The following is a 72,089-nucleotide window of genomic DNA, read 5'->3' as shown; positions in this document are numbered from 1 at the left end:
AGCAAGCATAAGTTGGTTTTCTACATTTGAGACCCTGTTTTGTTTTGTAATTCAGTTCTTGTGTAGCCAAGTTTACCTTCCGTGTAGTAGTGATATCTTATGGTGTTTCTTTTCCTGTGTGACTTATTTCACTTAGAATCATCATACCTGAATCCACTCATTATGCTGCTACGGGCCTGATGACATAGATTTCATTGCTGAGTGATATTGCATTGTACGTAAGTACCACAACTTCTTTATCCATTTTTCGCTTTCTGTGATATTGAACTTGTACCGTAAACGAGGTTCTTGTAAACAGAGCCGTCCCAAATTTGGGGTGACTGTGTCTTTTTCAATTTAATTTCCCTAAGCTATAGGACCATAAGTGGAAGTGCCCTAGGCTCTGTTGCTTTGTTTTTTAGATGTTTCAGGAAACACCATACACTTCTCCAGAGTGGCTGTTGGCAATTTACATCCCGCCCATCAGCATAACAATGCTCCCAGTTCTCCATGGCCTGTCCTGCCTTTCTGTATTTTACACTTTTTTCAGATGGCCCTTTTGACCGGGGGGCAGTGAGACTTCATTGTAGTGCAGATATCCTTTGCAAGCTTGCTTGGTTGGCCAAAAAGGGCGTATGCGTTTTTTCCTGAATATATTCAGGAAAAAACGCATACGCCCTTTTTGGCCAAGTGCATCATTGTGGACGTTCTGCCTCTTTTCCTATGCTTTACATGCAATTCCAGTCTACCTCCTGAAATCGATTTCCTGCAATTCTGCCCCGCTTTCAAGTCCTCTTGGCAGCCTTACTTCAATATATTTTTGGACGATAGCTGTCATTTATAACTCTGCAGGTTTGTGAATTACAGTGACCCTGAGCTCCTTTCTTCAACTCGCTTTCTTGTGAGCTGGCCGCAACACCGCAGGATTGCTTCAGGCCCTAGTGTGGTTCCGGCACGGCACGATGAGCCTTTGGTTAATTCCTCTTCCTGGTGGGAAATGAGAGTTAAATTTGCCCGTCCAGACACCTCCAGTTAGTCTCTGTTTCGTTCTCCCTATTCCTGTTCATTTTCCACAGAAATTACAAACTGGGCCAAACAGGAGGTTAAAGGCACTGACTCTCCAAGTGGGGAGAGTGTTAGTAAAGCATCTGGAATGTTGCACCCGAGTACCAGGGGACGAAAACGAGACACATTTGAACACGTTTCCCGATCACACGGTGGATCATACTCTGGGTTCCACATGCATGTTTTAGCTGAAGGAAGAATCCCTTAAACCTGGAGAGTTGAGACCCATGGAATGGGTACCATGCAATATGACTTCAAAGGGTCTGCATTTGCTCACCGAACCTTACCAATCCTATCACTGCTGCGTTTATGCCGCTGTACACACGCTTGATTCTCTTTCGGAGACAAATAAATCCGTAGGTTTTAAGATTATTTCTAGTCAGGTATATTCTTAGGCGTTTAATATGGGGTGTTGAGTCCACTTCGTTCAGCAAGGAGTAGCTCTTGTCTATTGCATATTTGGCTTATGGAACGGTATCTGTGCTAATTTCAATCTCTGGTTTCATGCAGCACCCCAACTCACCTTTCCCCTTAAGCAAGCATAAGTTGGTTTTCTACATTTGAGACCCTGTTCTGTTTTGTAATTCAGTTCCTTTGTAGCCAAGTTTACATTCCGTGTAGTAGTGATATCTTATGATGTTTCTTTTTCTGTGTGACTTATTTCACTTAGAATCATCGTACCTGAATCCACTCATTATGCTGCTACGGGCCTGATGACATAAATTTCATTGCTGAGTGATATTGCATTGTACGTAAGTACCACAACTTCTTTATCCATTTTTCGCTTTCTGTGATATTGAACTTGTACCATAAACGAGGTTCTTGTAAACAGAGCCGTCCCAAACTTTGGGGTGGCTGTGTCTTTTTGATTTTAATTTCCCTAAGCTATAGGACCATAAGTGCAAGTGCCCTAGGCTCTGTTGCTTTGTATTTTAGATGTTTCAGGAAACACCATACACTTCTCCAGAGTGGCTGCTGGCAATTTACATCCCGCCCATCAGCATAACAAGGCTCCCAGTTCTCCATGGCCTGTCCTGCCTTTCTGGATTTTACACTTTTTTCAGATGGCCCTTTGACCGGGGTGAAGTGAGACTTCATTGTAGTGCAGATTTCCTTTGAGAGCTTGCTTGGTTGGCCAGAAAGGGCGTATGCGTTTCTTCCTGAATATATTCAGGAAAAAACGCATACGCCCTTTTTGGCCAAGTGCATCATTGTCGACGTTCTGAGTGTTTTCATATGTTTTCAGTGCAATTCCTGTCTACCTCCTGAAATCGGTTTCCTGCAGTTCTGCCTTGCTCTCAGTGCCTCTTCATAGCCTTACCTCAATATACTTTTGGAGAATAGTTGGCCTTTATAACTCTGCAGGTTTTTGAATTGCAGTGGCCCTTAGCTCCATTTTTCAGCTCTTATTTTTGTGATCTTGCCTCATATCCACAGGATTTCTTCAGGCCCTATTCTTCTTCTGGGGTGCCTTGCTCTGCCTTTGGTTAATTCTTCTTCCTGATGTGAAGTTAGAGTGACATGTGCCCATTGAAACCGCTACAGCTATTTTCTCACTGGTTCCCCCTATTCCCATTCATCCTCCGCACTAACTGCAGACTGTGCGATACCGGAACTTAAAGGCATTGACTCTCCATGTGGAGATGTTGTTAGTAAAGTGGCTGGAATGTTGATCCGGAGCCCCAGGAGAGGAAAATGAGGTGCATTTTAGAAACCTTTCCCGATCATATGGTATACCATCCGCTGGATTTCCCATGCATGGTTTAGCTGTAGGAAGATTCCCTTCAACTTGGAGTGTTGGGACCCTTGGAATAAGTAGCATGAAGTATTGCATTAAACTTTCGGCAGTTGCTCACCAAAGCTCTCCAATCCTTTCAGCCCCAAGTGTCCAGCCTTATGTCTTATCCAGCTGTGGGTTTATATGTGGTCATTCCAGGTTGCATCACAGCCCCTGAGCGAATTTTGTAAGAATTTTTCTCTCTTTCATTGTTTCTGCGTTTTGGTTTTAAAATTTATTTCTATAATGGGGTTTAGCTCATTTTCACTGCTGTGTTTGTGCCGCTCTGCGCACACTTGATTCCCTTATGGAGATATATCAATACATGGGTTTTAAGATTCTTATTACTCAGATATATTTCTCTGCGGTGTATAGGGTGTGTTGAGGCCAGTTCATTGAGCGAGGTGTAGATCTTGTCTGATACCTATTTGGTTTATTGAACGGTATCTGTGCTAATTTCAAACTCTGGTTTTATGCATCACCCCACCTCTCCTTTCCCCTTAAGCTGACATAAGTGTGTTTTCTAAATGTGAGACACTGTTCTGTTTTGTAATTCATTTTTTGTGCAGCCATATTTATCCTTCCTCTATAAGTGATATCTTATGATATGTTTCTTTTTCTGTTTGACTTATTTCAAGTAGTATTATCGGACCTCAATCCACTCTTTATCCTTCTACTAGCCTTATTACATTGATTTCATGGTGAAGAGATATTCCATTGTACATAAGTACCACATTTTCTTTATCCATTGTTCTCTTTCCTGGGATATTTAAGGTGTACTGAAGTTGAGGTTCTTGTAAACAGAGTAGCCCTAAACTGTGGTGTGCTTGTGTCTTGTTGATTTTTAGACTTCCCTAGATATACTCCCGTGATTGGAAGTGCCCTATGCTCTGTCGCTCTGTTTTTTAGATGATTTAGGAACCACCATACACTTCTCCAGAGTGGCTCTCGGCAGTTCACACACTGTCCATCAGCGTATAAAGGCTCCCTGTTCTCCATGGCCTGTCCTGCATTTCTGGTGTTTACAATTTTTTCGGATGGCCCTTTTGACCGGTGGGAAATGAGACTTCTTTGTTGTGCACATTTGCATTGCTTGCTTGCTTGGTTGCCCATAAAGTGCGTATGTGTTTTTTCCTGGATATATTCAGGAAATAACGCATACTCCCTTTTGGGCCAACTGCATCATTGTCGAAATTCTGCCGCTTTTCATGTGCTTTAAAGGCGAGTCCAATCTATCTCTTGAAATCTGTTTCTTGCAATTCTGTCTTGCATTCAGATCCTCTTCTTTGCCTTACCTCAACATATTTTTGGACGTTAGTTTTCATTTATAACTCTGCAGGTTTGTGAATTGCAGTGACCCTGAGCTCCATTTTTTAAGTTGCTCTTTTGTGAGCTGGCCTCAAAACCGCAGGATTGCTTCAGGCCCTATTTTGGCTCCGGCGAGGCGGGCTGAGCCTTTTTTTAATTCTTATTCTTAATGGGAAATTAGAGTGACATGTGCCCGTCCAAACCCCTACAACTATTCTCTCATTGTTTCCCCCTCTTCCCGTTCATCCTCCTCACAATTTGCAAAATGTGTGAAACAGAAGTTTAAATGTGCTGATTCTCTAAGTGGGGAGATTCTAAGTAACGTGGCTGGAATGATGAACAGGAGCACCAGGAGAGGATAAATGAGGTGCATTTTAGACACATCTCCCGATCACATGGTGTACAGTCCTCTGGGTTTTCCATGCATGTTTTAGCTGTAGGAAGATTCCTTCAACCTGCAGATTTGGGACCCATTGAATGGGTACCAGGTAGTATTACTTTAAAGGGTGTGCATTTCCTCACCCAACCTCACATTTCTCTTAGCGCGAACAGTTTCCAGCCTTATGTCTCATCCTGCTGTGGGTCTAGATGTGTTCAATCCATGTTGCATCACCGTCCCTGAGGAAAAGTTGTAAGAGGTTTTCTCTGTCTCTCTGTCGTTTATTTTTTTCAATTTATTACTATATTGGTTACAGCTGATTTTCAAAGCTCTGTTTCTTGCTGCTGTACATCCACTTGATTCACGTACAGAGAGACATCAATAAATTCTTTTTCAGATTCTTACCAGTCATAGATATTCTTTTCCGGTGACTTGAGTGTGCTGAGTGCAGTTCTTTTAGCTACCGTGTAGGCCTTGTTGATTATCAGTTTGGTATTTGGAATGGTATCTTTGCTAATTTCAACCTCCTGGATGATGCCTCACCCCTCCCCACCTTTCCCGTTTAGCAGCCTTACGCGTGTTTTCTACATATTTGACTATGTTTTTGTTTTGTAATTTATTTCATGTGTAGCCATTTTGGATTCCACCTTTAAGTGATATCTTATGATATGTGTCTTTTTCTTTTTGAATTATGTCACTTAGAATGATCATACGTAACTCCTCCGGAGTTGTTACAACTGGCCATATTTCATTGATTTCCAGGCTGAGTAATATTCCACTCTACATAAGTACCACATCTCTATCCATTTTTTCCCTCCAGAGACATTTAAGTTATATCCTAGTCGAGGATCTTTTAAACAGAGAGGCAGTAAACATTGGGGTGCCTGTGTCCTCTCGATTTTTGTTTTTCCCAAGATATACGCCCATGAGTGCAAGTGCCCTATGCTCTGTAGCTCATTTTTTAGATGCTTTAGTAAACACAATACACTTCTCCAGAATGGCCGTTGGCAATATACATTTCCACTATAAGCCTCACAGGGCTCCCTCTTCTCCTTGCCCTGTCCTGCATTTCTGGCGTTTACACTTTATGAGGATGGCTCTTCTGACTGATGCGAAGTGATATCTTTTGTAGTATTGATTTCCAGTGCCCACCTGTTTGGTTGGCTAAAAAAGTGTATGCCCTTTTCTTGAATATATACAGAAAAAAACGCATACAGCCTTTTTGGCCAACTGCAATGTCGGAAATGTTCAGCCCCTTTTCTTGTGCTTAATGGCGAATCCTTTCTACCTCCTCAAATCCCTTTCCTGCCATTCTCCCTTGCTTGCCAATCCTTTTCTTTGACTTTCCTCAAGACATTTTTCAGTGATAGATATTTTCAACTCTGCAGTTTCGTGAATTTTACTGCCCCTGAGTTCCATTGTTCAACTTGTGTTTATGGGAACTGGCCACAAAGCAGTGGGATTTCCTCAAGCCCTATACTGTTTCCATGGGCAACCCTAGCCTTTGGTCAATTCATCTTCCTGATTGGAAATTAGAGTGACATGTGCCTGTCTGAACACCTAGGACTTGTCTCTCATTGTTCCTCATCCTTCCGCTTCATCCTCTGGACAAATTCCAAACTGTACGCAACAGGATGTTGACAGTGTTGACATCTCCAAGTGGGGAGACTGTTAGTAAAGACGCTGGAGGGGTGAACCCGAGCACCAGGAGATGAGGAGATGAGATGCCTTTTCCAAACTCTTCCCGATCAGACGGTATACCATCCTCTGGGTGTGACAGACATGTTTTAGCAGTAGGAAGAGTCCCATTCATGTAAGGAGAACACCAGGGCTTTTTCAAAATCAGTGTCTCCCCGAAACCCAAACTGGGGAGTTTTTTAAGCTACGGCTACACATATGTTCATTAAGGGCCTTGGGAAGTAGGCAGAGTCCAAACTTTAGATGACTGAAGTCTTCAGGGTCAGAAGCACTCACCACCGGCTTCCCTTAGGTTACACTTTAACTGTCATTGATAGATGATGTCAATAAAAATATCTATTCTTTTTCCGATTATTTCCCCTTATAGGTTATTGCACAATATTGAGTGTAGTTCCCTGTGCTATACAGTAGTTCCTTGTTGATGATCTATTTTATACATAGCAGTGTGTATGTGTTAATTCCAAACTGTTAATTTATCCCTCCTCCCACCTTTCCCCTTTGGTAATAATAAATTATAAGATTTTATACTTCTCAGAAATGGGGGAGCTGAAAGAGAGGTATCATTTTCAATGGAAAAGCATTTAAAACAAGATTGAAGCTTTAACCAAGATTATTAGATGTACATCCTTGGAAAGAAATCACTTCATTTCTCTAATATTGACCTGACAAATAAGACAAACCTTTTCACTGAACTTGCTTATAATAAAGTGATGGAAATATCAAATGGAAGTGTTAGAAACATCTTATTTTACCCGAGCCTTATAAACTGTTCTATGTTAACTACAGTTTGGCTCACACATCTGTTCATTGAAGTTACAATAGTCTCAATTTCTGTTACTGATCCTCCAGAGTGGACCCCAACAAGGGTCCCCCTGCCCAGTGTCATTGGGGCCAACAGATAGAGACTGAGTTTGGTTCCCAAGCAAAGGAAACTTTATATTTTCATCAGAGAATGGAGAGGTGAGAGCATGCACTACCCCGTGGGCTGTGGGCTGGGCTGCTGTGTAGAGATCCTGTCAGAGTCAGTGAGAGGGAGGGGGCGGAGCTCTCAAGGGCCGGGTTGGCTGCAGCTCAGGCTCTATATCTCGGAGTCTGCACTGGGCCCCAGGAGCTGAGGTGTCGACCCAGCCATTCTGCACCAGGAAATCTGGTCTGAAGTGCCGGGTGTGGAACCTCTGCATGTGGGACCCTAGGAGCACGTGAAATTAGACAAAGCACAAAGGATAAAAAAGGTCAGACTTGACTTTATTGCCCACATTCTATTTTTATCTCCCAGGGATTTTTAATGGGCTTTGCTGGGGACAAACCCCTCCTCTGCCTTTTGTCCCGTTCCTCATTCTTGGAGTGCTGAGGGTGCAGACCCTTCTTCTGTAACTGCTGAGTGCTGAGTTGGGAGCCCTCATACCAGGGGACGAGGGTCAGAACTTCTCCCCAGCAGCCTCCAGGTGACGTTGATTGGCCCCAGGACCCCTGCCTCCCTGCTCGTCCGCCTGAGCACCAGCATTGGAAGTGTTATAGATTCTAATGACCTTTAAGGGTCCAGGAAAGAGATGTGCAGAGACGCTGTGGGGGCCGGTTTCACCCCACCCCACATTTGTTCGGCCACCTTAGGCTGACCGTTTCTGCCAGCCTAGATGCTCTGACCAGTAGTCTGCTCTTTCTTCAATTAGGCCCCTGAATTAACGTAAAAACAGCACCAGGTGTCAGAGCCCTGCCCGCTCAACTCCCAGACAGTCCAGGGTCAGTGGTGATCAAGGACCATGATGGCCACTGAGTCAACAGCCTTTTGAAGTAAACAGGAGTCCAGCCGGTCTTATTGGCCACCATCATCACGGTGTCTGTAGGCTTTTCTATGGTGACAGTGTGATATACGGTTCCCCCGCCAAGATTATTAGCTCCCCTCCGGGTGCAGGAAGTCCTGCAAGCAGTAGTCTACTCCTTCGGGACACACTATTGTTGTTTTATGAGAGAAACTCCAGGTCAAGTGATGTTCACACGAGTCGTCATGGTGCCCTGTTGCCCCCGGTTATCTCTCTGGATGTTGGAGTTGGAGGGCCTCCTCACTCGAGGTCGGTGTGCCCACAGAGCGAACCCTGCAACTTCAGGGCATGGTTGGTGATTAGGATCACCACGTGGGGTCCTTTTCCCTTAGGAGGGAGGTGGCCTTTTGGGCTGCTGATTTCCAGGTTTTTAGATACCGCCAGTATCTTGGCCAGATGTGGCAGTGGGCCAAGCCCCTTGGTGACTGTAGTTTATCCTACCTGGATGGCATTCTTGCGTTGTTCCATTTCAAGTGGTCCCAGTTTTTGCACTAATTCTCCAATGGCGATTCACCTTTCACCGGGAATGGAAAGGTCAAAGGGTTTAGCTCAATTAGGGAGTTCCAGGGCAAGGGTCTGAATTGACTGCTCTTTCCATTCTTGAAAGGCCACTTCTGGATTCTGTTCAAAAGGATCATCATCTTTTCCTTTCAGTGTTTCATATAGAGGCCCAGCTAGTAGACTGTAGTTAGGGATCCAGAAGCAGCAAACCCTGGCCTCCCCAGGAACCCCTAAGCTGTCTTCTAGTTTTAGAAAGGGGTAAGGCTGCAAATGGTTTCTTCCCTTTCCTGGGATGGGCTTCTCTGACCTTGTGTGAGAATGAAGCCCAGGCAGGTCACTGCAGTCTGTGATATTTGAGCTTTTTCTTGGACAACTTCTATCCTTTATTGGCTTGGTAGTTCAGAGGCCTCCTTAGTAGGGCTGGCGATCAGAATGTCGTCTGCATATTGAAGGAGGGTTTCCTTTTCCAGAGGTAGAACTTTTCGGTCTTTAGCTAAGCTTTCCCCAAAGATGGTGTGGGAATTTTTGAACCCTTGGGGCAAGACGGCCCGGAAGTATTGTTTTAGTTGTATGTTGAGTCCTGCCACTCACAAGCCAAAATTTCTTGTGACTCTGGGACTAATGGAATACAAAAGAAGGCATCATTGAAGACTAATACAGAATACCATGTCCTGGTGGTTGGTAGAATGACCAGCAGGGTGTAGGAATCAGGAGCAACTGGAGGTATATCCTCGGTGGCTTCACTGACTGTCCTGACATCCTTTACCAGGTCCCCAGCAGCCCATGGGGCTCTCGTGGTCAGGCCAATCCCAGGATATGGAGCTCTCCTGGGCAGGTACCCCACCCCCAACCCAGCCCACGGGGCTCTCATGGTCAGGCCCCTCCCAGGATACAGAGCTACCCTTGCAGGTACCGTGGCAGGGCTGGGCACACAGGAACCGTGCACATAGCCCTCATTGAAGAGCACCCCCAGCTCACCTGTCGCTCAGAGCTGACACAGAGCACCTCAGAGCAGGACTTGAACTAACAAACAGCAGCTCCGACAGGTCTGTGACCCTGGGCATCACTCTGTGTGGCCTCCCTCCACCTGGTCTTCCAGAGACTTCCACTGCACCCAGGGCACCAGGCCTCTGTCTCCAACCACCACCCACCCCTCCTCTCCCTGACTCCTGGGTTCCTCTCATTAGGAGAGGGTTTTCTTGAAGTTGTCTCCCACTCATGGGCCAGATAAAATGATTAGAAAACAAGCCAAAGCTGCAGCCCCTTGTCTATCCTGACTCTCAGGAGCCCACACCTGTTCCTTGGACCTGGCCGGTTCAGCAAGTTCCATTTTCTGCAACTGTGAGCCCCTGAGGGGTGATGATTGGCTGACCTGGGCAACCTTACCATGCCGGCCAGCCCTCCCCAGGTGTGCCTGGGTTGAGATCAATATAAATACCACTCCAGGCAGCAAAAGCCCCTGCAGCTGTGCCTGACGCCATTTTCTCTGCCCTGTCAGCAGTCTCGGGGCTGGGCTGGTGGGAGGGAGTGAGAGGCCACGGCTTTGTGGGTGGCCCAGTGTGAGTGGGGCTCTGCTGGACTTTCTGCAGCAGTTGCCAGGCTGCCACCTGCTAAAGAAGAGGATGTGTCACCCATACCTGCTGCTGGAATTTCTCCCTGGGCAGAGGTGAGGAAGGAAAAAAGCAGTGGGGGCAGGGACAGGACGGGTATCTCAGGCAGGGAAATGGAAATCTTCCAGAAGAGCACCCAGGGCCAGGACCATCCTGGCTGGCCTGCAGGCACCAAGTCAGCTGGCATGCTGTCACTCGTGTGGCTCCATGGCCCTTCCTCTAGGCTTTCAAGTCCTTGTATATATTCAGGTGTTTTACCTGGGAAGGGCGGGAACAGTTCAGCAGCAACTGGCCTGGGGCTCAGCTCACGTTTACTCACAGATGCCTCGGCACGGTGCCCCAGCTTTGCAATGAGGACGCTTGTTGTGTGGGGGCTGCTGGCTGAATGGGAGACGATTCCCCACCACTGACCAACTTCAGAATTGTTTACAACTGGAGCAAGTGCCCTGATACGGTTTTCCTCTGAGTAACTGGTGGGTTCTGTTTTTTTATTTCTCTTTTTTGTTTTTGGTTCAAGGTAGATTTTATTCCTCTTTTTTGTATTTACAGATATAAGCATGGAAATAATTTATTCATATAAATGTATGTGAAGGGAATAATTGTTTTTTCTGTTTTATTTTTTAAATTTTATTTCTTTTTAATTTTGAATTTTATTTTATATTTTTATACAGCAGGTTCTCATTGGTTATCTATTTTATACATATAAATGTTTACATGCCAATCCCAATCTCTCAACTCCTCCCACCACCACCCCTCCAAGAGCTTTCCCCCCTTGTTGTCCATACGATTGTTGTCTACATCTGTTGCTCTATTTATGCCTTGCAAAACGGTTAATCTGTACAGTTTTTCTAGGTTCCACATATATGCATGAATATACAAGATTTGTTTTTCTCTTTCTGACTTACTTCACTCTGTATGACAGTCTCTAGATCCATCGACGTCTCTACAAATGACCCAATTTCATTCCTTTCATGGCTTAGTAATATTCCATTTTATATATGTACCACATCTTTATGCATTCGTCTGTCTGTGGGCATTTAGGTTGCTTCCATTACCTCGATATTGTAAATAGTGATGCAATGAACATTGCGGTGAATGTCTCTTTTTGATTTATGGTTTTGTCTGGGTATATGTCCAGTCCTGGGATCGCTGTATCATATGGTAATTCTATTATTAGTTTCTTAAGAAACTCCATATTGTTCTCCATAGTGACTGTATCAACTTATATTCCCAACAATAGTGGAAGAGGGTTCCTTTTCTCCACACCCTTTCCAGCATTTGTTGTTTGTAGATTTTCAGATGATGCCCATTCTAACAGGTGTGAGGTGATACCTCATTGTTGAGTCCATTTCGTTGAGCAGGGGGTAGGTCTTGTCTATTACATATTTGGCTTATGGAACGGTATCTGTGCTAATTTCAATCTCTGGTTTTATGCAGCACCCCCTTAACTCACCTTTCCCTTTAAGCAAGCATAAGTTGGTTTTCTAATCTTGAGACCCTGTTCTGTTTTGTAATTCAGTTCATGTGTAGCCAAGTTTACATTCCGTGCATTAGTGATACCTTATGATGTTTCTTTTTCTGTGTGACTTATTTCACTTAGAATCATCATGCCTCAATCCACTCATTATGCTGGTACAGGCCTGGTGACACAGATTTCATTGCTGAGTGGTATTCTGTTGTACATAAGTACTGCAACTTCTTTATCAATTATTTGTTCTCTGGGATATTTAACTCGTACTGTAGAAGAGGTTCCTGTAAACAGAGCCGTCCCAAATTTTGGGGTGGCTGTGTCTTTTTGATTTTAATTTCCCTAAGCTATAGGACCATAAGTGGAAATGCCCTAGACTCTGTTGCTTTGTTTTTCAGATGTATCAGGAAACACCATACACTTCTCCAGAGTGGCTGTTGGCAATTTACATCCCGCCCATCAGCATAACAAGGCTCCTTTTTCCCCATGGCCTGTCTTGCCTTTCTGGATTTTACACTTTTCTCAGATGGCCCTTTAGACCGGGGGGAAGTGACACTTCATAGTAGTTCGGATTTCCATTGCAAGCTTGCTTGGTTTGCCAAAAAGGGCATATGTGTTTTTTCCTGAATATATTCAGGAACAAACTCATACGCCCTTTGTTGCCAAGTGCATCATTGTCGATGTTCTGCCTCTTTTCCTATGCTTTAAATGCAATTCCAGTCTACCTCCTGAAATCGGTTTCCTGAAATTCTGCCCCGCTTTCAAGTCCTTTTCGCAGCCTTACTTCAATATATTTTTGGACGTTATCTGTTATTTATAACTCTCCAGGTTTGTGAATTACAGTGCCCCTGAGCTCCTTTCTTCAACTCGCTTTCTTGTGAGCTGGCCGCAAACCCGCAAGACTGCTTCAGGCCCTAATCTGCTTCTGGCAGGGCACGCTGAGCCTTTGGTTAATTTCTCTTCCTGGTGGGAAATGAGTGTTAAATATACCCGTCCAGACACCTACCTCACTCTCAACCCCTTGGTGATGTGGGTCCTCTGGTTTGTGGCCACCTTTGCTGGGTTCCTCACCTTTCGATGATGTGGCCCCACTAGTGTGAGGACACTCCTGCTTGGTTCTCATCCACGTGGTTATGTGGACCCCCTGGTGAGAGTCTGTTCCTGGCTTTGTTCCTCACCCACCTGTGAGGGAGACCCTCTGCTGATAGGTCACTCCTGCATGGCTGGCACACATTGCCTTGGTGAAGTCAGCCGTGTGGTGGCAGTTGGAGCGTGCTGGGAATCTCCTCCCCCCGGTGATGAGGACCCTCTTGCGTCAGGCCCTAACTGCTGGACTCACCAACTTTTCTTAGGGAGCCTGGTGATGCTTTGGCACTCCTCGTAGGATCCCATCTCCATGGGGTTGTGGGCCTTCTGCTCTGAGGTCCCAACGGCTGGGTTGTTCACATTTTCATGATGTGGGCTCTCTGGTGTTCACAGAAGCCTGGATCCCATAGCCTCTGTGCTCTTGGCCGCCTGCTGGGAGGTTCCAACTGCTGGATTCCTCACTTTTTTAATTTTTTGGGCCCTCTGTTGTGAGGATCCTCCTGCCTGCCTCACTCCCATCCCCTTCGTGATGTGTGTCGTCTGGTTTGAGGCCACATGTGCTGGGTTCCTCACCTTTCGATGATGTGGGACCAATGGTCTTAGGAGACTCCTGCCTGGTTCACATCCCCTTGGTGATGTGGGCCCTCTGTTGAGAGTCTGATCCTGGCTGGGTTCCTCACCCATCTGTGAGGTGGGCCGTCTGATGTGAGGTCACTCCTGCCTGGCTTGCTCACCTCGCCTTGTGGACATGAGCCCTCTGGTGGCACTTGGAGCCTGCTGGGAGCCTCCTCTCCTCGGTGATGAGGGCCCTCTGGCATCAGGCCTTAACTGCTGGGCTCCCCACATTTTGTGATGTGCGCCCAGTGGTGCGAGGACACTCCAGCCAGGTTCACATCCCCATTGGGGTGTGGGCCTTCTGCTCTGAGGTCCCAAAGCCTGGGTTGTTCACAGTTTTATGATGTGGGCTCTCTGGTATTAGTTCACTCCTGCCTGCATCCCATAGCTTCTGTGCTCTGGACCGCCTGCTGGGAGGTTCCAAATGCTGGATTCCTCACCTTTCTTATTCTTTGGGCCCTCTGATTTTAGGCTACTCCTGCCTGCCTCACTCCCATTCCCTTTGTGATATGTGTCCTCTGATTTGAGGCCACATGTGCTGGGTTCCGCACCTTTCGATGATGTGACCCCACTGGAGGGAAGACAGTCCTGACTGGTTCCCATCCCCTTGCTGATGTGGGCCCTCAGGTGAGAGTCTGATCCTGGCTGGGTTCCTCACCCATCTGTGAGGTGGGCCCTCTACTATCAGGTAACTCTTGCCTGGGTTGCTCACCTCGCCTTGTTGACATGAGCCCTCTGGTGGCAATTGGACCCTGCTGGGAGCCTCCTCAGCTCTGTGATGAGGGCCCTCTGACGTCAGGCCCTAACTGCTGGGCTCCCCAACTTTTCTTGGTGAGCCCAGTGTTGCTCAAGCACTCCTCTTAGGTTCCCATCCCCATGGGGATGTGGGCCTTCTGCTCTGAGGTTCCAACGGCTGGGTTGATCACAATTTCATGATGTGGGCTCTCTGGTGTTAGTTCACTGTGGCCTGGATCCCATAGCCTCTGTGGTCTTGGCTGCCTGCTGGGAGGTTCCAACTGCTCGATTCCTCAACTTTTGTATTCTATGGGTCCTGTGTTGTGATGCTCCTCCTGCCTGCCTCACTTGCAACCCCTTCGTGATGTGGGTCTTCTGGTTTGAGGCCACATGTGCTGGGTTAGGCAACTTTCAATGATGTGGCCCCACTGGTGTGAGGACACTCCTGCCTGGTTCCCATCCCCTTGGTGATGTGGGCCTTCTGGTGACAGTCTTATCCTGGCTGGGTTCCTCACTCTTCTGTGAGGTAGGCCCTCTGCTGTGAGGTCAATCCTGCCTGACTTGCACACATCACCTTGGCGACGTGGGCCCTCTGTTGGCACATGGAACCTGCTGGGAGCCTCCTCCCCTCGGTGATGATGGCCCTCTAGCATCAGGCTCTAACTGCTGGGCTCCCCACGTTTTCTGATGTGAGCCCAGTGATGCCAGGACACTCCTGTCAGGTTCCCATCCCCATGGGGATGTGGGCTTTCTGCTCTGAGGTCCCAATGCCTGGGTTGCTCACAGTTTCATGATGTGGGCTCTCTGGTGTTAGTTAACTCCTGCCTGCATCCCATAGCTTCTGTGCTCTCGGCCGCCTGCTGGGAGGTTCCAAATGCTGGATTCCTCACTTTTTTTATTCTTTGGGCCCTCTGTTTTTAGGCTACTCCTACCTGCCTCACTCCCATCCCCTTTGTGATGTATGTCCTCTGATATGAGGCCACATGTGCTGGGTTCCTCACCTTTCGATGATGTGGCCCCACTGGTGGGAGGACAGTCCTGACTGGTTCCCATCCCCTTGGTGTTGTGGGCCCTCTGGTGAGAGTCTCATCCTGCCTCGGTTCCTCACCCTTCTGTGAGATAGGCCCTCTGCTGTGAGGTCACTACTGCCTGGCTGGCGCATGCCACCTTGTAGACGTGGGCCCTCTGTTGGCAGTTGGAACCTGCTGGGAGTCTCCTCCCCTCAGTTATGAGGGCCCCCTGGCGTCAGGCCCTAACTGCTGGGCTCCTAACATTTTCTGATATGTGCTAAGTGGTGCAAAGCCACTCCTGCCAGGTTCCCATCCCAATGGGGATGTGGGCCTTCTGTTCTGAGGTCCCAACAGCTGGGCTGCTCACAGGTTCATGATGTGGGCCCTCTGCTGTGAGTTCACTGCGGCCTGGATCCCATAGCCTCGGTGCTCTGGGCCACTTGCTGGGAGGTTCCAACTGCTGGATTCCTCAACTTTTATATTCTATGGACCCTGTGTTGTGAGGCCAGTCCTGCCAGCCTCATTCCGAACCCCTTGGTGATGTGGTTCCTCTGGTTTGAGGACACATGTGCTGGGATCCTCACCTTTCGATGATGTTGTCCCACTGGTGTGGGGACACTCCTGCCTGGTTCCCATCCCCTTGGTGATGTGGGCCCTCTGGTGAGAGTCTGATCCTGGCTGTGTTCCTCACCCTTCTGTGAGGTGGGCCCTCTGCTGTGAGGTCACTCCTGCCAGACTGGCACACATCGCCTTGGCGACGTTGGCCCTCTGGTGGCAGCTGGAGCCTGCTGGGAGCCTCCTCCTCTCGGTGATGAGTGCCCTCTAGCGTCAGGCCCTAACTTCTGAGCACCCCACGTTTTCTGATGTGAGCCCAGTGATGCCAGGACACTCCTGTCATGTTCCCATCACCATGGGGATGTGGGCCTTCTGCTCTGAGGTCCCAATGTCTGGGTTGCTCACAGTTTCATGATGTGGGCTATCTGGTGTTAGTTCACTCTGGCCTGGTTCCTCTAGCCTCTGTGCTCTGGGCCGCCTGCTGGGAGGTTCCAACTGCTGGATTCCTCACCTTTCTTATTTTTGGGCCCTCTGTTATGAGGCTCCTCCTGCCTGCCTCACTCCCAGCCCCTTGGTGATGGGTGTCCTATGGTTTGAAGCCACATGTTCTGGGTTCCTCACCTTTAGATGATGTGGCCCTACTCATGTGAGGACACTCCTGCCTGGTTCCAATCCATTTGGTGATGTGGGCCCTCTGGTGCGAGTCTGATCCTGACTGGGTTCGTCACACTTCTCTGAGGTGGGCCCTCTGCTGTGAGGTCATTCGTGCCTGGTTGGCACACATCGCCTTGGCGACGTCAGCCCTCTGGTGGCAGTTGGAGCCTGCTGGGAGCCTCCTTCCCTTGGTGATGAGGGTCCTCTGGCGTCAGGCCCTAACTGCTGGTCACCCCAAATTTTCTGATACGTTCTCAGTGGTGCGAGGACACTCCTACCAGAATTCCATCCCCATGGGGATGTGGGCCTCCTGCTCTGAGGTCCCAATGGCTGGTTTGCTCAGTTTCATGACATGGGCCCTCTTCTGTGAGTTCACTGTGGCCTGGATCCCATAGCCTCGGTGCTCTGGGCCGCCTGCTGGGAGGTTCCAACTGCTGGATTCCTCACTTTTTTATTCTATGTGCCCAGTGTTGTGAGGTTACTCCTGCCTGCCTCACTCCGAGGTCCTTGGTGATGTGGGTCCTCTGGTTTGAGGACACATGTGCTGAGTACCTCAGCTTTCGATGATGTGGCCCCACTGATGTGAAGACACTCCTGCCTGGTTCCCATCCCCTTGGTGATGTGGGCCCTCTGGTGAGAGTCTGATGTTGGCTGGGTTTCTCACCCTTCTGTGAGGTGGGACCTCTGCTGTGAGGTAACTCCTGCCTGGCATGCTCACGTTGCCTTGGCAATGTGAGCCCTCAGGTGGCAGTGGAGCCTGCTGGGAATCTCCTCCCCTCAGTTATGAGAGCTCTGGATAAAACACATATGCCCTTTTTTGCCAAGTGCATTATTTTCCAAGTTCTGTCTCTTTTCCTATGCTTTAAGAACTACTCCTGTGTACGTTCTGAAATCAGTTTCCAGCAATTCTGCCCGGCATTCAAGTCCTCATCGCAGCCTTACTTCAGTATAATTTTGGATGATAGCTGTCATTTATAACTCCGCAGGTTTCTGAATTACAGTGCCCCTGAGCTGCTTTCTTCAACTCGCTTTCTTGTGAGCTGGCCGCAACACCGCAGGATCTCCTCAGGCCCTAATCTAGTTCCAGCAGGGCACGCAGAGCCTTTGGTTCATTTATCTTCCTGGTGGGAAATGAGAGTTAAATTTGCCCGTCCAGACACCTACAGATAGTCTCCCATTGCTTCTCCTTATTGCTGTTCATCTTCCGAAGAAATTGCAAACTGGGCCAAACAGGAGGTTAAAGGCACTGACTCTCCAAGTGGGGAGAGTGTTAGTAAAGTGTCTGGAATGTTGCACCCGAGTACCAGGGGACGAAAACTGAGACACATTTGAACACGTTTCCCGATCACACGGTGGATCATACTCTTGGTTCCACATGCATGTTTTAGATGAAGGAAGAATCCCTTAAACATGGAGAGTTGAGACCCATGGAATGGGTACCATGCAATATGACTTCAAAGGGTCTGCATTTGCTCACCAAACCTCACCAATCCTATCACTGCTGCGTTTATGCCACTGTACACACGCTTCATTCTCTTCCGGAGACATATAAATCCATAGGTTTTAAGATTCTTACTAGTCAGGTATATTGTTAGGCGTTTAATATGGGGTGTTGAGTCCACTTCGTTGAGCAAGGAGTAGCTCTTGTCTATTACATATTTGGCTTATGGAACGGTATCTGTGCTAATTTCAATCTCTGGTTTTATGCAGCACCCCAACTCACCTTTCCCCTTAAGCAAGTATAAGTTGGTTTTCTACATTTGACACCCTGTTCTGTTTTGTAATTCAGTTCCTGTGTAGCCAAGTTTACATTCCATGTAGTAGTGATATCTTATGATGTTTCTTTTTCTGTGTGACTTATTTCACTTAGAATCATCGTACCTGAATCCACTCATTATGCTGCTACGGGCCTGATGACATAGATTTCATTGCTGATTGATATTGCATTGTACGTAATTACCACAACTTCTTTATCCATTTTTCGCTTTCTGTGATATTGAACTTGTACCATAAACGAGGTTCTTGTAAACAGAGCCGGCCCAAACTTTGGGGTGGCTGTGTCTTTTTTATTTTAATTTCCCTAAGCTATAGGACCATAAGTGGACGTGCCCTAGGCTCTGTTGCTTTGTTTTTTAGATGTTTCAGGAAACACCATACACTTCTCCAGAGTGGCTGCTGGCAATTTACATCCCGCCCATCAGCATAACAAGGCTCCCAGTTCTCCATGACCTATCCTGCCTTTCTGGATTTTACACTTTTTTCAGATGGCCCTTTTGACTGGGGGGCAGTGAAACTTCATTGTAGTGCAGATTTCCTTTGCAAACTTGCTTGGTTGGCCAAAAAGTGCGTATGCGTTTTTTCCTGAATATATTCAGGAAAAAACGCATACGCCCTTTTTGGCCAAGTGCATCATTGTGGACGTTCTGCCTCTTTTCCTATGCTTTACATGCAATTCCAGTCTACCTCCTGAAATCGGTTTCCTGCAATTCTGCCCCGCTTTCAAGTCCTCTTGTCAGCCTTCCTTCAATATATTTTTGGACGATAGCTGTCATTTATAACTCTGCAGGTTTGTGAATTACAGTGCCCCTGAGCTCCTTTCTTCAACTCGCTTTCTTGTGAGCTGGCCGCAACACCGCAGGATTGCTTCAGGCCCTAGTTTGGTTCCGGCATCGCATGCTGAGCCTTTCGTTAATTCCTCTTCCTGGTGGGAAATGAGAGTTAAATTTGCCCGTCCTCACAGCTCCAGCTAGTCTCTCATTGGTTCTCCCTATTCCTGTTCATCTTACGCAGAAATTGCAAACTGGGCCAAACAGGAGGTTAAAGGCACTGACTCTCCAAGTGGGTAGAGTGTTAGTAAAGCGTCTGGAATGTTACACCCGAGTACCAGGGAACGAAAACTGAGACACATTTAAAAACGTTCCCCGAGCACACGGTGGATCATACTCTGGGTTCCACATGCATGTTTTAGCTGAAGGAAGAATCCCTTAAACCTGGAGAGTTGAGACCCATGGAATGGGTACCATGCAATATGACTTCAAAGGGTCTGCATTTGCTCACCGAACCTCACCAATCCTATCACTGCTGCGTTTATGCCGCCGTACACACGCTTGATTCTCTTTCGGAGACATATAAATCGGTAGGTTTTAATATTCTTACTAGTCAGGTATATTCTTAGGCATTTAATATGGGGTGTTGAGTCCACTTCGTTGAGCAAGGAGTAGCTCTTGTCTATTACATATTTGGCTTATGGAACGGTATCTGTGCTAATTTCAATCTCTGGTTTCATGCAGCACCCCAACTCACCTTTCCCCTCAAGCAAGCATAAGTTGGTTTTCTACATTTGAGACCCTGTTCTGTTTTGTAATTCAGTTCTTGTGTAGCCAAGTTTACCTTCCTTGTAGTAGTGATATCTTATGGTGTTTCTTTTTCTGTGTGACTTATTTCACTTAGAATCATCATACCTAAATCCACTCATTATGCTGCTACGGGCCTGATGACATAGATTTCATTGCTGAGTGATATTGCATTGTACGTAAGTACCACAACTTCTTTATCCATTTTTCGCTTTCTGTGATATTGAACTTGTACCGTAAACGAGGTTCTTGTAAACAGAGCCGTCCCAAACTTTGGGGTGGCTGTGTCTTTTTGATTTTAATTTCCCTAAGCTATAGGACCATAAGTGGAAGTGCCCTAGGCTCTGTTGCTTAGTTTTTTAGATGTTTCAGGAAACACCATACACTTCCCCAGAGTGGCTGTTGGCAATTTACATCCCGCCCATCAGCATATCAAGGCTCCCAGTTCTGCATGGCCTGTCCTGCCTTTCTGGATTTTACACTTTTTTCAGATGGCCCTTTTGACCGGGGGGCAGTGAGACTTCATTGTAGTGCAGATATCCTTTGCAAGCTTGCTTGGTTGGCCAAAAAGGGCGTATGCGTTTTTTCCTGTATATATGCAGGAAAAAACGCATACGCCCTTTTTGGCCAAGTGCATCATTGTGGACGTTCTGCCTCTTTTCCTATGCTTTACATGCAATTCCTGTCTACCTCCTGAAATCGGTTTCCTGCAATCCTGCCCCGCTTTCATGTCCTCTTGGCAGCCTTACTTCAATATATTTTTGGACGATAGCTGTCATTTATAACTCTGCTGGTTTGTGAATTACAGTGCCCCTGAGCTCCTTTCTTCAACTCGCTTTCTTGTGAGCTGGCCGCAACACCGCAGGATTGCTTCAGGCCCTAGTGTGGTTCCGGCACGGCATGCTGAGCCTTTGGTTAATTCCTCTTTCTGGTGGGAAATGAGAGTTAAATTTGCCCGTCCAGACACCTCCAGCTAGTTTCTCATTGGTTCTCCCTATTCCTGTACATTTTCCGCAGAAATTGCAAACTGGGCCAAACAGGAGTTTAAAGACACTGACTCTCCAAGTGGGGAGAGAGTTAGTAAAGCGTCTTGAATGTTGCACCCGAGTACCAGGGGATGAAAACTGAGACACATTTGAACACGTTTCCTGATCACACGGTGGATCATACTCTGTGTTCCACATGCATGTTTCAGCTGAAGGAATTATCCCTTAAACCTGGAGAGTTGAGACCCATGGAATGGGTACCATGCAATATGAATTCAAAGGGTCTGCATTTGCTCACCGAACCTCACAAATCCTATCACTGCTGCGTTTATGCCGCTGTACACACGCTTGATTCTCTTTCGGAGACATATAAATCCACAGGTTTTAAGATTCTTACTAGTCAGGTGTATTCTTAGGCGTTTAATATGGGGTGTTGAGTACACTTCGTTTAGCAAGGAGTAGCTCTTGTCTATTACATATTTGGCTTATGGCACGGTATCTGTGCTAATTTCAATCTCTGGTTTCATGCAGCACCCCAACTCACCTTTCCCCTTAAACAAGCATAAGTTGGTTTTCTACATTTGAGACCCTGTTCTGTTTTGTAATTCAGTTCCTGTGTAGCCAAGTTTACATTCCGTGTAGTAGTGATATCTTATGATCTTTCTTTTTCTGTGTGACTTATTTCACTTAGAATCATCGTACCTAAATCCACTCATTATGCTGCGACGGGCCTGATGACATAGATTTCATTGCTGAGTGATATTGCATTGTACGTAAGTACCAAAACTTCTTTATCCATTTTTCGCTTTCTGTGATATTGAACTTGTACCGTAAACGAGGTTCTTGTAAACAGAGCCGTCCCAAACTTTGGGGTGGCTGTGTCTTTTTGATTTTAATTTCCCTAAGCTATAGGACCATAAGTGGAAGTGCCCTAGGCTCTGTTGCTTTGTTTTTTAGATGTTTCAGGAAACACCATACACTTCTCCAGAGTGGCTGTTGGCAATTTACATCCCGCCCATCAGCATAACAAAGCTCCCAGTTCTCCATGGCCTGTCCTGCCTTTCTGGATTTTACACTTTTTTCAGATGGCCCTTTTGACCGGGGGCAGTGAGACTTCATTGTAGTGCAGATTTCCTTTGCAAGCTTTCTTGGTTGGCCAAAAAGGGCGTATGCGTTTTTTCCTGAATATATTCAGGGAAAAACGCATACGCCCTTTTTGGCCAAGTGCATCATTGTGGACGTTCTGCCTCTTTTCCTATGCTTTACATGCAATTCCCGTCTACCTCCTGAAATCGGTTTCCTGCAATTCTGCCCCGCTTTCAAGTCCTCTTGGCAGCCTTACTTCAATATATTTTTGGACGATAGCTGTCATTTATAACTCTGCAGGTTTGTGAATTACAGTGCCCCTGAGCTCCTTTCTTCAACTCGCTTTCTTGTGAGCTGGCCGCAACACCGCAGGATTGCTTCAGGCCCTAGTGTGGTTCCGGCACGGCACGCTGAGCCTTTGGTTAATTCCTCTTCCTGGTGGGAAATGAGAGTTAAATTTGCCCGTCCACACACCTCCAGCTAGTCTCTCATTGGTTCTCCCTATTCCTGTACATTTTCCGCAGAAATTGCAAACTGGGCCAAACAGGAGATTAAAGGCACTGACTCTACAAGTGGGGAGAGTGTTAGTAAAGCGTCTTGAATGTTGCACCCGAGTACCAGGGGACGAAAACTGAGACACATTTGAACACGTTTCCTGATCACACGGTGGATCATACTCTGTGTTCCACATGCATGTTTCAGCTGAAGGAAGAATCCCTTAAACCTGGAGAGTTGAGACCCATGGAAAGGGTACCATGCAATATGACTTCAAAGGGTCTGCATTTGCTCACCGAACCTCACCAATCCTATCACTGCTGTGTTTATGCCACCGTACACACGCTTGATTCTCTTTCGGAGACATATAAATCCGTAGGTTTTAAGATTATTTCTAGTCAGGTATATTCTTAGGCGTTTAATATGGGGTGTTGAGTCCACTTCGTTCAGCAAGGAGTAGCTCTTGTCTGTTGCATATTTGGCTTATGGAACGGTATCTGTGCTATTTTCAATCTCTGGTTTCATGCAGCACCCCAACTCACCTTTCCCCTTAAGCAAGCATAAGTTGGTTTTCTACATTTGAGAACCTGTTCTGTTTTGTAATTCAGTTCCTGTGTAGCCAAGTTTATATTCCGTGTAGTAGTGAAATCTTATGATGTTTCTTTTTCTGTGTGACTTATTTCACTTAGAATCATCGTACCTGAATCCACTCATTATGCTGCGACGGGCCTGATGACAAGATTTCATTGCTGAGTGATATTGCATTGTACGTAAGTACCACAACTTCTTTATCCATTTTTCGGTTTTGTGATATTGAACTTGTACCGTAAACAAGATTCTTGTAAACACAGCCGTCCCAAACTTTGGGGTGGCTGTGTCTTTTTGATTTTAATTTCCCTAAGCTATAGGACCATAAGTGGATGTGCCCTAGGCTCTGTTGCTTGTTTTTTAGATGTTTCAGGAAACACCATACACTTCTCCAGAGTGGCTGTTGGCAATTTACATCCCGCCCATCAGCATAACAAGGCTCCCAGTTCTCCATGGCCTGTCCTGCCTTTCTGGATTTTACACTTTTTTCAGATGGCCCTTTTGACCGGGGGGCAGTGAGACTTCATTGTAGTGCAGATTTCCTTTGCAAGCTTGCTTGGTTGGCCAAAAAGGGCGTATGCGTTTTTTCCTGAATATATTCAGGAAAAAACGCATACGCCCTTTTTGGCCAAGTGCATCATTGTGGACGTTCTGCCTCTTTTCCTATGCTTTACATGCAATTCCTCTCTACCTCCTGAAATCGGTTTCCTGCAATTCTGCCCCGCTTTCAAGTCCTCTTGGCAGCCTTACTTCAATATATTTTTGGACGATAGCTGTCATTTATAACTCTGCAGGTTTGTGAATTACAGTGCCCCTGAGCTCCTTTCTTCAACTCGCTTTCTTGTGAGCTGGCCGCAACACCGCAGGATTGCTTCAGGCCCTAGTGTGGTTCCGGCACGGCACGCTGAGCCTTTGGTTAATTCCTCTTCCTGGTGGGAAATGAGAGTTAAATTTGCCCGTCCACACACCTCCAGCTAGTCTCTCATTGGTTCTCCCTATTCCTGCACATTTTCCGCAGAAATTGCAAACTGGGCCAAACAGGAGTTTAAAGGCACTGACTCTCCAAGTGGGGAGAGTGTTAGTAAAGCGTCTTGAATGTTGCACCCGAGTACCAGGGGACGAAAACTGAGACACATTTGAACACGTTTCCTGATCACACGGTGGATCATACTCTGTGTTCCACATGCATGTTTCAGCTGAAGGAAGAATCCCTTAAACCTGGAGAGTTGAGACCCATGGAATGGGTACCATGCAGTATGACTTCAAAGGGTCTGCATTTGCTCACCGAACCTCACCAATCCTATCACTGCTGCGTTTAAGCAGCCGTACACAGGCTTGATTCTCTTTCGGAGACATAAATCCGTAGGTTTTAAGATTATTTCTAGTCAGGTATATTCTTAGGCGTTTAATATGGGGTGTTGAGTCCACTGCGTTGAGCAAGGAGTAGCTCTTGTCTATTACATATTTGGCTTATGGAACGGTATCTGTGCTAATTTCAATCTCTGGTTTCATGCAGCACCCCAACTCACCTTTCCCCTCAATCAAGCATAAGTTGGTTTTCTACATTTGAGACCCTGTTCTGTTTTGTAATTCAGTTCTTGTGTAGCCAAGTTTACCTTCCGTGTAGTAGTGATATCTTCTGGTGTTTCTTTTTCTGTGTGACTTATTTCACTTAGAATCATCATACCTGAATCCACTCATTATCTGCTACGGGCCTGATGACATAGATTTCATTGCTGAGTGATATTGCATTGTACGTAAGTACCACAACTTCTTTATCCATTTTTTGCTTTCTGTGATATTGAACTTGTACCGTAAACGAGGTTCTTGTAAACAGAGCCGTCCCAAACTTTGGGGTGGCTTTGTGTTTTTGATTTTAATTGCCCTAATCTATAGGACCATAAGTGGAAGTGCCCTAGGCTTTGTTGCTTAGTTTTTTAGATGTTTCAGGAAACACCATACACTTCTCCAGAGTGGCTGTTGGCAATTTACATCCCGCCCACCAGCATAACAAGACTCCCAGTTCTCCATGGCCTGTCCTGCCTTTCTGGATTTTACACTTTTTTCAGATGGCCCTTTTGACCGGGGGGCAGTGAGACTTCATTGTAGTGCAGATTTCCTTTGCAAGCTTGCTTGGTTGGCCAAAAAGGGCGTATGTGTTTTTTCCTGAATATATTCAGGAAAAAACGCATACGCCCTTTTTGGCCAAGTGCATCATTGTGGACGTTCTGCCTCTTTTCCTATGCTTTACATGCAATTCCCGTCTACCTCCTGAAATCGGTTTCCTGCAATTCTGCCCCGCTTTCAAGTTCTCTTGGCAGCCTTACTTCAATATATTTTTGGACGATAGCTGTCATTTATAACTCTGCAGGTTTGTGAATTACAGTGCCCCTGAGCTCCTTTCTTCAACTCGCTTTCTTGTGAGCTGGCCGCAACACCGCAGGATTGCTTCAGGCCCTAGTGTGGTTCCGGCACGGCACGCTGAACCTTTGGTTAATTCCTCTTCCTGGTGGGAAATGAGAGTTAAATTTGCCCGTCCAGACACCTCCAGCTAGTCTCTCATTGGTTCTCCTTATTCCTGTACATTTTCCGCAGAAATTGCAAACTGGGCCAAACAGGAGTTTAAAGGCACTGACTCTCCAAGTGGGGAGAGTGTTAGTAAAGCGTCTTGAATGTTGCACCCGAGTACCAGGGGACGAAAACTGAGACACATTTGAACACGTTTCCCGATCACACGGTGGATCATACTCTGGGTCCCACATGCATGTTTTAGCTGAAGGAAGAATCCCTTAAACCTGGAGAGTTGAGACCCATGGAATGGGTACCATGCAATATGACTTCAAAGGGTCTGCATTTGCTCACCGAACCTCACCAATCCTATCACTGCTGCGTTTATGCCGCCGTACACACGTTTGATTCACTTTCGGAGACATATAAATCCACAGGTTTTAAGATTCTTACTAGTCAGGTGTATTCTTAGGCGTTTAATATGGGGTGTTGAGTACACTTCGTTTAGCAAGGAGTAGCTCTTGTCTATTACATATTTGGCTTATGGCACGGTATCTGTGCTAATTTCAATCTCTGGTTTCATGCAGCACCCCAACTCACCTTTCCCCTTAAGCAAGCATAAGTTGGTTTTCTACATTTGAGACCCTGTTCTGTTTTGTAATTCAGTTCCTGTGTAGCCAAGTTTACATTCCGTGTAGTAGTGATATCTTATGATCTTTCTTTTTCTGTGTGACTTATTTCACTTAGAATCATCGTACCTAAATCCACTCATTATGCAGCGACGGGCCTGATGACATAGATTTCATTGCTGAGTGATATTGCATTGTACGTAAGTACCACAACTTCTTTATCCATTTTTCGCTTTCTGTGATATTGAACTTGTACCGTAAACGAGGTTCTTGTAAACAGAGCCGGCCCAAACTTTGGGGTGGCTGTGTCTTTCTGATTTTAATTTCCCTAAGCTATAGGACCATAAGTGGAAGTGCCCTAGGCTCTGTTGCTTTGTTTTTTAGATGTTTCAGGAAACACCATACACTTCTCCAGAGTGGCTGTTGGCAATTTACATCCCGCCCACCAGCATAACAAAGCTCCCAGTTCTCCATGGCCTGTCCTGCCTTTCTGGATTTTACACTTTTTTCAGATGGCCCTTTTGACCGGGGGGCAGTGAGACTTCATTGTAGTGCAGATATCATTTGCAAGCTTGCTTGGTTGGCCAAAAAGGGCATATGCGTTTTTTCCTGAATATATTCAGAAAAAAAAGCATATGCCCTTTTTGGCCAAGTGCATCATTGTGAACGTTCTGCCTCTTTTCCTATGCTTTACATGCAATTCCAGTGTACCTCCTGAAATCGATTTCCTGCAATTCTGCCCCGCTTTCAAGTCCTCTTGGCAGCCTTACTTCAATATATTTTTGGACGATAGCTGTCATTTATAACTCTGCAGGTTTGTGAACTACAGTGCCCCTGAGCTCGTTTCTTCAACTCGCTTTCTTGTGAGCTGGCCGCAACACCGCAGGATTGCTTCAGGCCCTAGTGTAATTCCGGCACGGCACGCTGAGCCTTTGGTTAATTCCTCTTCCTGGTGGGAAACGAGAGTTAAATTTGCCCGTCCAGACACCTCCAGCTAGTCTCTCTTTCGTTCTCCCTATTCCTGTTCATTTTCCACAGAAATTACAAACTGGGCCAAACAGGAGGTTAAAGGCACTGACTCTCCAAGTGGGGAGAGTGTTAGTAAAGCATCTGGAATGTTGCACCCGAGTACCAGGGATGAAAACGAGACACATTTGAACACGTTTCCCGATCACACGGTGGATCATACTCTGGGTTCCACATGCATGTTTCAGCTGAAGGAAGAATCCCTTAAACCTGGAGAGTTGAGACCCATGGAATGGGTACCATGCAATATGACTTCAAAGGGTCTGCATTTGCTCACCGAACCTCACCAATCCTATCACTGCTGCGTTTATGCCGCTGTACACACGCTTAATTCTCTTTCGGAGACATATAAATCCGTAGGTTTTAAGATTATTTCTAGTCAGGTATATTCTTAGGCGTTTAATATGGGGTGTTGAGTCCACTTCGTTCAGCAAGGAGTAGCTCTTGTCTATTGCATATTTGGCTTATGGAACGGTATCTGTGCTAATTTCAATCTCTGGTTTCATGCAGCACCCCAACTCACCTTTCCCCTTAAGCAAGCATAAGTTGGTTTTCTACATTTGAGACCCTGTTCTGTTTTGTAATTCAGTTCCTGTGTAGCCAAGTTTACATTCCGTGTATTGGTGATATCTTATGATGTTTCTTTTTCTGTGTGACTTATTTCACTTAGAATTTTCATACCTGAATCCACTCATTATGCTGGTACGGGCCTGATGACATAGATTTCATTGCTGAGTGATATTGCATTGTACGTAAGTACCACAACTTCTTTATCCATTTTTCGCTTTCTGTGATATTGAACTTGTACCATAAACGAGGTTCTTGTAAACAGAGCCTTCCCAAACTTTGGGGTGGCTGTGTCTTTTTGATTTTAATTTCCCTAAGCTATAGGACCATAAGTGGAAGTGCCCTAGGCTCTGTTGCTTTGTTTTTTAGATGTTTCAGGAAACACCATACATTTCTCCAGAGTGGCTGTTGGCAATTTACATCCCGCCCATCAGCATAACAAGGCTCCCAGTTCTCCATGGCCTGTCCTGCCTTTCTGGATTTTACACATTTTTCAGATGGCCCTTTTGACTGGGCGGCAGTGAGACTTCATTGTAGTGCAGATTTCCTTTGCAAGCTTGCTTGGTTGGCCAAAAAGGGCGTATGCGTTTTTTCCTGAATATATTCAGGAAAAAACGCATACGCCCTTTTTGGCCAAGTGCATCGTTGTGGATGTTCTGCCTCTTTTCCTATGCTTTACATGCAATTCCATTCTACCTCCTGAAATCGGTTTCGTGCAATTCTGCACCGCATTCAAGTCCTCTTGGCAGCCTTACTTCAATATATTTTTGGACGATAGCTGTCATTTATAACTCTGCAGGTTTGTGAATTACAGTGCCCCTGAGCTCCTTTCTTCAACTCGCTTTTTTGTGAGCTGGCCGCAACACCGCAGGATTGCTTCAGGCCCTAGTGTGGATCCGGCACGGCACGCTGAGCCTTTGGTTAATTCCTCTTCCTGGTGGGAAATGAGAGTTAAATTTGCCCGTCCAGACACCTCCAGCTAGTTTATCATTGGTTCTCCCTATTCCTGTACATTTTCCGCAGAAATCGCAAACTGGGCCAAACAGGAGTTTAAAGACACTGACTCTCCAAGTGGGGAGAGTGTTAGTAAAGCGTCTTGAATGTTGCACCCGAGTACCAGGGGACGAAAACTGAGACACATTTGAACACGTTTCCTGATCACACGGTGGATCATACTCTGTGTTCCACATGCATGTTTCAGCTGAAGGAAGAATCCCTTAAACCTGGAGAGTTGAGACCCATGGAATGGGTACCATGCAGTATGACTTCAAAGGGTCTGCATTTGCTCACCGAACCTCACAAATCCTATCACTGCTGCGTTTATGCCGCTGTACACACGCTTGATTCTCTTTCGGAGACATATAAATCCGTAGGTTTTAAGATTATTTCTAGTCAGGTATATTCTTAGGCGTTTAATATGGGGTGTTGAGTCCACTTCGTTCAGCAAGGAGTAGCTCTTGTCTATGGCATATTTGGCTTATGGAACGGTATCTGTGCTAATTTCAATCTCTGGTTTCATGCAGCACCCCAACTCACCTTTCCCCTTAAGCAAGCATAAGATGGTTTTCTACATTTGAGACCCTGTTCTGTTTTGTAATTCAGTTCCTGTGTAGCCAAGTTTACATTCAGTGTATTGGTGATATCTTATGATGTTTCTTTTTCTGTGTGACTTATTTCACTTAGAATCTTCATACCTGAATCCACTCATTATGCTGGTACGGGCCTGATGACATAGATTTCATTGCTGAGTGATATTGCATTGTACGTAAGTACCACAACTTCTTTATCCATTTTTCGCTTTCTGTGATATTGAACTTGTACCATAAACGAGGTTCTTGTAAACAGAGCCTTCCCAAACTTTGGGGTGGCTGTGTCTTTTTGATTTTAATTTCCCTAAGCTATAGGACCATAAGTGGAAGTGCCCTAGGCTCTGTTGCTTTGTTTTTTAGATGTTTCAGGAAACACCATACATTTCTCCAGAGTGGCTGTTGGCAATTTACATCCCGCCCATCAGCATAACAAGGCTCCCAGTTCTCCATGGCCTGTCCTGCCTTTCTGGATTTTACACATTTTTCAGATGGCCCTTTTGACTGGGCGGCAGTGAGACTTCATTGTAGTGCAGATTTCCTTTGCAAGCTTGCTTGGTTGGCCAAAAAGGGCGTATGCGTTTTTTCCTGAATATATTCAGGAAAAAACGCATACGCCCTTTTTGGCCAAGTGCATCATTGTGGACGTTCTGCCTCTTTTCCTATGCTTTACATGCAATTCCATTCTACCTCCTGAAATCGGTTTCGTGCAATTCTGCACCACTTTCAAGTCCTCTTGGCAGCCTTACTTCAATATATTTTTGGACGATAGCTGTCATTTATAACTCTGCAGGTTTGTGAATTACAGTGCCCCTGAGCTCCTTTCTTCAACTCGCTTTTTTGTGAGCTGGCCGCAACACCGCAGGATTGCTTCAGGCCCTAGTGTGGATCCGGCACAGCACGCTGAGCCTTTGGTTAATTCCTCTTCCTGGTGGGAAATGAGAGTTAAATTTGCCCGTCCAGACACCTCCAGCTAGTTTATCATTGGTTCTCCCTATTCCTGTACATTTTCCGCAGAAATTGCAAACTGGGCCATACAGGAGGTTAAAGGCACTGACTCTCCAAGTGGAGAGAGTGTTAGTAAAGCGTCTGGAGTGTTGCACCCGAGTACCAGGGGACGAAAACTGAGACACATTTGAACACGTTTCCTGATCACACGGTGGATCATACTCTGTGTTCCACATGCATGTTTTAGCTGAAGGAAGAATCCCTTAAACTTGGAGAGTTGAGACCCATGGAATGGGTACCATGCAATATGACTTCAAAGGGTCTGCGTTTGCTCACCGAACCTCACCAATCCTATCACTGCTGCGTTTATGCTGCTGTACACACGCTTGATTCTCTTTCGGAGACATATAAATCCGTAGGTTTTAAGATTATTTCTAGTCAGGTATATTCTTAGGCGTTTAATATGGGGTGTTGAGTCAACTTCGTTCAGCAAGGAGTAGCTCTTGTCTATTGCATATTTGTCTTATGGAACGGTATCTGTGCTAATTTCAATCTCTGGTTTCATGCAGCACCCCAACTCACCTTTCCCCTCAAGCAAGCATAAGTTGGTTTTCTACATTTGAGACCCTGTTCTGTTTTGTAATTCAGTTCTTGTGTAGCCAAGTTTACCTTCCGTGTAGTAGTGATATCTTATGGTGTTTCTTTTTCTGTGTGACTTATTTCACTTAGAATCATCATACCTGAATCCACTCATTATGCTGCTACGGGCCTGATGACATAGATTTCATTGCTGAGTGATATTGCATTGTACGTAAGTACCACAACTTCTGTATCCATTTTTCGCTTTCTGTGATATTGAACTTGTACTGTAAACGAGGTTCTTGTAAACAGAGCCGTCCCAAAGTTTGGGGAGGCTGTGTCTTTTTGATTTTAATTTCCCTAAGCTATAGGACCATAAGTGGAAGTACCCTAGGCTCTGTTGCTTTGTTTTTTAGATGTTTCAGGAAACACCATACACTTCTCCAGAGTGGCTGTTGGCAATTTACATCCCGCCCATCAGCATAACAAGGCTCCCAGTTCTCCATGGCCTGTCCTGCCTTTCTGGATTTTACACTTTTTTCAGATGGCCCTTTTGACCGGGGGGCAGTGAGACTTCATTGTAGTGCAGATTTCCTTTGCAAGCTTGCTTGGTTGGCCAAAAAGGGCGTATGCGTTTTTTCCTGAATATATTCAGGAAAAAACGCATACGCCCTTTTTGGCCAAGTGCATCATTGTGGACGTTCTGCCTCTTTTCCTATGCTTTACATGCAATTACTGTCTACCTCCTGAAATCGGTTTCCTGCAATCCTGCCCCGCTTTCAAGTCCTCTTGGCAGCCTTACTTCAATATATTTTTGGACGATAGCTGTCATTTATAACTCTGCAGGTTTGTGAATTACAGTGCCCCTGAGCTCCTTTCTTCAACTCGCTTTCTTGTGAGCTGGCCGCAACACCGCAGGATTGCTTCAGGCCCTAGTGTGGTTCCGGCACGGCATGCTGAGCCTTTGGTTAATTCCTCTTTCTGGTGGGAAATGAGAGTTAAATTTGCCCGTCCAGACACCTCCAGCTAGTTTCTCATTGGTTCTCCCTATTCCTGTACATTTTCAGGAGAAATTGCAAACTGGGCCAAACAGGAGTTTAAAGACACTGACTCTCCAAGTGGGGAGAGTGTTAGTAAAGCGTCTTGAATGTTGCACCCGAGTACCAGGGGACGAAAACTGAGACACATTTGAACACGTTTCCTGATCACACGGTGGATCATACTCTGTGTTCCACATGCATGTTTCAGCTGAAGGAAGAATCCCTTAAACCTGGAGAGTTGAGACCCATGGAATGGGTACCATGCAGTATGACTTCAAAGGGTCTGCATTTGCTCACCGAACCTCACCAATCCTATCACTGCTGCGTTTATGCCGCTGTACACACGCTTGATTCTCTTTCGGAGACATATCAATGCGTAGGTTTTAAGATTATTTCTAGTCAGGTATATTCTTAGGCGTTTAATATGGGGTGTTTAGTCCACTGCGTTGAGCAAGGAGTAGCTCTTGTCTATTACATATTTGGCTTATGGAACGGTATCTGTGCTAATTTCAATCTCTGGTTTTATGCAGCACCCCAACTCACCTTTCCCCTTAAGCAAGCATAAGTTGGTTTTCTACATTTGACACCCTGTTCTCTTTTGTAATTCAGTTCCTGTGTAGCCAAGTTTACATTCCGTGTAGTAGTGATATCTTATGATGTTTCTTTTTCTGTGTGACTTATTTCACTTAGAATCATCATACCTGCATCCCCTCATTATGCTGCTACGGGCCTGATGACATAGATTTCATTGCTGAGTGATATTGCATTGTACGTAAGTACCACAACTTCTTTATCCATTTTTCGCTTTCTGTGATATTGAACTTGTACCGTAAACGAGGTTCTTTTAAACAGAGCCGTCCCAAACTTTGGGGTGGCTGTGTCTTTTTGATTTTCATTTCCCTAAGCTATAGGACCATAAGTGGAAGTGCCCTAGGCTCTGTTGCTTTGTTTTTTAGATGTTTCAGGAAACACCATACACTTCTCCAGAGTGGCTGTTGGCAATTTACATCCCGCCCACCAGCATAACAAGGCTCCCAGTTCTCCATGGCCTGTCCTGCCTTTCTGGATTTTACACTTTTTTCAGATGGCCCTTTTGACCGGGGGGCAGTGAGACTTCATTGTAGTGCAGATTTCCTTTGCAAGCTTGCTTGGTTGGCCAAAAAGGGCGTATGCGTTTTTTCCTGAATATATTCAGGAAAAAACGCATACGCCCTTTTTGGCCAAGTGCATCATTGTGGACGTTCTGCCTCTTTTCCTATGCTTTACATGCAATTCCTGTCTACCTCCTGAAATCGGTTTCCTGCAATTCTGCCCCACTTTCAAGTCCTCTTGGCAGCCTTACTTCAATATATTTTTGGACGATAGCTGTCATTTATAACTCTGCAGGTTTGTGAATTACAGTGCCCCTGAGCTCCTTTCTTCAACTCGCTTTCTTGTGAGCTGGCCGCAACACCGTAGGATTGCTTCAGGCCCTAGTGTGGTTCCGGCACGGCATGCTGAGCCTTTGGTTAATTCCTCTTTCTGGTGGGAAATGAGAGTTAAATTTGCCCGTCCAGACACCTCCAGCTAGTTTCTCATTGGTTCTCCCTATTCCTGTACATTTTCCGCAGAAATTGCAAACTGGGCCATACAGGAGGTTAAAGGCACTGACTCTCCAAGTGGGGAAAGTGTTAGTAAAGCGTCTGGAGTGTTGCACCCGAGTACCAGGGGACGAAAACTGAGACACATTTGAACACGTTTCCTGATCACACGGTGGATCATACTCTGTGTTCCACATGCATGTTTTAGCTGAAGGAAGAATCCCTTAAACTTGGAGAGTTGAGACCCATGGAATGGGTACCATGCAATATGACTTCAAAGGGTCTGCATTTGCTCACCGAACCTCACCAATCCTATCACTGCTGCGTTTATGCCGCTGTACACACGCTTGATTCTCTTTCGGAGACATATAAATCAGTAGGTTTTAATATTCTTACTATTCAGGTATATTCTTAGGCGTTTAATATGGGGTGTTGAGTCCACTTCGTTGAGCAAGGAGTAGCTCTTGTCTATTACATATTTGGCTTATGGAACAGTATCTGTGCTAATTTCAATCTCTGGTTTCATGCAGCACCCCAACTCACCTTTCCCCTTAAGCAAGCATAAGTTGGTTTTCTACATTTGAGACCCTGTTCTGTTTTGTAATTCAGTTCTTGTGTAGCCAAGTTTACCTTCTGTGTAGTAGTGATATCTTATGGTGTTTCTTTTTCTGTGTGACTTATTTCACTTAGAATCATCATACCTGAATCCACTCATTATGCTGCTACGGGCCTGATGACATAGATTTCATTGCTGAGTGATATTGCATTGTACGTAAGTACCACAACTTCTTTATCCATTTTTCCCTTTCTGTGATATTGAACTTGTACCGTAAACGAGGTTCTTGTAAACAGAGCCGTCCCAAACTTTGGGGTGACCGTGTCTTTTTGATTTTAATTTCCCTAAGTTATAGGACCATAAGTGGAAGTGCCCTAGGCTCTGTTGCTTTGTTTTTTAGATGTTTCAGGAAACACCATACACTTCTCCAGAGTGGCTGTTGGCAATTTACATCCCGCCCACCGGCATAAAAAAACTCCCAGTTCTCCATGGCCTGTCCTGCCTTTCTGGATTTTACACTTTTTTCAGATGGCCCTTTTGACCGGGGGGCAGTGAGACTTCATTGTAGTGCAGATTTCCTTTGCAAGCTTGCTTGGTTGGCCAAAAAGGGCGTATGCGTTTTTTCCTGAATATATTCAGGAAAAAAAGCATATGCCCTTTTAGGCCAAGTGCATCATTGTGGACGTTCTGCCTCTTTTCCTATGCTTTACATGCAATTCCAGTGTACCTCCTGAAATCGATTTCCTGCAATTCTGCCCCGCTTTCAAGTCCTCTTGGCAGCCTTACTTCAATATATTTTTGGACGATAGCTGTCATTTATAACTCTGCAGGTTTGTGAATTACAGTGCCCCAGAGCTCGTTTCTTCAACTCGCTTTCTTGTGAGCTGGCCGCAACACCGCAGGATTGCTTCAGGCCCTAGTGTAGTTCCGGCACGGCACGCTGAGCCTTTGGTTAATTCCTCTTCCTGGTGGGAAACGAGAGTTAAATTTGCCCGTCCAGACACCTCTAGCTAGTCTCTCTTTCGTTCTCCCTATTCCTGTTCATTTTCCACAGAAATTACAAACTGGGCCAAACAGGAGGTTAAAGGCACTGACTCTCCAAGTGGGGAGAGTGTTAGTAAAGCATCTGGAATGTTGCACCCGAGTACCAGGGATGAAAACGAAACACATTTGAACACGTTTCCCGATCACACGGTGGATCATACTCTGGGTTCCACATGCATGTTTCAGCTGAAGGAAGAATCCCTTAAACCTGGAGAGTTGAGACCCATGGAATGGGTACCATGCAATATGACTTCAAAGGGTCTGCATTTGCTCACCGAACCTCACCAATCCTATCACTGCTGCGTTTATGCCGCTGTACACACGCTTGATTCTCTTTCGGAGACATATAAATCCGTAGGTTTTAAGATTATTTCTAGTCAGGTATATTCTTAGGCGTTTAATATGGGGTGTTGAGTCCACTTCGTTGAGCAAGGAGTAGCTCTTGTCTATTGCATATTTGGCTTATGGAACGGTATCTGTGCTAATTTCAATCTCTGGTTTCATGCAGCACCCCAACTCACCTTTCCCCTTAAGCAAGCATAAGTTGGTTTTCTACATTTGAGACCCTGTTCTGTTTTGTAATTCAGTTCCTGTGTAGCCAAGTTTACATTCCGTGTAGTAGTGATATCTTATGATGTTTCTTTTTCTGTGTGACTTATTTCACTTAGACTCATCATACCTGCATCCACTCATTATGCTGCTACGGGCCTGATGACATAGATTTCATTGCTGAGTGATATTGCATTGTACATAAGTACCACAACTTCTTTATCCATTTTTTGCTTTCTGTGATATTGAACTTGTACCGTAAACGAGGTTCTTGTAAACAGAGCCGTCCCAAACTTTGGGGTGGCTGTGTCTTTTTGATTTTCATTTCCCTAAGCTATAGGACCATAAGTGGAAGTGCCCTAGGCTCTGTTGCTTTGTTTTTTAGATGTTTCAGGAAACACCATACACTTCTCCAGAGTGGCTGTTGGCAATTTACATCCCGCCCACCAGCATAACAAGGCTCCCAGTTCTCCATGGCCTGTCCTGCCTTTCTGGATTTTACACTTTTTTCAGATGGCCCTTTTGACCGGGGGGCAGTGAGACTTCATTGTAGTGCAGATTTCCTTTGCAAGCTTGCTTGGTTGGCCAAAAAGGGCGTATGCGTTTTTTCCTGAATATATTCAGGAAAAAACGCATACGCCCTTTTTGGCCAAGTGCATCATTGTGGACGTTCTGCCTCTTTTCCTATGCTTTACATGCAATTCCCGTCTACCTCCTGAAATCGGTTTCCTGCAATTCTGCCCCGCTTTCAAGTCCTCTTGGCAGCCTTACTTCAATATATTTTTGGACGATAGCTGTCATTTATAACTCTGCAGGTTTGTGAATTACAGTGCCCCTGAGCTCCTTTCTTCAACTCGCTTTCTTGTGAGCTGGCCGCAACACCGCAGGATTGCTTCAGGCCCTAGTGTGGTTCTGGCACGGCACGCTGAGCCTTTGGTTAATTCCTCTTCCTGGTGGGAAATGAGAGTTAAATTTGCCCGTCCACACACCTCCAGCTAGTCTCTCATTGGTTCTCCCTATTCCTGTACATTTTCCGCAGAAATTGCAAACTGGGCCAAACAGGAGTTTAAAGGCACTGACTCTCCAAGTGGGGAGAGTGTTAGTAAAGCGTCTTGAATGTTGCACCCGAGTACCAGGGGACGAAAACTGAGAAACATTTGAACACGTTTCCTGATCACACGGTGGATCATACACTGTGTTCCACATGCATGTTTCAGCTGAAGGAAGAATCCCTTAAACCTGGAGAGTTGAGACCCATGGAATGGGTACCATGCAGTATGACTTCAAAGGGTCTGCATTTGCTCACTGAACCTCACCAATCCTATCACTGCTGCGTTTATGCCGCCGTACACACGCTTGATTCTCTTTCGGAGACATATAAATCCATAGGTTTTAAGATTATTTCTAGTCAGGTATATTCTTAGGCGTTTAATATGGGGTGTTGAGTCCACTTCGTTCAGCAAGGAGTAGCTCTTGTCTATTGCATATTTGGCTTATGGAACGGTATCTGTGCTAATTTCAATCTCTGGTTTCATGCAGCACCCCAACTCACCTTTCCCTTAAGCAAGCATAAGTTGGTTTTCTACATTTGAGACCCTGTTCTGTTTTGTAATTCAGTTCTTGTGTAGCCAAGTTTACCTTCTGTGTAGTAGTGATATCTTATGGTGTTTCTTTTTCTGTGTGACTTATTTCACTTAGAATCATCATACCTGAATCCACTCATTATGCTGCTACGGGCCTGATGACATAGATTTCATTGCTGAGTGATATTGCATTGTATGTAAGTACCACAACTTCTTTATCCATTTTTCCCTTTCTGTGATATTGAACTTGTACCGTAAACGAGGTTCTTGTAAACAGAGCCGTCCCAAACTTTGGGGTGACCGTGTCTTTTTGATTTTAATTTCCCTAAGTTATAGGACCATAAGTGGAAGTGCCCTAGGCTCTGTTGCTTTGTTTTTTAGATGTTTCAGGAAACACCATACACTTCTCCAGAGTGGCTGTTGGCAATTTACATCCCGCCCACCGGCATAAAAAAACTCCCAGTTCTCCATGGCCTGTCCTGCCTTTCTGGATTTTACACTTTTTTCAGATGGCCCTTTTGACCGGGGGGCAGTGAGACTTCATTGTAGTGCAGATTTCCTTTGCAAGCTTGCTTGGTTGGCCAAAAAGGGCGTATGCGTTTTTTCCTGAATATATTCAGGAAAAAACGCATACGCCCTTTTTGGCCAAGTGCATCATTGTGGACGTTCTGCCTCTTTTCCTATGCTTTACATGCAATTCCCGTCTACCTCCTGAAATCGGTTTCCTGCAATTCTGCCCCGCTTTCAAGTCCTCTTGGCAGCCTTACTTCAATATATTTTTGGACGATAGCTGTCATTTATAACTCTGCAGGTTTGTGAATTACAGTGCCCCTGAGCTCCTTTCTTCAACTCGCTTTCTTGTGAGCTGGCCGCAACACCGCAGGATTGCTTCAGGCCCTAGTGTGGTTCTGGCACGGCACGCTGAGCCTTTGGTTAATTCCTCTTCCTGGTGGGAAATGAGAGTTAAATTTGCCCGTCCACACACCTCCAGCTAGTCTCTCATTGGTTCTCCCTATTCCTGTACATTTTCCGCAGAAATTGCAAACTGGGCCAAACAGGAGTTTAAAGGCACTGACTCTCCAAGTGGGGAGAGTGTTAGTAAAGCGTCTTGAATGTTGCACCCGAGTACCAGGGGACGAAAACTGAGAAACATTTGAACACGTTTCCTGATCACACGGTGGATCATACACTGTGTTCCACATGCATGTTTCAGCTGAAGGAAGAATCCCTTAAACCTGGAGAGTTGAGACCCATGGAATGGGTACCATGCAGTATGACTTCAAAGGGTCTGCATTTGCTCACTGAACCTCACCAATCCTATCACTGCTGCGTTTATGCCGCCGTACACACGCTTGATTCTCTTTCGGAGACATATAAATCCATAGGTTTTAAGATTATTTCTAGTCAGGTATATTCTTAGGCGTTTAATATGGGGTGTTGAGTCCACTTCGTTCAGCAAGGAGTAGCTCTTGTCTATTGCATATTTGGCTTATGGAACGGTATCTGTGCTAATTTCAATCTCTGGTTTCATGCAGCACCCCAACTCACCTTTCCCTTAAGCAAGCATAAGTTGGTTTTCTACATTTGAGACCCTGTTCTGTTTTGTAATTCAGTTCTTGTGTAGCCAAGTTTACCTTCCGTGTAGTAGTGATATCTTATGGTGTTTCTTTTTCTGTGTGACTTAATTCACTTAGAATCATCATACCTGAATCCACTCATTATGCTACTTCGGGCCTCATGACATAGATTTCATTGCTGAGTGATATTGCATTGAACGTAAGTACCACAACTTCTTTATCCATTTTTCGCTTTCTGTGATATTGAACTTGTACCGTAAACGAGGTTCTTGTAAACAGAGCCGTCCCAAACTTTGGGGTGGCTGTGTCTTTTTGATTTTAATTTCCCTAAGCTATAGGACCATAAGTGGAAGTGCCCTAGGCTCTGTTGCTTAGTTTTTTAGATGTTTCAGGAAACACCATACACTTCTCCAGAGTGGCTGTTGGTAATTTACATCCCGCCCATCAGCATAACAAGGCTCCCAGTTCTCCATGGCCTGTCCTGCCTTTCTGGATTTTACACTTTTTTCAAATGGCCCTTTTGACCGGGGGGCAGTGAGACTTCATTGTAGTGCAGATTTCCTTTGCAAGCTTGCTTGGTTGGCCAAAAAGGGCGTATGCGTTTTTTCCTGAATATATTCAGGAAAGAACGCATACGCCCTTTTTGGCCAAGTGCATCATTGTGGACGTTCTGCCTCTTTTCCTATGCTTTACATGCAATTCCAGTGTACCCCCTGAAATCGATTTCCTGCAATTCTGCCCCGCTTTCAAGTCCTCTTGGCAGCCTTACTTCAATATATTTTTGGACGATAGCTGTCATTTATAACTCTGCAGGTTTGTGAATTACAGTGCCCCTGAGCTCGTTTCTTCAACTCGCTTTCTTGTGAGCTGGCCGCAACACCGCACGATTGCTTCAGGCCCTAGTGTAGTTCCGGCACGGCACGCTGAGCCTTTGGTTAATTCCTCTTCCTGGTGGGAAATGAGAGTTAAATTTGCCCGTCCAGACACCTCCAGATAGTCTCTCTTTCGTTCTCCCTATTCCTGTTCATTTTTCACAGAAATTACAAACTGGGCCAAACAGGAGGTTAAAGGCACTGACTCTCCAAGTGGGGAGAGTGTTAGTAAAGCATCTGGAATGTTGCACCCGAGTACCAGGGACGAAAACGAGACACATTTGAACACGTTTCCCGATCACACGGTGGATCATACTCTGGGTTCCACATGCATGTTTTAGCTGAAGGAAGAATCCCTTAAACCTGGAGAGTTGAGACCCATGGAATGGGTACCATGCAATATGACTTCAAAGGGTCTGCATTTGCTCACCGAACCTCACCAATCCTATCACTGCTGCGTTTATGCCGCTGTACACACGCTTGATTCTCTTTCGGAGACATATAAATCCGTAGGTTTTAAGATTATTTCTAGTCAGGTATATTCTTAGGCGTTTAATATGGGGTGTTGAGTCCACTTCGTTCAGCAAGGAGTAGCTCTTGTCTATTGCATATTTGGCTTATGGAACGGTATCTGTGCTAATTTCAATCTCTGGTTTCATGCAGCACCCCAACTCACCTTTCCCCTTAAGCAAGCATAAGTTGGTTTTCTACATTTGACACCCTGTTCTGTTTTGTAATTCAGTTCCTGTGTAGCCAAGTTTACATTCCGTGTAGTAGTGATACCTTATGATGTTTCTTTTTCTGTGTGACTTATTTCACTTAGAATCATCGTACCTGCATCCACTCATTATGCTGCTACGGGCCTGATGACATAGATTTCATTGCTGCGTGATATTGCATTGTACGTAAGTACCACAACTTCTTTATCCATTTTTCGCTTTCTGTGATATTGAACTTGTACCGTAAACGAGGTTCTTGTAAACAGAGCCAGCCCAAACTTTGGGGTGGCTGTGTCTTTTTGATTTTAATTTCCCTAAGCTATAGGACCATAAGTGGAAGTGCCCTAGGCTCTGTTGCTTTGTTTTTTAGATGTTTCACGAAACACCATACACTTCTCCAGAGTGGCTGTTGGCAGTTTACATCCCGCCCACCAGCATAACAAGGCTCCCAGTTCTCCATGGCCTGTCCTGCCTTTCTGGATTTTACACTTTTTTCAGATGGCCCTTTTGACCGGGGGGCAGTGAGACTTCATTGTAGTGCAGATTTCCTTTGCAAGCTTGCTTGGTTGGCCAAAAAGGGCGTATGCGTTTTTTCCTGAATATATTCAGGAAAAAACGCATACGCCCTTTTTGGCCAAGTGCATCATTGTGGACGTTCTGCCTCTTTTCCTATGCTTTACATGCAATTCCTGTCTACCTCCTGAAATCGGTTTCTTGCAATTCTGCCCCGCTTTCAAGTCCTCTTGGCAGCCTTACTTCAATATATTTTTGGACGATAGCTGTCATTTATAACTCTGCAGGTTTGTGAATTACAGTGCCCCTGAGCTCCTTTCTTCAACTCGCTTTCTTGTGAGCTGGCCGCAACACCGCAGGATTGCTTCAGGCCCTAGTGTGGTTCTGGCACGGCATGCTGAGCCTTTGGTTAATTCCTCTTCCTGGTGGGAAATGAGAGTTAAATTTGCCCGTCCACACACCTCCAGCTAGTCTCTCATTGGTTCTCCCTATTCCTGCACATTTTCCGCAGAAATTGCAAACTGGGCCAAACAGGAGTTTAAAGGCACTGACTCTCCAAGTGGGGAGAGTGTTAGTAAAGCGTCTTGAATGTTGCACCCGAGTACCAGGGGACGAAAACTGAGACACATTTGAACACGTTTCCTGATCACACGGTGGATCATACTCTGTGTTCCACATGCATGTTTCAGCTGAAGGAAGAATCCCTTAAACCTGCAGAGTTGAGACCCATGGAATGGGTACCATGCAGTATGACTTCAAAGGGTCTGCATTTGCTCACCGAACCTCACCAATCCTATCACTGCTGCGTTTAAGCAGCCGTACACAGGCTTGATTCTCTTTCGGAGACATAAATACGTAGGTTTTAAGATTATTTCTAGTCAGGTATATTCTTAGGCGTTTAATATGGGGTGTTGAGTCCACTGCGTTGAGCAAGTAGTAGCTCTTGTCTATTACATATTTGGCTTATGGAACGGTATCTGTGCTAATTTCAATCTCTGGTTTCATGCAGCACCCCAACTCACCTTTCCCCTCAATCAAGCATAAGTTGGTTTTCTACATTTGAGACCCTGTTCTGTTTTGTAATTCTGTTCTTGTGTAGCCAAGTTTACCTTCCGTGTAGTAGTAATATCTTCTGGTGTTTCTTTTTCTGTGTGACTTATTTCACTTAGAATCATCATACCTGAATCCACTCATTATCTGCTACGGGCCTGATGACATAGATTTCATTGCTGAGTGATATTGCATTGTACGTAAGTACCACAACTTCTTTATCCATTTTTTGCTTTCTGTGATATTGAACTTGTACCGTAAACGAGGTTCTTGTAAACAGAGCCGTCCCAAACTTTGGGGTGGCTTTGTCTTTTTGATTTTAATTTCCCTAAGCTATACGACCATAAGTGGAAGTGCCCTAGGCTCTGTTGCTTTGTTTTTTAGATGTTTCAGGAAACACCATACACTTCTCCAGAGTGGCTGTTGGCAATTTACATCCCGCCCACCAGCATAACAAGACTCCCAGTTCTCCATGGCCTGTCATGCCTTTCTGGATTTTACACTTTTTTCAGATGGCCCTTTTGACCGGGGGGCAGTGAGACTTCATTTTAGTGCAGATTTCCTTTGCAAGCTTGCTTGGTTGGCCAAAAAGGGCGTATGCGTTTTTTCCTGAATATATTCAGGAAAAAACGCATACGCCCTTTTTGGCCAAGTGCATCATTGTGGACGTTCTGCCTCTTTTCCTATGCTTTACATGCAATTCCCGTCTACCTCCTGAAATCGGTTTCCTGCAATTCTGCCCCGCTTTCAAGTTCTCTTGGCAGCCTTACTTCAATATATTTTTGGACGATAGCTGTCATTTATAACTCTGCAGGTTTGTGAATTACAGTGCCCCTGAGCTCCTTTCTTCAACTCGCTTTCTTGTGAGCTGGCCGCAACACCGCAGGATTGCTTCAGGCCCTAGTGTGGTTCCGGCACGGCACGCTGAACCTTTGGTTAATTCCTCTTCCTGGTGGGAAATGAGAGTTAAATTTGCCCGTCCAGACACCTCCAGCTAGTCTCTCATTGGTTCTCCCTATTCCTGTACATTTTCCGCAGAAATTGCAAACTGGGCCAAACAGGAGTTTAAAGGCACTGACTCTCCAAGTGGGGAGAGTGTTAGTAAAGCGTCTTGAATGTTGCACCCGAGTACCAGGGGACGAAAACTGAGACACATTTGAACACATTTCCCGATCACACGGTGGATCATACTCTGGGTTCCACATGCATGTTTTAGCTGAAGGAAGAATCCCTTAAACCTGGAGAGTTGAGACCCATGGAATGGGTACCATGCAATATGACTTCAAAGGGTCTGCATTTGCTCACCGAACCTCACCAATCCTATCACTGCTGCGTTTATGCCGCCGTACACACGTTTGATTCTCTTTCGGAGACATATAAATCCACAGGTTTTAAGATTCTTACTAGTCAGGTGTATTCTTAGGCGTTTAATATGGGGTGTTGAGTATACTTCGTTTAGCAAGGAGTAGCTCTTGTCTATTACATATTTGGCTTATGGCACGGTATCTCTGCTAATTTCAATCTCTGGTTTCATGCAGCACCCCAACTCACCTTTCCCCTTAAGCAAGCATAAGTTGGTTTTCTACATTTGAGACCCTGTTCTGTTTTGTAATTCAGTTCCTGTGTAGCCAAGTTTACATTCCGTGTAGTAGTGATATCTTATGATCTTTCTTTTCCTGTGTGACTTATTTCACTTAGAATCATCGTACCTAAATCCACTCATTATGCTGCGACGGGCCTGATGACATAGATTTCATTGCTGAGTGATATTGCATTGTACGTAAGTACCACAACTTCTTTATCCATTTTTCGCTTTCTGTGATATTGAACTTGTACCGTAAACGAGGTTCTTGTAAACAGAGCCGGCCCAAACTTTGGGGTGGCTGTGTCTTTCTGAATTTAATTTCCCTAAGCTATAGGACCATAAGTGGAAGTGCCCTAGGCTCTGTTGCTTTGTTTTTTAGATGTTTCAGGAAACACCATACACTTCTCCAGAGTGGCTGTTGGCAATTTACATCCCGCCCACCGGCATAACAAGGCTCCCAGTTCTCCATGGCCTGTCCTGCCTTTCTTGATTTTACACTTTTTTCAGATGGCCCTTTTGACCGTGGGGCAGTGAGACTTCATTGTAGTGCAGATTTCCTTTGCAAGCTTGCTTGGTTGGCTAAAAAGGGCGTATGCGTTTTTCCCTGAATATATTCAGGAAAAAACGCATACGCCCTTTTTGGCCAAGTGCATCATTGTGGACGTTCTGCCTCTTTTCCTATGCTGTACATGCAATTCCCGTCTACCTCCTGAAATCGGTTTCCTGCAATTCTGCCCCGCTTTCAAGTCCTCTTGGCAGCCTTACTTCAATATATTTTTGGACGATAGCTGTCCTTTATAACTCTGCAGGTTTGTGAATTACAGTGCCCCTGAGCTCCTTTCTTCAACTTGCTTTCTTGTGAGCTGGCCGCAACACCGCAGGATTGCTTCAGGCCCTAGTGTGGTTCCGGCACGGCACGCTGAGCCTTTGGTTAATTCCTCTTCCTGGTGGGAAATGAGAGTTAAATTTGCCCGTCCAGACACCTCCAGCTAGTCTCTCTTTGGTTCTCCCTATTCCTGTACATTTTCCGCAGAAATTGCAAACCGGGCCAAACAGGAGTTTAAAGACACTGACTCTCCAAGTGGGGAGAGTGTTAGTAAAGCGTCTTGAATGTTGCACCCGAGTACCAGGGGACGAAAACTGAGACACATTTGAACACGTTTCCCGATCACACGGTGGATCATACTCTGGGTTCCACATGCATGTTTCAGCTGAAGGAAGAATCCCTTAAACCTGGAGAGTTGAGACCCATGGAATGGGGACCATGCAGTATGACTTCAAAGGGTCTGCATTTGCTCACCGAACCTCACCAATCCTATCACTGCTGCATTTATGCAGCCGTACACACGCTTGATTCTCTTTCGGAGACATATAAATCCGTAGGTTTTAAGATTATTTCTAGTCAGGTATATTCTTAGGCGTTTAATATGGGGTGTTGAGTCCACTGCGTTGAGCAAGGAGTAGCTCTTGTCTATTACATATTTGGCTTATGGAACGGTATCTGTGCTAATTTCAATCTCTGGTTTCATGCAGCACCCCAACTCACCTTTCCCCTCAAGCAAGCATAAGTTGGTTTTCTACATTTGAGACCCTGTTCTGTTTTGTAATTCAGTTCTTGTGTAGCCAAGTTTACCTTCCGTGTAGTAGTGATATCTTATGGTGTTTCTTTTTCTGTGTGACTTATTTCACTTAGAATCATCATACCTGAATCCACTCATTATGCTGCTACGGGCCTGATGACATAGATTTCATTACTGAGTGATATTGCATTGTACGTAAGTACCACAACTTCTTTATCCATTTTTCGCTTTCTGTGATATTGAACTTGTACCGTAAACGAGGTTCTTGTAAACAGAGCCGTCCCAAATTTGGGGTGACTGTGTCTTTTTGAATTTAATTTCCCTAAGCTATAGGACCATAAGTGGAAGTGCCCTAGGCTCTGTTGCTTTGTTTTTTAGATGTTTCAGGAAACACCATACACTTCTCCAGAGTGGCTGTTGGCAATTTACATCCCGCCCATCAGCATAACAATGCTCCCAGTTCTCCATGGCCTGTCCTGCCTTTCTGTATTTTACACTTTTTTCAGATGGCCCTTTTGACCGGGGGGCAGTGAGACTTCATTGTAGTGCAGATATCCTTTGCAAGCTTGCTTGGTTGGCCAAAAAGGGCGTATGCGTTTTTTCCTGAATATATTCAGGAAAAAACGCATACGCCCTTTTTGGCCAAGTGCATCATTGTGGACGTTCTGCCTCTTTTCCTATGCTTTACATGCAATTCCAGTCTACCTCCTGAAATCGATTTCCTGCAATACTGCCCCGCTTTCAAGTCCTCTTGGCAGCCTTACTTCAATATATTTTTGGACGATAGCTGTCATTTATAACTCTGCAGGTTTGTGAATTACAGTGCCCCTGAGCTCCTTTCTTCAACTCGCTTTCTTGTGAGCTGGCCGCAACACCGCACGATTGCTTCAGGCCCTAGTGTGGTTCCGGCACGGCACGATGAGCCTTTGGTTAATTCCTCTTCCTGGTGGGAAATGAGAGTTAAATTTGCCCGTCCAGACACCTCCAGCTAGTCTCTCTTTCGTTCTCCCTATTCCTGTTCATTTTCCACAGAAATTACAAACTGGGCCAAACAGGAGGTTAAAGGCACTGACTCTCCAAGTGGGGAGAGTGTTAGTAAAGCATCTGGAATGTTGCACCCGAGTACCAGGGGACGAAAACGAGACACATTTGAACACGTTTCCCGATCACACGGTGGATCATACTCTGGGTTCCACATGCATGTTTTAGCTGAAGGAAGAATCCCTTAAACCTGGAGAGTTGAGACCCATGGAATGGGTACCATGCAATATGACTTCAAAGGGTCTGCATTTGCTCACCGAACCTCACCAATCCTATCACTGCTGCGTTTATGCCGCTGTACACACGCTTGGTTCTCTTTCGGAGACAAATAAATCCGTAGGTTTTAAGATTATTTCTAGTCAGGTATATTCTTAGGCGTTTAATATGGGGTGTTGAGTCCACTTCGTTCAGCAAGGAGTAGCTCTTGTCTATTGCATATTTGGCTTATGGAACGGTATCTGTGCTAATTTCAATCTCTGGTTTCATGCAGCACCCCAACTCACCTTTCCCCTTAAGCAAGCATAAGTTGGTTTTCTACATTTGAGACCCTGTTCTGTTTTGTAATTCAGTTCCTTTGTAGCCAAGTTTACATTCCGTGTATTGGTGATATCTTATGATGTTTCTTTTTCTGTGTGACTTATTTCACTTAGAATCATCGTACCTGAATCCACTCATTATGCTGCTACGGGCCTGATGACATAAATTTCATTGCTGAGTGATATTGCATTGTACGTAAGTACCACAACTTCTTTATCCATTTTTCGCTTTCTGTGATATTGAACTTGTACCATAAACGAGGTTCTTGTAAACAGAGCCGTCCCAAACTTTGGGGTGGCTGTGTCTTTTTGATTTTAATTTCCCTAAGCTATAGGACCATAAGTGCAAGTGCCCTAGGCTCTGTTGCTTTGTTTTTTAGATGTTTCAGGAAACACCATACACTTCTCCAGAGTGGCTGCTGGCAATTTACATCCCGCCCATCAGCATAACAAGGCTCCCAGTTCTCCATGGCCTGTCCTGCCTTTCTGGATTTTACACTTTTTTCAGATGGCCCTTTGACCGGGGTGAAGTGAGACTTCATTGTAGTGCAGATTTCCTTTGAGAGCTTGCTTGGTTGGCCAGAAAGGGCGTATGCGTTTCTTCCTGAATATATTCAGGAAAAAACGCATACGCCCTTTTTGGCCAAGTGCATCATTGTCGACGTTCTGAGTGTTTTCATATGTTTTCAGTGCAATTCCTGTCTACCTCCTGAAATCGGTTTCCTGCAGTTCTGCCTTGCTCTCAGTGCCTCTTCATAGCCTTACCTCAATATACTTTTGGAGAATAGTTGGCCTTTATAACTCTGCAGGTTTTTGAATTGCAGTGGCCCTTAGCTCCATTTTTCAGCTCTTATTTTTGTGATCTTGCCTCATATCCACAGGATTTCTTCAGGCCCTATTCTTCTTCTGGGGTGCCTTGCTCTGCCTTTGGTTAATTCTTCTTCCTGATGTGAAATTAGAGTGACATGTGCCCATTGAAACCGCTACAGCTATTTTCTCACTGGTTCCCCCTATTCCCATTCATCCTCCGCACTAACTGCAGACTGTGCGATACCGGAACTTAAAGGCATTGACTCTCCATGTGGAGATGTTGTTAGTAAAGTGGCTGGAATGTTGATCCGGAGCCCCAGGAGAGGAAAATGAGGTGCATTTTAGAAACCTTTCCCGATCATATGGTATACCATCCGCTGGATTTCCCATGCATGGTTTAGCTGTAGGAAGATTCCCTTCAACTTGGAGTGTTGGGACCCTTGGAATAAGTAGCATGAAGTATTGCATTAAACTTTCGGCAGTTGCTCACCAAAGCTCTCCAATCCTTTCAGCCCCAAGTGTCCAGCCTTATGTCTTATCCAGCTGTGGGTTTATATGTGGTCATTCCAGGTTGCATCACAGCCCCTGAGCGAATTTTGTAAGAATTTTTCTCTCTTTCATTGTTTCTGCGTTTTGGTTTTAAAATTTATTTCTATAATGGGGTTTAGCTCATTTTCACTGCTGTGTTTGTGCCGCTCTGCGCACACTTGATTCCCTTATGGAGATATATCAATACATGGGTTTTAAGATTCTTATTACTCAGATATATTTCTCTGCGGTGTATAGGGTGTGTTGAGGCCAGTTCATTGAGCGAGGTGTAGATCTTGTCTGATACCTATTTGGTTTATTGAACGGTATCTGTGCTAATTTCAAACTCTGGTTTTATGCATCACCCCACCTCTCCTTTCCCCTTAAGCTGACATAAGTGTGTTTTCTAAATGTGAGACACTGTTCTGTTTTGTAATTCATTTTTTGTGCAGCCATATTTATCCTCCCTCTATAAGTGATATCTTATGATATGTTTCTTTTTCTGTTTGACTTATTTCAAGTAGTATTATCGGACCTCAATCCACTCTTTATCCTTCTACTAGCCTTATTACATTGATTTCATGGTGAAGAGATATTCCATTGTACATAAGTACCACATTTTCTTTATCCATTGTTCTCTTTCCTGGGATATTTAAGGTGTACTGAAGTTGAGGTTCTTGTAAACAGAGTAGCCCTAAACTGTGGTGTGCTTGTGTCTTGTTGATTTTTAGACTTCCCTAGATATACTCCCGTGATTGGAAGTGCCCTATGCTCTGTCGCTCTGTTTTTTAGATGATTTAGGAACCACCATACACTTCTCCAGAGTGGCTCTCGGCAGTTCACACACTGTCCATCAGCGTATAAAGGCTCCCTGTTCTCCATGGCCTGTCCTGCATTTCTGGTGTTTACAATTTTTTCGGATGGCCCTTTTGACCGGTGGGAAATGAGACTTCTTTGTTGTGCACATTTGCATTGCTTGCTTGCTTGGTTGCCCATAAAGTGCGTATGTGTTTTTTCCTGGATATATTCAGGAAAAAACGCATACTCCCTTTTGGGCCAACTGCATCATTGTCGAAATTCTGCCGCTTTTCATGTGCTTTAAAGGCGAGTCCAATCTATCTCTTGAAATCTGTTTCTTGCAATTCTGTCTTGCATTCAGATCCTCTTCTTTGCCTTACCTCAACATATTTTTGGACGTTAGTTTTCATTTATAACTCTGCAGGTTTGTGAATTGCAGTGACCCTGAGCTCCATTTTTTAAGTTGCTCTTTTGTGAGCTGGCCTCAAAACCGCAGGATTGCTTCAGGCCCTATTTTGGCTCCGGCGAGGCGGGCTGAGCCTTTTTTTAATTCTTATTCTTAATGGGAAATTAGAGTGACATGTGCCCGTCCAAACCCCTACAACTATTCTCTCATTGTTTCCCCCTCTTCCCGTTCATCCTCCTCACAATTTGCAAAATGTGTGAAACAGAAGTTTAAATGTGCTGATTCTCTAAGTGGGGAGATTCTAAGTAACGTGGCTGGAATGATGAACAGGAGCACCAGGAGAGGATAAATGAGGTGCATTTTAGACACATCTCCCGATCACATGGTGTACAGTCCTCTGGGTTTTCCATGCATGTTTTAGCTGTAGGAAGATTCCTTCAACCTGCAGATTTGGGACCCATTGAATGGGTACCAGGTAGTATTACTTTAAAGGGTGTGCATTTCCTCACCCAACCTCACATTTCTCTTAGCACGAACAGTTTCCAGCCTTATGTCTCATCCTGCTGTGGGTCTAGATGTGTTCAATCCATGTTGCATCACCGTCCCTGAGGAAAAGTTGTAAGAGGTTTTCTCTGTCTCTCTGTCGTTTATTTTTTTCAATTTATTACTATATTGGTTACAGCTGATTTTCAAAGCTCTGTTTCTTGCTGCTGTACATCCACTTGATTCACGTACAGAGAGACATCAATAAATTCTTTTTCAGATTCTTACCAGTCATAGATATTCTTTTCCGGTGACTTGAGTGTGCTGAGTGCAGTTCTTTTAGCTACCGTGTAGGCCTTGTTGATTATCAGTTTGGTATTTGGAATGGTATCTTTGCTAATTTCAACCTCCTGGATGATGCCTCACCCCTCCCCACCTTTCCCGTTTAGCAGCCTTACGCGTGTTTTCTACATATTTGACTATGTTTTTGTTTTGTAATTTATTTCATGTGTAGCCATTTTGGATTCCACCTTTAAGTGATATCTTATGATATGTGTCTTTTTCTTTTTGAATTATGTCACTTAGAATGATCATACGTAACTCCTCCGGAGTTGTTACAACTGGCCATATTTCATTGATTTCCAGGCTGAGTAATATTCCACTCTACATAAGTACCACATCTCTATCCATTTTTTCCCTCCAGAGACATTTAAGTTATATCCTAGTCGAGGATCTTTTAAACAGAGAGGCAGTAAACATTGGGGTGCCTGTGTCCTCTCGATTTTTGTTTTTCCCAAGATATACGCCCATGAGTGCAAGTGCCCTATGCTCTGTAGCTCATTTTTTAGATGCTTTAGTAAACACAATACACTTCTCCAGAATGGCCGTTGGCAATATACATTTCCACTATAAGCCTCACAGGGCTCCCTCTTCTCCTTGCCCTGTCCTGCATTTCTGGCGTTTACACTTTATGAGGATGGCTCTTCTGACTGATGCGAAGTGATATCTTTTGTAGTATTGATTTCCAGTGCCCACCTGTTTGGTTGGCTAAAAAAGTGTATGCCCTTTTCTTGAATATATACAGAAAAAAACGCATACAGCCTTTTTGGCCAACTGCAATGTCGGAAATGTTCAGCCCCTTTTCTTGTGCTTAATGGCGAATCCTTTCTACCTCCTCAAATCCCTTTCTTGCCATTCTCCCTTGCTTGCCAATCCTTTTCTTTGACTTTCCTCAAGACATTTTTCAGTGATAGATATTTTCAACTCTGCAGTTTCGTGAATTTTACTGCCCCTGAGTTCCATTGTTCAACTTGTGTTTATGGGAACTGGCCACAAAGCAGTGGGATTTCCTCAAGCCCTATACTGTTTCCATGGGCAACCCTAGCCTTTGGTCAATTCATCTTCCTGATTGGAAATTAGAGTGACATGTGCCTGTCTGAACACCTAGGACTTGTCTCTCATTGTTCCTCATCCTTCCGCTTCATCCTCTGGACAAATTCCAAACTGTACGCAACAGGATGTTGACAGTGTTGACATCTCCAAGTGGGGAGACTGTTAGTAAAGACGCTGGAGGGGTGAACCCGAGCACCAGGAGATGAGGAGATGAGATGCCTTTTCCAAACTCTTCCCGATCAGACGGTATACCATCCTCTGGGTGTGACAGACATGTTTTAGCAGTAGGAAGAGTCCCATTCATGTAAGGAGAACACCAGGGCTTTTTCAAAATCAGTGTCTCCCCGAAACCCAAACTGGGGAGTTTTTTAAGCTACGGCTACACATATGTTCATTAAGGGCCTTGGGAAGTAGGCAGAGTCCAAACTTTAGATGACTGAAGTCTTCAGGGTCAGAAGCACTCACCACCGGCTTCCCTTAGGTTACACTTTAACTGTCATTGATAGATGATGTCAATAAAAATATCTATTCTTTTTCCGATTATTTCCCCTTATAGGTTATTGCACAATATTGAGTGTAGTTCCCTGTGCTATACAGTAGTTCCTTGTTGATGATCTATTTTATACATAGCAGTGTGTATGTGTTAATTCCAAACTGTTAATTTATCCCTCCTCCCACCTTTCCCCTTTGGTAATAATAAATTATAAGATTTTATACTTCTCAGAAATGGGGGAGCTGAAAGAGAGGTATCATTTTCAATGGAAAAGCATTTAAAACAAGATTGAAGCTTTAACCAAGATTATTAGATGTACATCCTTGGAAAGAAATCACTTCATTTCTCTAATATTGACCTGACAAATAAGACAAACCTTTTCACTGAACTTGCTTATAATAAAGTGATGGAAATATCAAATGGAAGTGTTAGAAACATCTTATTTTACCCGAGCCTTATAAACTGTTCTATGTTAACTACAGTTTGGCTCACACATCTGTTCATTGAAGTTACAATAGTCTCAATTTCTGTTACTGATCCTCCAGAGTGGACCCCAACAAGGGTCCCCCTGCCCAGTGTCATTGGGGCCAACAGATAGAGACTGAGTTTGGTTCCCAAGCAAAGGAAACTTTATATTTTCATCAGAGAATGGAGAGGTGAGAGCATGCACTACCCCGTGGGCTGTGGGCTGGGCTGCTGTGTAGAGATCCTGTCAGAGTCAGTGAGAGGGAGGGGGCGGAGCTCTCAAGGGCCGGGTTGGCTGCAGCTCAGGCTCTATATCTCGGAGTCTGCACTGGGCCCCAGGAGCTGAGGTGTCGACCCAGCCATTCTGCACCAGGAAATCTGGTCTGAAGTGCCGGGTGTGGAACCTCTGCATGTGGGACCCTAGGAGCACGTGAAATTAGACAAAGCACAAAGGATAAAAAAGGTCAGACTTGACTTTATTGCCCACATTCTATTTTTATCTCCCAGGGATTTTTAATGGGCTTTGCTGGGGACAAACCCCTCCTCTGCCTTTTGTCCCGTTCCTCATTCTTGGAGTGCTGAGGGTGCAGACCCTTCTTCTGTAACTGCTGAGTGCTGAGTTGGGAGCCCTCATACCAGGGGACGAGGGTCAGAACTTCTCCCCAGCAGCCTCCAGGTGACGTTGATTGGCCCCAGGACCCCTGCCTCCCTGCTCGTCCGCCTGAGCACCAGCATTGGAAGTGTTATAGATTCTAATGACCTTTAAGGGTCCAGGAAAGAGATGTGCAGAGACGCTGTGGGGGCCGGTTTCACCCCACCCCACATTTGTTCGGCCACCTTAGGCTGACCGTTTCTGCCAGCCTAGATGCTCTGACCAGTAGTCTGCTCTTTCTTCAATTAGGCCCCTGAATTAACGTAAAAACAGCACCAGGTGTCAGAGCCCTGCCCGCTCAACTCCCAGACAGTCCAGGGTCAGTGGTGATCAAGGACCATGATGGCCACTGAGTCAACAGCCTTTTGAAGTAAACAGGAGTCCAGCCGGTCTTATTGGCCACCATCATCACGGTGTCTGTAGGCTTTTCTATGGTGACGGTGTGATATACGGTTCCCCCGCCAAGATTATTAGCTCCCCTCCGGGTGCAGGAAGTCCTGCAAGCAGTAGTCTACTCCTTCGGGACACACTATTGTTGTTTTATGAGAGAAACTCCAGGTCAAGTGATGTTCACACGAGTCGTCATGGTGCCCTGTTGCCCCCGGTTATCTCTCTGGATGTTGGAGTTGGAGGGCCTCCTCACTCGAGGTCGGTGTGCCCACGGAGCGAACCCTGCAACTTCAGGGCATGGTTGGTGATTAGGATCACCACGTGGGGTCCTTTTCCCTTAGGAGGGAGGTGGCCTTTTGGGCTGCTGATTTCCAGGTTTTTAGATACCGCCAGTATCTTGGCCAGATGTGGCAGTGGGCCAAGCCCCTTGGTGACTGTAGTTTATCCTACCTGGATGGCATTCTTGCGTTGTTCCATTTCAAGTGGTCCCAGTTTTTGCACTAATTCTCCAATGGCGATTCACCTTTCACCGGGAATGGAAAGGTCAAAGGGTTTAGCTCAATTAGGGAGTTCCAGGGCAAGGGTCTGAATTGACTGCTCTTTCCATTCTTGAAAGGCCACTTCTGGATTCTGTTCAAAAGGATCATCATCTTTTCCTTTCAGTGTTTCATATAGAGGCCCAGCTAGTAGACTGTAGTTAGGGATCCAGAAGCAGCAAACCCTGGCCTCCCCAGGAACCCCTAAGCTGTCTTCTAGTTTTAGAAAGGGGTAAGGCTGCAAATGGTTTCTTCCCTTTCCTGGGATGGGCTTCTCTGACCTTGTGTGAGAATGAAACCCAGGCAGGTCACTGCAGTCTGTGATATTTGAGCTTTTTCTTGGACAACTTCTATCCTTTATTGGCTTGGTAGTTCAGAGGCCTCCTTAGTAGGGCTGGCGATCAGAATGTCGTCTGCATATTGAAGGAGGGTTTCCTTTTCCAGAGGTAGAACTTTTCGGTCTTTAGCTAAGCTTTCCCCAAAGATGGTGTGGGAATTTTTGAACCCTTGGGGCAAGACGGCCCGGAAGTATTGTTTTAGTTGTATGTTGAGTCCTGCCACTCACAAGCCAAAATTTCTTGTGACTCTGGGACTAATGGAATACAAAAGAAGGCATCATTGAAGACTAATACAGAATACCATGTCCTGGTGGTTGGTAGAATGACCAGCAGGGTGTAGGAATCAGGAGCAACTGGAGGTATATCCTCGGTGGCTTCACTGACTGTCCTGACATCCTTTACCAGGTCCCCAGCAGCCCATGGGGCTCTCGTGGTCAGGCCAATCCCAGGATATGGAGCTCTCCTGGGCAGGTACCCCACCCCCAACCCAGCCCACGGGGCTCTCATGGTCAGGCCCCTCCCAGGATACAGAGCTACCCTTGCAGGTACCGTGGCAGGGCTGGGCACACAGGAACCGTGCACATAGCCCTCATTGAAGAGCACCCCCAGCTCACCTGTCGCTCAGAGCTGACACAGAGCACCTCAGAGCAGGACTTGAACTAACAAACAGCAGCTCCGACAGGTCTGTGACCCTGGGCATCACTCTGTGTGGCCTCCCTCCACCTGGTCTTCCAGAGACTTCCACTGCACCCAGGGCACCAGGCCTCTGTCTCCAACCACCACCCACCCCTCCTCTCCCTGACTCCTGGGTTCCTCTCATTAGGAGAGGGTTTTCTTGAAGTTGTCTCCCACTCATGGGCCAGATAAAATGATTAGAAAACAAGCCAAAGCTGCAGCCCCTTGTCTATCCTGACTCTCAGGAGCCCACACCTGTTCCTTGGACCTGGCCGGTTCAGCAAGTTCCATTTTCTGCAACTGTGAGCCCCTGAGGGGTGATGATTGGCTGACCTGGGCAACCTTACCATGCCGGCCAGCCCTCCCCAGGTGTGCCTGGGTTGAGATCAATATAAATACCACTCCAGGCAGCAAAAGCCCCTGCAGCTGTGCCTGACGCCATTTTCTCTGCCCTGTCAGCAGTCTCGGGGCTGGGCTGGTGGGAGGGAGTGAGAGGCCACGGCTTTGTGGGTGGCCCAGTGTGAGTGGGGCTCTGCTGGACTTTCTGCAGCAGTTGCCAGGCTGCCACCTGCTAAAGAAGAGGATGTGTCACCCATACCTGCTGCTGGAATTTCTCCCTGGGCAGAGGTGAGGAAGGAAAAAAGCAGTGGGGGCAGGGACAGGACGGGTATCTCAGGCAGGGAAATGGAAATCTTCCAGAAGAGCACCCAGGGCCAGGACCATCCTGGCTGGCCTGCAGGCACCAAGTCAGCTGGCATGCTGTCACTCGTGTGGCTCCATGGCCCTTCCTCTAGGCTTTCAAGTCCTTGTATATATTCAGGTGTTTTACCTGGGAAGGGCGGGAACAGTTCAGCAGCAACTGGCCTGGGGCTCAGCTCACGTTTACTCACAGATGCCTCGGCACGGTGCCCCAGCTTTGCAATGAGGACGCTTGTTGTGTGGGGGCTGCTGGCTGAATGGGAGACGATTCCCCACCACTGACCAACTTCAGAATTGTTTACAACTGGAGCAAGTGCCCTGATACGGTTTTCCTCTGAGTAACTGGTGGGTTCTGTTTTTTTATTTCTCTTTTTTGTTTTTGGTTCAAGGTAGATTTTATTCCTCTTTTTTGTATTTACAGATATAAGCATGGAAATAATTTATTCATATAAATGTATGTGAAGGGAATAATTGTTTTTTCTGTTTTATTTTTTAAATTTTATTTCTTTTTAATTTTGAATTTTATTTTATATTTTTATACAGCAGGTTCTCATTGGTTATCTATTTTATACATATAAATGTTTACATGCCAATCCCAATCTCTCAACTCCTCCCACCACCACCCCTCCAAGAGCTTTCCCCCCTTGTTGTCCATACGATTGTTGTCTACATCTGTTGCTCTATTTATGCCTTGCAAAACGGTTAATCTGTACAGTTTTTCTAGGTTCCACATATATGCATGAATATACAAGATTTGTTTTTCTCTTTCTGACTTACTTCACTCTGTATGACAGTCTCTAGATCCATCGACGTCTCTACAAATGACCCAATTTCATTCCTTTCATGGCTTAGTAATATTCCATTTTATATATGTACCACATCTTTATGCATTCGTCTGTCTGTGGGCATTTAGGTTGCTTCCATTACCTCGATATTGTAAATAGTGATGCAATGAACATTGCGGTGAATGTCTCTTTTTGATTTATGGTTTTGTCTGGGTATATGTCCAGTCCTGGGATCGCTGTATCATATGGTAATTCTATTATTAGTTTCTTAAGAAACTCCATATTGTTCTCCATAGTGACTGTATCAACTTATATTCCCAACAATAGTGGAAGAGGGTTCCTTTTCTCCACACCCTTTCCAGCATTTGTTGTTTGTAGATTTTCAGATGATGCCCATTCTAACAGGTGTGAGGTGATACCTCATTGTTGAGTCCATTTCGTTGAGCAGGGGGTAGGTCTTGTCTATTACATATTTGGCTTATGGAACGGTATCTGTGCTAATTTCAATCTCTGGTTTTATGCAGCACCCCCTTAACTCACCTTTCCCTTTAAGCAAGCATAAGTTGGTTTTCTAATCTTGAGACCCTGTTCTGTTTTGTAATTCAGTTCATGTGTAGCCAAGTTTACATTCCGTGCATTAGTGATACCTTATGATGTTTCTTTTTCTGTGTGACTTATTTCACTTAGAATCATCATGCCTCAATCCACTCATTATGCTGGTACAGGCCTGGTGACACAGATTTCATTGCTGAGTGGTATTCTGTTGTACATAAGTACTGCAACTTCTTTATCAATTATTTGTTCTCTGGGATATTTAACTCGTACTGTAGAAGAGGTTCCTGTAAACAGAGCCGTCCCAAATTTTGGGGTGGCTGTGTCTTTTTGATTTTAATTTCCCTAAGCTATAGGACCATAAGTGGAAATGCCCTAGACTCTGTTGCTTTGTTTTTCAGATGTATCAGGAAACACCATACACTTCTCCAGAGTGGCTGTTGGCAATTTACATCCCGCCCATCAGCATAACAAGGCTCCTTTTTCCCCATGGCCTGTCTTGCCTTTCTGGATTTTACACTTTTCTCAGATGGCCCTTTAGACCGGGGGGAAGTGACACTTCATAGTAGTTCGGATTTCCATTGCAAGCTTGCTTGGTTTGCCAAAAAGGGCATATGTGTTTTTTCCTGAATATATTCAGGAACAAACTCATACGCCCTTTGTTGCCAAGTGCATCATTGTCGATGTTCTGCCTCTTTTCCTATGCTTTAAATGCAATTCCAGTCTACCTCCTGAAATCGGTTTCCTGAAATTCTGCCCCGCTTTCAAGTCCTTTTCGCAGCCTTACTTCAATATATTTTTGGACGTTATCTGTTATTTATAACTCTCCAGGTTTGTGAATTACAGGGCCCCTGAGCTCCTTTCTTCAACTCGCTTTCTTGTGAGCTGGCCGCAAACCCGCAAGACTGCTTCAGGCCCTAATCTGCTTCTGGCAGGGCACGCTGAGCCTTTGGTTAATTTCTCTTCCTGGTGGGAAATGAGTGTTAAATATACCCGTCCAGACACCTACCTCACTCTCAACCCCTTGGTGATGTGGGTCCTCTGGTTTGTGGCCACCTTTGCTGGGTTCCTCACCTTTCGATGATGTGGCCCCACTAGTGTGAGGACACTCCTGCTTGGTTCTCATCCACGTGGTTATGTGGACCCCCTGGTGAGAGTCTGTTCCTGGCTTTGTTCCTCACCCACCTGTGAGGGAGACCCTCTGCTGATAGGTCACTCCTGCATGGCTGGCACACATTGCCTTGGTGAAGTCAGCCGTGTGGTGGCAGTTGGAGCGTGCTGGGAATCTCCTCCCCCCGGTGATGAGGACCCTCTTGCGTCAGGCCCTAACTGCTGGACTCACCAACTTTTCTTAGGGAGCCTGGTGATGCTTTGGCACTCCTCTTAGGATCCCATCTCCATGGGGTTGTGGGCCTTCTGCTCTGAGGTCCCAACGGCTGGGTTGTTCACATTTTCATGATGTGGGCTCTCTGGTGTTCACAGAAGCCTGGATCCCATAGCCTCTGTGCTCTTGGCCGCCTGCTGGGAGGTTCCAACTGCTGGATTCCTCACTTTTTTAATTTTTTGGGCCCTCTGTTGTGAGGATCCTCCTGCCTGCCTCACTCCCATCCCCTTCGTGATGTGTGTCGTCTGGTTTGAGGCCACATGTGCTGGGTTCCTCACCTTTCGATGATGTGGGACCAATGGTCTTAGGAGACTCCTGCCTGGTTCACATCCCCTTGGTGATGTGGGCCCTCTGTTGAGAGTCTGATCCTGGCTGGGTTCCTCACCCATCTGTGAGGTGGGCCGTCTGATGTGAGGTCACTCCTGCCTGGCTTGCTCACCTCGCCTTGTGGACATGAGCCCTCTGGTGGCACTTGGAGCCTGCTGGGAGCCTCCTCTCCTCGGTGATGAGGGCCCTCTGGCATCAGGCCTTAACTGCTGGGCTCCCCACATTTTGTGATGTGCGCCCAGTGGTGCGAGGACACTCCAGCCAGGTTCACATCCCCATTGGGGTGTGGGCCTTCTGCTCTGAGGTCCCAAAGCCTGGGTTGTTCACAGTTTTATGATGTGGGCTCTCTGGTATTAGTTCACTCCTGCCTGCATCCCATAGCTTCTGTGCTCTGGACCGCCTGCTGGGAGGTTCCAAATGCTGGATTCCTCACCTTTCTTATTCTTTGGGCCCTCTGATTTTAGGCTACTCCTGCCTGCCTCACTCCCATTCCCTTTGTGATATGTGTCCTCTGATTTGAGGCCACATGTGCTGGGTTCCGCACCTTTCGATGATGTGACCCCACTGGAGGGAAGACAGTCCTGACTGGTTCCCATCCCCTTGCTGATGTGGGCCCTCAGGTGAGAGTCTGATCCTGGCTGGGTTCCTCACCCATCTGTGAGGTGGGCCCTCTACTATCAGGTAACTCTTGCCTGGGTTGCTCACCTCGCCTTGTTGACATGAGCCCTCTGGTGGCAATTGGACCCTGCTGGGAGCCTCCTCAGCTCTGTGATGAGGGCCCTCTGACGTCAGGCCCTAACTGCTGGGCTCCCCAACTTTTCTTGGTGAGCCCAGTGTTGCTCAAGCACTCCTCTTAGGTTCCCATCACCATGGGGATGTGGGCCTTCTGCTCTGAGGTTCCAACGGCTGGGTTGATCACAATTTCATGATGTGGGCTCTCTGGTGTTAGTTCACTGTGGCCTGGATCCCATAGCCTCTGTGGTCTTGGCTGCCTGCTGGGAGGTTCCAACTGCTCGATTCCTCAACTTTTGTATTCTATGGGTCCTGTGTTGTGATGCTCCTCCTGCCTGCCTCACTTGCAACCCCTTCGTGATGTGGGTCTTCTGGTTTGAGGCCACATGTGCTGGGTTAGGCAACTTTCAATGATGTGGCCCCACTGGTGTGAGGACACTCCTGCCTGGTTCCCATCCCCTTGGTGATGTGGGCCTTCTGGTGACAGTCTTATCCTGGCTGGGTTCCTCACTCTTCTGTGAGGTAGGCCCTCTGCTGTGAGGTCAATCCTGCCTGACTTGCACACATCACCTTGGCGACGTGGGCCCTCTGTTGGCACATGGAACCTGCTGGGAGCCTCCTCCCCTCGGTGATGATGGCCCTCTAGCATCAGGCTCTAACTGCTGGGCTCCCCACGTTTTCTGATGTGAGCCCAGTGATGCCAGGACACTCCTGTCAGGTTCCCATCCCCATGGGGATGTGGGCTTTCTGCTCTGAGGTCCCAATGCCTGGGTTGCTCACAGTTTCATGATGTGGGCTCTCTGGTGTTAGTTAACTCCTGCCTGCATCCCATAGCTTCTGTGCTCTCGGCCGCCTGCTGGGAGGTTCCAAATGCTGGATTCCTCACTTTTTTTATTCTTTGGGCCCTCTGTTTTTAGGCTACTCCTACCTGCCTCACTCCCATCCCCTTTGTGATGTATGTCCTCTGATATGAGGCCACATGTGCTGGGTTCCTCACCTTTCGATGATGTGGCCCCACTGGTGGGAGGACAGTCCTGACTGGTTCCCATCCCCTTGGTGTTGTGGGCCCTCTGGTGAGAGTCTCATCCTGCCTCGGTTCCTCACCCTTCTGTGAGATAGGCCCTCTGCTGTGAGGTCACTACTGCCTGGCTGGCGCATGCCACCTTGTAGACGTGGGCCCTCTGTTGGCAGTTGGAACCTGCTGGGAGTCTCCTCCCCTCAGTTATGAGGGCCCCCTGGCGTCAGGCCCTAACTGCTGGGCTCCTAACATTTTCTGATATGTGCTAAGTGGTGCAAAGCCACTCCTGCCAGGTTCCCATCCCAATGGGGATGTGGGCCTTCTGTTCTGAGGTCCCAACAGCTGGGCTGCTCACAGGTTCATGATGTGGGCCCTCTGCTGTGAGTTCACTGCGGCCTGGATCCCATAGCCTCGGTGCTCTGGGCCACTTGCTGGGAGGTTCCAACTGCTGGATTCCTCAACTTTTATATTCTATGGACCCTGTGTTGTGAGGCCAGTCCTGCCAGCCTCATTCCGAACCCCTTGGTGATGTGGTTCCTCTGGTTTGAGGACACATGTGCTGGGATCCTCACCTTTCGATGATGTTGTCCCACTGGTGTGGGGACACTCCTGCCTGGTTCCCATCCCCTTGGTGATGTGGGCCCTCTGGTGAGAGTCTGATCCTGGCTGTGTTCCTCACCCTTCTGTGAGGTGGGCCCTCTGCTGTGAGGTCACTCCTGCCAGACTGGCACACATCGCCTTGGCGACGTTGGCCCTCTGGTGGCAGCTGGAGCCTGCTGGGAGCCTCCTCCTCTCGGTGATGAGTGCCCTCTAGCGTCAGGCCCTAACTTCTGAGCACCCCACGTTTTCTGATGTGAGCCCAGTGATGCCAGGACACTCCTGTCATGTTCCCATCACCATGGGGATGTGGGCCTTCTGCTCTGAGGTCCCAATGTCTGGGTTGCTCACAGTTTCATGATGTGGGCTGTCTGGTGTTAGTTCACTCTGGCCTGGTTCCTCTAGCCTCTGTGCTCTGGGCCGCCTGCTGGGAGGTTCCAACTGCTGGATTCCTCACCTTTCTTATTTTTGGGCCCTCTGTTATGAGGCTCCTCCTGCCTGCCTCACTCCCAGCCCCTTGGTGATGGGTGTCCTATGGTTTGAAGCCACATGTTCTGGGTTCCTCACCTTTAGATGATGTGGCCCTACTCATGTGAGGACACTCCTGCCTGGTTCCAATCCATTTGGTGATGTGGGCCCTCTGGTGCGAGTCTGATCCTGACTGGGTTCGTCACACTTCTTTGAGGTGGGCCCTCTGCTGTGAGGTCATTCGTGCCTGGTTGGCACACATCGCCTTGGCGACGTCAGCCCTCTGGTGGCAGTTGGAGCCTGCTGGGAGCCTCCTTCCCTTGGTGATGAGGGTCCTCTGGCGTCAGGCCCTAACTGCTGGTCGCCCAAAATTTTCTGATACGTTCTCAGTGGTGCGAGGACACTCCTACCAGAATTCCATCCCCATGGGGATGTGGGCCTCCTGCTCTGAGGTCCCAATGGCTGGGTTGCTCAGTTTCATGACATGGGCCCTCTTCTGTGAGTTCACTGTGGCCTGGATCCCATAGCCTCAGTGCTCTGGGCCGCCTGCTGGGAGGTTCCAACTGCTGGATTCCTCACTTTTTTATTCTATGTGCCCAGTGTTGTGAGGTTACTCCTGCCTGCCTCACTCCGAGGTCCTTGGTGATGTGGGTCCTCTGGTTTGAGGACACATGTGCTGAGTACCTCAGCTTTCGATGATGTGGCCCCACTGATGTGAAGACACTCCTGCCTGGTTCCCATCCCCTTGGTGATGTGGGCCCTCTGGTGAGAGTCTGATGTTGGCTGGGTTTCTCACCCTTCTGTGAGGTGGGACCTCTGCTGTGAGGTAACTCCTGCCTGGCATGCTCACGTTGCCTTGGCAATGTGAGCCCTCAGGTGGCAGTTGGAGCCTGCTGGGAATCTCCTCCCCTCAGTTATGAGAGCTCTGGATAAAACACATATGCCCTTTTTTGCCAAGTGCATTATTTTCCAAGTTCTGTCTCTTTTCCTATGCTTTAAGAACTACTCCCGTGTACGTTCTGAAATCAGTTTCCAGCAATTCTGCCCGGCATTCAAGTCCTCATCGCAGCCTTACTTCAGTATAATTTTGGATGATAGCTGTCATTTATAACTCCGCAGGTTTCTGAATTACAGTGCCCCTGAGCTGCTTTCTTCAACTCGCTTTCTTGTGAGCTGGCCGCAACACCGCAGGATCTCCTCAGGCCCTAATCTAGTTCCAGCATGGCACGCAGAGCCTTTGGTTCATTTATCTTCCTGGTGGGAAATGAGATTTAAATTTGCCCGTCCTCACAGCTCCAGCTAGTCTCTCATTGGTTCTCCCTATTCCTGTTCATCTTACGCAGAAATTGCAAACTGGGCCAAACAGGAGGTTAAAGGCACTGACTCTCCAAGTGGGTAGAGTGTTAGTAAAGCGTCTGGAATGTTGCACCCGAGTACCAACGGACGAAAACTGAGACACATTTGACCACGTTTCCTGATCACACGGTGGATCATACTCTGTGTTCCACATGCATGTTTCAGCTGAAGGAAGAATCCCTTAAACCTGGAGAGTTGCGACCCATGGAATGGGTACCATGCAGTATGACTTCAAAGGGTCTGCATTTGCTCACCGAACCTCACCAATCCTATCACTGCTGCGTTTATGCCGCCGTACACACGCTTGATTCTCTTTCGGAGACATATAAATCCATAGGTTTTAAGATTATTTCTAGTCAGGTATATACTTAGGCGTTTAATATGGGGTGTTGAGTCCACTGCGTTGAGCAAGGAGTAGCTCTTGTCTATTACATATTTGGCTTATGGAACGGTATCTGTGCTAATTTCAATCTCTGGTTTTATGCAGCACCCCAACTCACTTTTCCCCTTAAGCAAGCATAAGTTGGTTTTCTACATTTGAGACCCTGTTCTGTTTTGTAATTCAGTTCCTGTGTAGCTAAGTTTACATTCCGTGTAGTAGTGATACCTTATGATGTTTCTTTTTCTGTGTGACTTATTTCACTTAGAATCATCGTACCTGCATCCACTCATTATGCTGCTACGGGCCTGATGACATAGATTTCATTGCTGAGTGATATTGCATTGTACGTAAGTACCACAACTTCTTTATCCATTTTTCGCTTTCTGTGATATTGAACTTGTACCGTAAACGAGGTTCTTGTAAACAGAGCCAGCCCAAACTTTGGGGTGGCTGTGTCTTTTTGATTTTAATTTCCCTAAGCTATAGGACCATAAGTGGAAGTGCCCTAGGCTCTGTTGCTTTGTTTTTTAGATGTTTCAGGAAACACCATACACTTCTCCAGAGTGGCTGTTGGCAATTTACATCCCGCCCACCAGCATAACAAGGCTCCCAGTTCTGCATGGCCTGTCCTGCCTTTCTGGATTTTACACTTTTTTCAGATGGCCCTTTTGACCGGGGGGCAGTGAGACTTCATTGTAGTGCAGATTTCCTTTGCAAGCTTGCTTGGTTGGCCAAAAAGGGCGTATGCGTTTTTTCCTGAATATATTCAGGAAAAAACGCATACGCCCTTTTTGGCCAAGTGCATCATTGTGGACGTTCTGCCTCTTTTCCTATGCTTTACATGCAATTCCCGTCTACCTCCTGAAATCGGTTTCCTGCAATTCTGCCCCGCTTTCAAGTCCTCTTGGCAGCCTTACTTCAATATATTTTTGGACGATAGCTGTCATTTATAACTCTGCAGGTTTGTGAATTACAGTGCCCCTGAGCTCCTTTCTTCAACTCGCTTTCTTGTGAGCTGGCCGCAACACCGCAGGATTGCTTCAGGCCCTAGTGTGGTTCCGGCACGGCACGCTGAGCCTTTGGTTAATTCCTCTTCCTGGTGGGAAATGAGAGTTAAATTTGCCCGTCCACACACCTCCAGCTAGTCTCTCATTGGTTCTCCCTATTCCTGCACATTTTCCGCAGAAATTGCAAACTGGGCCAAACAGGAGTTTAAAGGCACTGACTCTCCAAGTGGGGAGAGTGTTAGTAAAGCGTCTTGAATGTTGCACCCGAGTACCAGGGGACGAAAACTGAGACACATTTGAACACGTTTCCTGATCACACGGTGGATCATACTCTGTGTTCCACATGCATGTTTCAGCTGAAGGAAGAATCCCTTAAACCTGGAGAGTTGAGACCCATGGAATGGGTACCATGCAGTATGACTTCAAAGGGTCTGCATTTGCTCACCGAACCTCACCAATCCTATCACTGCTGCGTTTAAGCAGCCGTACACAGGCTTGATTCTCTTTCGGAGACATAAATCCGTAGGTTTTAAGATTATTTCTAGTCAGGTATATTCTTAGGCGTTTAATATGGGGTGTTGAGTCCACTGCGTTGAGCAAGGAGTAGCTCTTGTCTATTGCATATTTGGCTTATGGAACGGTATCTGTGCTAATTTCAATCTCTGGTTTCATGCAGCACCCCAACTCACCTTTCCCCTTAAGCAAGCATAAGATGGTTTTCTACATTTGAGACCCTGTTCTGTTTTGTAATTCAGTTCCTGTGTAGCCAAGTTTACATTCCGTGTATTGGTGATATCTTATGATGTTTCTTTTTCTGTGTGACTTATTTCACTTAGAATCTTCATACCTGAATCCACTCATTATGCTGGTACGGGCCTGATGACATAGATTTCATTGCTGAGTGATATTGCATTGTACGTAAGTACCACAACTTCTTTATCCATTTTTCGCTTTCTGTGATATTGAACTTGTACCATAAACGAGGTTCTTGTAAACAGAGCCTTCCCAAACTTTGGGGTGGCTGTGTCTTTTTGATTTTAATTTCCCTAAGCTATAGGACCATAAGTGGAAGTGCCCTAGGCTCTGTTGCTTTGTTTTTTAGATGTTTCAGGAAACACCATACATTTCTCCAGAGTGGCTGTTGGCAATTTACATCCCGCCCATCAGCATAACAAGGCTCCCAGTTCTCCATGGCCTGTCCTGCCTTTCTGGATTTTACACATTTTTCAGATGGCCCTTTTGACTGGGCGGCAGTGAGACTTCATTGTAGTGCAGATTTCCTTTGCAAGCTTGCTTGGTTGGCCAAAAAGGGCGTTAGCGTTTTTTCCTGAATATATTCAGGAAAAAACGCATACGCCCTTTTTGGCCAAGTGCATCGTTGTGGACGTTCTGCCTCTTTTCCTATGCTTTACATGCAATTCCATTCTACCTCCTGAAATCGGTTTCGTGCAATTCTGCACCACTTTCAAGTCCTCTTGGCAGCCTTACTTCAATATATTTTTGGACGATAGCTGTCATTTATAACTCTGCAGGTTTGTGAATTACAGTGCCCCTGAGCTCCTTTCTTCAACTCGCTTTTTTGTGAGCTGGCCGCAACACCGCAGGATTGCTTCAGGCCCTAGTGTGGATCCGGCACAGCACGCTGAGCCTTTGGTTAATTCCTCTTCCTGGTGGGAAATGAGAGTTAAATTTGCCCGTCCAGACACCTCCAGCTAGTTTATCATTGGTTCTCCCTATTCCTGTACATTTTCCGCAGAAATTGCAAACTGGGCCATACAGGAGGTTAAAGGCACTGACTCTCCAAGTGGAGAGAGTGTTAGTAAAGCGTCTGGAGTGTTGCACCCGAGGACCAGGGGACGAAAACTGAGACACATTTGAACACGTTTCCTGATCACACGGTGGATCATACTCTGTGTTCCACATGCATGTTTTAGCTGAAGGAAGAATCCCTTAAACTTGGAGAGTTGAGACCCATGGAATGGGTACCATGCAATATGACTTCAAAGGGTCTGCGTTTGCTCACCGAACCTCACCAATCCTATCACTGCTGCGTTTATGCTGCTGTACACACGCTTGATTCTCTTTCGGAGACATATAAATCCGTAGGTTTTAAGATTATTTCTAGTCAGGTATATTCTTAGGCGTTTAATATGGGGTGTTGAGTCTACTTCGTTCAGCAAGGAGTAGCTCTTGTCTATTGCATATTTGTCTTATGGAACGGTATCTGTGCTAATTTCAATCTCTGGTTTCATGCAGCACCCCAACTCACCTTTCCCCTCAAGCAAGCATAAGTTGGTTTTCTACATTTGAGACCCTGTTCTGTTTTGTAATTCAGTTCTTGTGTAGCCAAGTTTACCTTCCGTGTAGTAGTGATATCTTATGGTGTTTCTTTTTCTGTGTGACTTATTTCACTTAGAATCATCATACCTGAATCCACTCATTATGCTGCTACGGGCCTGATGACATAGATTTCATTGCTGAGTGATATTGCATTGTACGTAAGTACCACAACTTCTGTATCCATTTTTCGCTTTCTGTGATATTGAACTTGTACTGTAAACGAGGTTCTTGTAAACAGAGCCGTCCCAAAGTTTGGGGAGGCTGTGTCTTTTTGATTTTAATTTCCCTAAGCTATAGGACCATAAGTGGAAGTACCCTAGGCTCTGTTGCTTTGTTTTTTAGATGTTTCAGGAAACACCATACACTTCTCCAGAGTGGCTGTTGGCAATTTACATCCCGCCCATCAGCATAACAAGGCTCCCAGTTCTCCATGGCCTGTCCTGCCTTTCTGGATTTTACACTTTTTTCAGATGGCCCTTTTGACCGGGGGGCAGTGAGACTTCATTGTAGTGCAGATTTCCTTTGCAAGCTTGCTTGGTTGGCCAAAAAGGGCGTATGCGTTTTTTCCTGAATATATTCAGGAAAAAACGCATACGCCCTTTTTGGCCAAGTGCATCATTGTGGACGTTCTGCCTCTTTTCCTATGCTTTACATGCAATTACTGTCTACCTCCTGAAATCGGTTTCCTGCAATCCTGCCCCGCTTTCAAGTCCTCTTGGCAGCCTTACTTCAATATATTTTTGGACGATAGCTGTCATTTATAACTCTGCAGGTTTGTGAATTACAGTGCCCCTGAGCTCCTTTCTTCAACTCGCTTTCTTGTGAGCTGGCCGCAACACCGCAGGATTGCTTCAGGCCCTAGTGTGGTTCCGGCACGGCATGCTGAGCCTTTGGTTAATTCCTCTTCCTGGTGGGAAATGAGAGTTAAATTTGCCCGTCCAGACACCTACAGATAGTCTCCCATTGCTTCTCCTTATTCCTGTTCATCTTCCGAAGAAATTGCAAACAGGGCCAAACAGGAGGTTAAAGGCACTGACTCTCCAAGTGGGGAGAGTGTTAGTAAAGCGTCTGGAATGTTGCACCCGAGTACCAGGGGACGAAAACTGAGACACATTTGAACACGTTTCCCGATCACACGGTGGATCATACTCTTGGTTCCACATGCATGTTTTAGCTGAAGGAAGAATCCCTTAAACATGGAGAGTTGAGACCCATGGAATGGGTACCATGCAATATGACTTCAAAGGGTCTGCATTTGCTCACCAAACCTCACCAATCCTATCACTGCTGCGTTTATGCCACTGTACACACGCTTCATTCTCTTCCGGAGACATATAAATCCATAGGTTTTAAGATTCTTACTAGTCAGGTATATTGTTAGGCGTTTAATATGGGGTGTTGAGTCCACTTCGTTGAGCAAGGAGTAGCTCTTGTCTATTACATATTTGGCTTATGGAACGGTATCTGTGCTAATTTCAATCTCTGGTTTTATGCAGCACCCCAACTCACCTTTCCCCTTAAGCAAGTATAAGTTGGTTTTCTACATTTGACACCCTGTTCTGTTTTGTAATTCAGTTCCTGTGTAGCCAAGTTTACATTCCATGTAGTAGTGATATCTTATGATGTTTCTTTTTCTGTGTGACTTATTTCACTTATAATCATCGTACCTGAATCCACTCATTATGCTGCTACGGGCCTGATGACATAGATTTCATTGCTGAGTGATATTGCATTGTACGTAATTACCACAACTTCTTTATCCATTTTTCGCTTTCTGTGATATTGAACTTGTACCGTAAACGAGGTTCTTGTAAACAGAGCCGGCCCAAACTTTGGGGTGGCTGTGTCTTTTTGATTTTAATTTCCCTAAGCTATAGGACCATAAGTGGAAGTGCCCTAGGCTCTGTTGCTTTGTTTTTTAGATGTTTCAGGAAACACCATACACTTCTCCAGAGTGGCTGCTGGCAATTTACATCCCGCCCATCAGCATAACAAGGCTCCCAGTTCTCCATGACCTATCCTGCCTTTCTGGATTTTACACTTTTTTCAGATGGCCCTTTTGACTGGGGGGCAGTGAGACTTCATTGTAGTGCAGATTTCCTTTGCAAACTTGCTTGGTTGGCCAAAAAGTGCGTATGCGTTTTTTCCTGAATATATTCAGGAAAAAACGCATACGCCCTTTTTGGCCAAGTGCATCATTGTGGACGTTCTGCCTCTTTTCCTATGCTTTACATGCAATTCCCGTCTACGTCCTGAAATCGGTTTCCTGCAATTCTGCCCCGCTTTCAAGTCCTCTTGTCAGCCTTCCTTCAATATATTTTTGGAAGATAGCTGTCATTTATAACTCTGCAGGTTTGTGAATTACAGTGCCCCTGAGCTCCTTTCTTCAACTCGCTTTTTTGTGAGCTGGCCGCAACACCGCAGGATTGCTTCGGGCCCTAGTTTGGTTCCGGCATGGCATGCTGATCCTTTGGTTAATTCCTCTTCCTGGTGGGAAATGAGAGTTAAATTTGCCCGTCCAGACACCTCCACCTAGTCTCTCATTGGTTCTCCCTATTCCTGTTCATTTTCCACAGAGATTGCAAACTCGGCCAAACAGGAGGTTAAAGGCACTGACTCTCCAAGTGGGCAGAGTGTTAGTAAAGCGTCTGGAATGTTGCACCCGAGTACCAGGGGACGAAAACTGAGACACATTTGAACACGTTTCCCGATCACATGGTGGATCATACTCTGGGTTCCACATGCATGTTTTAGCTGAAGGAAGAATCCCTTAAACCTGGAGAGTTGAGACCCATGGAATGGGTACCATGCAATATGACTTCAAAGGGTCTGCATTTGCTCACCAAACTTCACCAATCCTATCACTGCTGCGTTTATGCCGCTGTACACACGCTTGATTCTCTTTCGGAGACATATAAATCCTTAGGTATTAAGATTATTACTAGTCAGGTATATTCTTAGGCGTTTAATGTGGGGTGTTGAGTCCACTTCGTTGAGCAAGGAGTAGCTCTTGTCTATTACATATTTGGCTTATGGAACGGTATCTGTGCTAATTTCAATCTCTGGTTTTATGCAGCACCCCAACTCACCTTTCCCCTTAAGCAAGCATAAGTTGGTTTTCTACATTTGAGACCCTGTTCTGTTTTGTAATTCAGTTCCTGTGTAGCCAAGTTTACATTCCGTGTAGTAGTGATACCTTATGATGTTTCTTTTTCTGTGTGACTGATTTCACTTAGAATCATCGTACCTGAATCCACTCATTATGCTGCTACGGGCCTGATGACATAGATTTCATTGCTGAGTGATATTGCATTGTACGTAAGTACCACAACTTCTTTATCCATTTTTCGCTTTCTGTGATATTGAACTTGTACCGTAAACGAAGGTTCTTGTAAACAGAGCCGGCCGAAACTTTGGGGTGGCTGAGTCTTTTTGATTTTAATTTCCCTAAGCTATAGGACCATAAGTGGAAGTGCCCTAGGCTCTGTTGCTTTGTTTTTTTGATGTTTCAGGAAACACCATACACTTCTTCAGAGTGGCTGTTGGCAATTTACATCCCGCCCATCAGCTTAACAAGGCTCCCAGTTCTCTATGGTCTGTCCTGCCTTTCTGGATTTTACACTTTTTTCAGATAGCCCTTTTGACCGGGGGCAGTGAGACTTCACTGTAGTGCAGATTTCCTTTGCAAGCTTGCTTGGTTGGCCAAAAAGGGCGTATGCGTTTTTTCCTGAATATATTCAGGGAAAAACGCATACGCCCTTTTTGGCCAAGTGCATCATTCTGGACGTTCTGCCTCTTTTCCTATGCTTTACATGCAATTCCAGTCTACCTCCTGAAATCGGTTTTCTGCAATTCTGCCCCGCTTTCAACTCCTCTTGGCAGCCTTCCTTCAATATATTTTTGGACGATAGCTGTCATTTATAACTCTGCAGGATTGTGAATTACAGTGCCCCTGAGCTCCTTTCTTCAACTCGCTTTCTTGTGAGCTGGCCGCAACACCGCAGGATTGCTTCAGGCCCTAGTTTGGTTCCGGCATCGCATGCTGAGTCTTTCGTTAATTCCTCTTCCTGGTGGGAAATGAGAGTTAAATTTGCCCGTCCTCACAGCTCCAGCTAGTCTCTCATTGGTTCTCCCTATTCCTGTTCATCTTACGCAGAAATTGCAAACTGGGCCAAACAGGAGGTTAAAGGCACTGACTCTCCAAGTGGGGAGAGTGTTAGTAAAGCGTCTAGAATGTTGCACCCGAGTACCAGGGAACGAAAACTGAGACACATTTGAAAACGTTTCCCGATCACACGGTGGATCATACTCTGAGTTCCACATGCATGTTTTAGCTGAAGGAAGAATCCCTTAAACCTGGAGAGTTGAGACCCATGGAATGGGTACCATGCAATATGACTTCAAAGAGTCTGCATTTGCTCACCGAACCTCACCAATCCTATCACTGCTGCGTTTATGCCACTGTACACACGCTAGATTCTCTTTCGGAGACATATAAATCGGTAGGTTTTAATATTCTTACTAGTCAGGTATATTCTTAGGCATTTAATATGGGGTGTTGAGTCCACTTCGTTGAGCAAGGAGTAGCTCTTGTCTATTACATATTTGGCTTATGGAACGGTATCTGTGCTAATTTCAATCTCTGGTTTCATGCAGCACCCCAACTCACCTTTCCCCTCAAGCAAGCATAAGTTGGTTTTCTACATTTGAGACCCTGTTCTGTTTTGTAATTCAGTTCTTGTGTAGCCAAGTTTACCTTCCTTGTAGTAGTGATATCTTATGGTGTTTCTTTTTCTGTGTGACTTATTTCACTTAGAATCATCATACCTGAATCCACTCATTATGCTGCTACGGGCCTGATGACATAGATTTCATTGCTGAGTGGTATTGCATTGTACGTAAGTACCACAACTTCTTTATCCATTTTTCGCTTTCTGTGATATTGAACTTGTACCGTAAACGAGGTTCTTGTAAACAGAGCCGTCCCAAACTTTGGGGTGGCTGTGTCTTTTTGATTTTAATTTCCCTAAGCTATAGGACCATAAGTGGAAGTGCCCTAGGCTCTGTTGCTTAGTTTTTTAGATGTTTCAGGAAACACCATACACTTCCCCAGAGTGGCTGTTGGCAATTTACATCCCGCCCATCAGCATATCAAGGTTCCCAGTTCTGCATGGCCTGTCCTGCCTTTCTGGATTTTACACTTTTTTCAGATGGCCCTTTTGACCGGGGGGCAGTGAGACTTCATTGTAGTGCAGATATCCTTTGCAAGCTTGCTTGGTTGGCCAAAAAGGGCGTATGCGTTTTTTCCTGAATATATTCAGGAAAAAACGCATACGCCCTTTTTGGCCAAGTGCATCATTGTGGACGTTCTGCCTCTTTTCCTATGCTTTACATGCAATTCCTGTCTACCTCCTGAAATCGGTTTCCTGCAATCCTGCCCAGCTTTCATGTCCTCTTGGCAGCCTTACTTCAATATATTTTTGGACGATAGCTGTCATTTATAACTCTGCAGGTTTGTGAATTACAGTGCCCCTGAGCTCCTTTCTTCAACTCGCTTTCTTGTGAGCTGGCCGCAACACCGCAGGATTGCTTCAGGCCCTAGTGTGGTTCCGGCACGGCATGCTGAGCCTTTGGTTAATTCCTCTTTCTGGTGGGAAATGAGAGTTAAATTTGCCCGTCCAGACACCTCCAGCTAGTTTCTCATTGGTTCTCCCTATTCCTGTACATTTTCCGCAGAAATTGCAAACTGGGCCAAACAGGAGTTTAAAGACACTGACTCTCCAAGTGGGGAGAGAGTTAGTAAAGCGTCTTGAATGTTGCACCCGAGTACCAGGGGATGAAAACTGAGACACATTTGAACACGTTTCCTGATCACACGGTGGATCATACTCTGTGTTCCACATGCATGTTTCAGCTGAAGGAATTATCCCTTAAACCTGGAGAGTTGAGACCCATGGAATGGGTACCATGCAGTATGACTTCAAAGGGTCTGCATTTGCTCACCGAACCTCACAAATCCTATCACTGCTGCGTTTATGCC

Source organism: Leucopleurus acutus, assembly GCF_964270905.1.
Source record: "Leucopleurus acutus genome assembly, chromosome: 1".
Classification (NCBI taxonomy): Eukaryota; Metazoa; Chordata; class Mammalia; order Artiodactyla; family Delphinidae; genus Leucopleurus; species Leucopleurus acutus.
The sequence above is the reverse complement of the archived record's forward strand: the minus strand, read 5'-3'. Positions refer to the sequence as shown.